Source organism: Melanaphis sacchari, unplaced genomic scaffold (genome assembly GCF_002803265.2).
Source record: "Melanaphis sacchari strain LSU unplaced genomic scaffold, SCAv2.0 Contig0_pilon_pilon, whole genome shotgun sequence".
NCBI classification, from domain to species: Eukaryota; Metazoa; Arthropoda; class Insecta; order Hemiptera; family Aphididae; genus Melanaphis; species Melanaphis sacchari.
The window spans coordinates 4,571,145-4,638,351 of NW_020270366.1; the positions used below are offsets into that span (position 1 = coordinate 4,571,145).

The 67,207-nt window shown below is 29.5% G+C and overlaps 1 protein-coding gene and 1 pseudogene across 1 annotated transcript; one reads left to right on the forward strand and one right to left on the reverse strand.

Annotated features, from left to right (window-relative positions):
• Nucleotides 1-12,016: 12,016 nt before the first annotated feature.
• On the forward strand, nt 12,017-12,766 carry LOC112603512 (annotated as a pseudogene).
• A 15,660-nt stretch (nt 12,767-28,426) lies between these two features.
• Nucleotides 28,427-60,346, reverse strand: LOC112596357 (homeobox protein abdominal-A homolog). The gene is made up of 3 exons (XM_025342037.1): nt 59,216-60,346; nt 54,387-54,419; nt 28,427-29,053 (listed from the first exon to the last, which is right to left on the reverse strand). Exons 1-3 carry the CDS (start codon nt 59,841-59,843, stop codon nt 28,602-28,604), a joined length of 1,113 nt encoding a protein of 370 aa, XP_025197822.1. The 5' UTR covers nt 59,844-60,346; the 3' UTR covers nt 28,427-28,601.
• Nucleotides 60,347-67,207: the final 6,861 nt, after the last annotated feature.

The following is a 67,207-nucleotide window of genomic DNA, read 5'->3' on the forward strand; positions in this document are numbered from 1 at the left end:
TTGTATTAAGTCCAGCTTATTACCTTAATATCTTTGAATAAAGTCCGTATAGATAAAATATTATAACTACCTATATAGCCGGTGACACATAATTAGTAAATACTTATTTAATCATCAAATTATAATGAGTGAAAAATGAAGTGTATGTTTAGATATTCACCCGTAAAATAATTATTTCTCCTCAAACGATTTTTAATATTTTGTTATATTTCCAAAAATAATAAAACAAATATGTATTTGAAATTTTCAAATTATTATTTTCTATATTATGACCAAATTTTCAACAAATTTTAACTCTTTTGATATATTTATATAGGTATGACAAATTTTTAATTTCTTTTAGTATTTTTCAATAACTTTCGAAAAAAAATTATTCTTTAGGTAAAAAGTACCTTTATTTATTATTATTTTTAATGTTTTTTAATTAATTGACTCTTTATACTTATTATTGCAATTAAAGAAAGAACTCGAATAACCTAACAATTTTGGTCGGACTCAACTCCGATTACCCAAAAGTATTTGCGGGACTCAATTCAATGTTATTCGATATATTACGTGAGTATAGTGCGTGTAAATTCTAAATGCTCATTATTTTCAAACTAAACTACAATATTATTTGATAAATAATGTTATATTAAGGTTATCGTAAATCATTTATTCATTCCGTCATTTGTAAACAGATAACGCCGTATGAAATTAATTGATTTTTATTTATCAATTTAATTTAATTTTGTATTTAGAGGTTTAAGTGTTATAGATGTATAACATAAAATATGTTATATATAAAACATATGTTATGAACTTATAGGTAGGTATGATTATATAGTTTCAACGATAACAGTAATTACTTGAAACACAAAAAATTGTATTTAATTCTTATTTTTGGTAAAATCTACATCAAGTGGATTCAAAAACTATTTCTAGCAACGAACGAGTCGATAAAGCAGCAAACAAACAAATAATAAAACAATAGTCTATCTACAAAATAGACTATTTATTTAAGCTATTAATACAGAGATTAAACAAATACTTAATTTCAACGCAACTTATCATTATAAGTATCTACAAATAGGATACATAATATATACATTATAGACATAAAACGCATTAATTTATAATAGAAAAAATAATAATTATCTCCTCAGGAATGAAAGGTATGTGATACAAGTCATATGACTTAACGATATAATTTTCATATCATTTATTTATTTTAAACGTATTATATAGTATTTAATTTATGAATACATTGTATTTATCAAAAAATAAACAATATTATTATTTTATTAATTTTCAAGTAGAATAAAAATAAATCGTTTACCTTTCTTTGTTTGATTTGAAATTGAAAAAATATTTTAGTAAAAATAATCAATAACTAAAAAGGTATCATTATCTTAAATTATATAACTATATCTGAAGACTATTGTTTTCTTCTGTATTTAAAACATTCAGCAAACTAATCGATCAAATGAAACCTTAAAAATTCGTTTAATCTTCTAAGTCCCAGCCCTTAGGTAGGTAAAATATATCTGCAGCTGATATAAAATTTAAACTGCTCCTGCACAATACAGAAGAGAGTTTGTAATTGTTCAAAAATAATAATAAATAAAATCTCGACATCGTAAAAGGAGTTTTATGTCCGTTATTTATCTGTCGTAAATAGGTGCCTACAATTTAGTTTTATTAGTTTTTTTTTTTACTCTTGTTTTGACACGTATAACATAAACATATGCGTTTAAATAGATTATAACCATTTATTATACATTAAAATCACTGGTGAATAGATGTAATTTTGTTACATGGCTGACGGACAAAATAAAAACGTGTACATTGTACGCAGTACCTTCTTGCTATTGTACTGCGTCAAAGAAATAATTCGACAAAATTCGCGACATATAGAACGAAAAATGTAAAAAAAAAGTTATAAAAAATTAATGTCGTATAACACTGCAATTATCGAAAAGTTGGTGTTATTAAAAGAAATCATTATTAACGAAAAAACCACAAAAATAAGAAATTAATATTGGTGGTATAAAATGATGAAGATAATATTTTTTAGAAATATCCCTCAAATCGAAGAACAATAAATTTAGAAATAAAAATATTTTGATAATAATTAATATTACAACTAAAACACATTTATAAAATAATCAAACATTTAAAAAACCAAAGTTATAATGACTTACACTGTAATAAATTCAGCTTTAAATCATCTTAAAAATGTTAATAATCAAAAAATCTTTTAAATAATAAAATTTATTTTCTTCTTTAAAAATTCAATTAAGCTCTTAATTGAAGTTTTAGCATAATATACCTACATTTTACAAAATTAAAAGATTGAATAATAATGATAATAATAATATTTTCCATTGTTTTAATACGTACGCAGATAAATAGTTAAATTATAATCAACCGAACAAAAAAATCCAACATCTCCACAAAAACCCAAGGAAAGTATAAAAAATTGAAAAAAAATAAAAATCTAGATACCTGTAGAATAAGAATATTATTACCAATATAAATCGATCAAAAATATTCTATGCTCATATTACTATGTTTAATGAACCATCAAATAATAATAATAATAATAATATCGTGGATCAACGATAATGTTGATGATTACCACCATAGCGCTATCGTCTTGAAAAAAAATTATTAATTGCGATAGTCACGGAGGTCATTACAGCAGCGCCAGCTATGGAACACCGATCTAGTCACGATTGCTTGGAGGAGAGGTGAGACCTGCAAACAGATGGCGTGCGCGCGGTTACTAGCAGTACAGCTACGACGAAATCTCTCGGACACCAGAATACATTATGAAATACTTCGTAATCGATCGAAACACATATTTAAAAAAAATAAATTATCAAAGAATGTTTAAAAAATGAAAATAATATAAAAATGATAACATCATAAAATTTTTTACAAATCTGAAACCATAGTGCAATTATATACCTCTCAATATTGAACATATTTGTCGAGTTTTATATATTTTACATTTATATTCATAATTTAATACAAATTGTTCTATCTGTGAATTTTAAAAATTGATTGATAAACGTACACAACATTATTATACACTATACACGCTATGAAAATTAGCAAAATGTGCTGTTAACATTCGAAAACATCTATAACTGCGCAGTGCGATTAAATAATATATATATATATATTTTGTTAATAACAATTTAAAATTATTAATGAATAATAATAAGAAAATATTTTAAATAAATTTTTATTGTAATACCTATATAGATATTTTCTACTTTTAAAAATGTGTTACTTATGTTGTAGCAAATAACATAATTTTTGTTTATCTTGCTGCTGGTAACTATAACATATATGATATACCTAAGCTATACGAATGTGTTGAAAAATTATTATAATATAAAAAAATATAAGAAAAATATAATTTCTATGCACTATTAATATAATTATCTGGTTAAATGCTACATACATTTTTACTGAAATACTGAATTTTACTTTTACGTACACAAAAACATTCAAATCAAATGAATTTAATTTAAAAAACATAATATGCAAACCAACTTTTAAATAACAAAATGTAAATGATAGTAATAAATAATTGAAACGCAGGTGATTTTCCCGGGCTCTTCGAACACTGAAACGACGGAAAACGCTCTCACTCCTTTCGTACCGTTTCGAAACGTTCGGTGACGGTGTTAGGAGCCACGCACGCGCGCACGATCATCATACGGATGCCGCCAACGCACAGCCCGCGAACCGAATGCGAAGATCGATCGATAAACGATGACCCTGCAAGCGTGTTTTTAATACTAGTTTTGAAAAAAGGATTTTATACGCATTAATTTTATAATATTACTCTTTTTTTATTATAATATATCTAATTTAGTATATGTATCTACCTATTGGCTATTATACTAATTTCTATATTTACTTATTAATTTGTACATAACTTCAATAAGTATGATCATTATTTTCTTATTAACATAAAATACTGATTTCTACCTCATTACCTATATGATATAGGTAAAAGTAAAATACATTAGTACCTATAATTTTATTGTAAATTATAGATAAAGTAATAAATGTATGCAAACTACCGAGTAACGTCGTATAAAATATAAGCAAGTACTTTTGAGCATCGCCACTCTTTTTTTAAGACATACCTACCTAAATAATTATTTTCCCTATAATACCTATCACCTACATCGAATAAAATCGTGTGAACAATAATTATGTTTAACTGGAACTGTATTGATTGTAGATAAATTTTTTTAAAATAATTTATATTGTAAAAATAATTGATAAAAACGTAAGATTTTAATTTTAATAATTTTTAATTCTATTAAAACATACTATACACCTGCTTCATACGTTTCAATTTGTTTTTTTAGTATTATACTTATTTTATTTTAGTGTGTTGACGCCATAAGTCTTATTATCTAAGATATAGAATATAGAATCGTATAAAATATAAATATTAAGCAATATTACCACTAATAATTACCTTAATTATGCATGTTTAACTTAGATAAAATAGTCTAATGTATAAGTACCTACATATTAATTGAATTATTGTATCTACTTATATTTTATAATAACATGCGGATTAGTATAAATAATAATTATCAATTTATATAATTTAATGCATTTGAAATAAAAATGCTAATAGCCACAAAGTTCATAAATGAGTAATATACCTAAAGACCATAACTATAATAAATTTATAAATTACGTTCGCTCGTCAACTGTTGTTGACAGAATCGATTCAATAGCTAAACTATTGGTCACGAAAAAAAGTGGTTTACCTACATTTAAACAAGCCAGTTAGCTTGTGGTTCATGCGCATTTTACTTTATTGCTCGTATAAACGAGATTTTATACTATCAAAGAAAGTCATACAACAATATAAACCGAACTTAAAACGACACTAAGACTATCGTAAGACACTATATTATATAGCTGGTTTATTGTATAAGACAAAGTGTACAAATAATACAATTTTATTATAATATATACATCCTATTTGATTTTACTTATGTGAAGTACATTTAGTTTTAAGTATATAATTCACTTGTTAACTCTGAAAAACAAAATATAAACATTTTCAACTAATCACGTATATATTGTGTCGTAACCACCGTACAAAAGTAATATATACCTATATAGAACAAAATATTACGTGTTTTATTAAATATTTTTATTTTAATATAATATTAACGTTATAGCGTCAAATTGTTTGAATTATATATTATATTATTTATTAATATACAAGCAATTTATTTTTAGTTTCATTGTGGTTGATAATGTAATTTATATCATACCAATAATGTAATGTACTAAGAATAAAAATATTATAATAAGTATCTAAATTTTAATTTTTTTTCTAACGCATATTCCACACAAACTTATACATGATTAATTAGAAACACCTAAAACTGTTGACTAGTCGTTATTTCTGGATTTTTATTTTCGAATATTCGAACCAGGTCGTAAATGACAAATGCACATGATTAACGGTTTCCCGCACACCATCCCCGCCAACCATGCGTTATCATCAGTCCTATACACGTTGAGACCCATTAAAATGAAAGAAAAAATTTAAAAAAAAAATCTAATCAGTCGTAAAAAAAATGGGAATAAAAAATCCCTACTCTTGGATAGGCGCGAGGTGCACGTACACACATTACGAGTATATACGCGCGCATACGTGTAGTCGTCGTGTATTCAAAGGAGCTGGGTGCGTGCCACCAAAGTCGTTAAAAATCTCCGTTTTTATGGGCACCTGTAAATTATTATCCGCTATGATATCCCGACACACAACACGACGATTTAACGAAATTTAATGTCTCGCGTACACGTAAATAAATCCATTTGAATATTTCGAGGTAAATCGTAAAAACGTCGAATGACGAGGACCCGCCACGTATTACGTTGATTCGAAAACGCACGTAGAATTATGATGATGAACCGCCGCGAGCCACGACTAGCTAAAATGTGTGATTATTTAAATCGATATATCTATAAAATAATACACAGTTAATATATCACACTAACGCACTATAGCTCTCTTGTTTCGTCAATAACCAGTAAAATATTATATAAAATTTTAGAGTACCTACCTACTCAAAAACTTTCTTGAAACTTTTAATATTAAGTAAATAGGTAAAAATATATCGTTGATGAATCATTAAATTGACTAATATAATAATATTGACTAAACCTCATAATATTATATACATTAAGCATTAATATTTATTCTCGTTTTCATACATGTCATAATGTCACATAAAAATGATTTTACTCAAATATACCTATTAATTATCTGTAGGTCAACACGGTAAACGCATTGAATATGATGATAAAAACCACCGTATTTCATTAATAGTTTTAAGTATAATTTTTTATTGCAAAAGTGGTCTGTATAATACATACCTAGATAAAAAAAAAATTATTATTTTAAGCGAAAACAACTGATGAAGTTATGTTTGCTAACATAATACTATTAACTACATAATATTTAACCGGTGATAGAAATTAAACAGCTTTAAATATTAAGTACTGAGAACCTGCAATAAACTCATATATATATATATATATAACCTAATGGTTCAAAACTTTATAAATAAATATACATTAGTATTATTATTTATAAAATGTTAACTTAAATATAATATGTAAACATCTGTTTCTATGTAAAATAAGAATTAGAAATTATATTTTGAAAACGGTTTATTGTGTAGTATATTGTATAAAATATATTTAATAATTAATTAACATTACTTGTGTAATACTATAGTATTGCATACAAAACACAAACAACGGACAAATATATATATAAATTATAGATTAGTTGATGATGGTGTCACTAATCCATTTTTTAAGAAGAAGCGAACTCAATATAATGCTTTATGATGAATACTTTCATAATATATTATATAACTTTGAAACTTAAAATTTCATTTAAAATCTCCAAGTATATTAAATTCCAACACCTGATATATCTGCCAAAATGTGTGTGTCGTGATAATATCAATGTAAGACAAAAATAAAAGAAGAGTAAAGACAACCTCTCATTATTATATACCTACTATAAAAATACGAGTAAAATTGTTTTGCTATAAAGGGAATAATGATCTTATAAAAGCCAATATTAACGCATTTCAAAAATTGAGTCGCAGATTAAAAAAAAAATATATTTATTTTATTATTTTTTTAATATTTATTAACGATTTATTATCATGTAATACATAGGTAAGTTAAAATACATAATATATAAAATATATTGTTAAACGGTCTTTTAAACTATGATTTTTTTATTGGTATACAAAAACACACCGTTGGGATTATTTTTTCTCAATCAGTTTTTTGATTTGCCATCAGACACGCCGTATTACCACACGTATATACATTCCTTGACTATCCCTTAGAAACATACCCAAACACCTACACTGCAGTCGATGCGGTTGCTTATTGACGGCAATGTGACTAGTAACGGGTCGGATCGCGTTCATTGTCGATTCGTTAGGGCCCCGGGACAAATAAAACGCGAAAATAAATGTTCACGGAGTGCAGAATACATTTAATTCAACTATTTTTCACGGTAACATTTTATTGGAACGTTTACCGAGCTATAATCTGTATTGTCAATGTGTATAGCATACCCATAATACATATACTTTGTAGTTTATGTTTTGATGAACCTAACCTAAGGTTATGCCGGTATTGTACGTACATTATAGACATTACACATAAATACAGTGTACAATTCCTATATGATGCGAGTTGTTTAATATTATGTAAATCCACCTGAAACCAGTTTTTCTAACTCCGTCACTAAATAAACTATGCCCATACGCCCGTGTATAATGCAATAATTCTGTACAAGGGTCTTATAAATTAGAATAGAAGAACTACAAAGTAACCCTTGGCAACAGCAGTGGGGGGAAGTATTAAATTTAAAAGCATGTGTATATCGACAATGACAAAGATGTGCACGGTACTAAAAAAGTTTCCAGTTTGGTTCAAATGAATACAGTAGTTTGCGTTGTGTATTCTTTGTTTAATAATCAAAAATATATTGAGTACCTACCAATACATTTTAACATATAAATTAATGATATAATTGAAACGTTAAAAACACATAATTTTAAATGTATATACACAATTACCTATACTTATCGAGAATAATTTCATTTATAGCTCAATTGATTACAAGTTTTAACAGTTCAAATAATTTAAGTAGCATTGTACACACTTGATACAAATACATTTAATCCTTTCAGTTATGGACTTAAATTTTTTTAAATTTATCAATTTACCATTGTAAACTATAGTCACCCAATGTATCATGACTGAATAAATGATACAGCTTTAATATATTATTCACAATATAATGCAAAGTAAAATTGCGTATGCACAGAATCTTGTGAAATCATAAAATGGATTTGTATCTAACTAATATATGTTTATATAGTATATCTTATAATATGATATACATAATGAAAATAAAATAACAAATATAACTAAATATAACTGCTGCACATACAAAGAAATTATTGCAAATTGCTATGTAGATTAGACCTAAGGTTAAATGCCGTGATAGATATTAAAAATCTTGTATTCGATTTCAGATCCAAAATAAAGTGAATGTGAATGTATAATATTCACCAATACGATTTGCCAAATTGTATGTGTATAATAAACAAAAGCTATTATTATTTGTTTATAAAAAAGTATTTTTTTGTATATATTAAATATTACCTACGTCTTATGGTAATTTAAAATGTAATAAATTCGCAAAGGACTTAACTTATTTTATAAATGGATTTTTATTACTTTTATAATTCCTTCCACAAAATACTTAGTGTAATAAGAATTATAAATTATTGTTTTAAACATATTTTTAAATTTATCTTAATTTCACACCTAAATTATACACTACGATAATCAAAATCTAAATATTAAAACATCAACAAAATTCATTAAATCATGTATAAGTATCATACAGATTAAAATTATATAAAATAAAAAAAGTTAGGTAATACCTACGTTATATATCGTGATGTTTTACTATTTAATTTTTCAATATTGTTACTATGAAAATTCCGGTAAAAGTCCAATATAATATGTTGTCTAATAATGTCTAAAATACGCATACCATTAATATTAATTGACAATTAAATTCACAAAATATAAGATAAATAAATTTAGAAACATTCAAATACATTAAAAGTAAAATAAAATGCTAAACATTATTAATCAAAATAAAATATTATGGTACATCTCAACATAATGACATGAGTATACTAAGTACTTTCTACAAAATGAAAACCATAAAAAAAAAATTATGGTAACTAAATGACAACTATAAGACAACTTGATTGATAAAATAATTTTATTAGTTATACAATATAACTAGAAAATGATTCAGACATTAAAGTTTATTATTGTCTGTGTTAAATATATTATTTACACGTTATAACTCGCGCGTGTTATAATTATTACTTATCTATTTTTGTTTAAAATATTGCATAAAAAACGTAGTTACTTAATTTAATTATATAGTTTTTTAATTCCCTTTTCGATCAAAAGATTTTAAAATCGTTATGTTTATTATTTGTATATTTTTTTTTTTTTTTATATGAATTTTATATACATAATAAATATTACCGCGGTTTGAGATCTGAGTAGAATCATAATATTTAAACGTTTGTAAAACATCTATAAAGTTTGAACAATTGGGGAGACTTCAATGAAAATATACGGTAGGTTCATTCGTAAAGACGGTTTGTCGCGTTCTCAACAATACTCGGGCTATAAAATATTATACGACGGCTCCGGGGAAGGTGTTTAGTGTGTATTTGATATATGTGAAAAAACATGGGAAAACATATTATATTGCTCATATACTACATAATAGACTGATAGTATAGTATAAAGGTCTATTTTAGATTCAGATATAAACGACCACAATGGGGTGTTTAAAAATACATAATAAAATATTACAACACTGCGTTAACATGACATAATATAACTATAAAAGTATGTAGTTAATAAAAATAAAGCAAAAATATGCTAATTTCCAATACTTCTCCAAAGAAATAGGGTTTGCAAAATCACCAATACTTTATTTTATTGTACATTTATACGTAAACAAAGGGTGACAAAATTGTTTTCATCACATCCCTTCAGACATACTTTGTATTTTTTGCAGGCTGTGACTTTTGGCCTTACAGTAAATGGCATTACAGAAAACCGTACCTATACTACCTACCTATAAAACTTAATAAATCATATAATTATTTAATGCTTTGAGTAAATCTTGAGTAATCTGATACAGAAGTACCTAACTAATCCTAGAAATTAATAATTATACATACATGTGGCAGTATAAGTAGTCTAACGGTTTATTTTACAGCAATAAAAAGTGATAGTGACGTACGTATTTAATAATCGCCTTAATGAAAATCCCAAATTTTATTCAAACGATTTATAGTTAAACACAAATTTGATATAATTTGTCATACAATTGTATAAAAATAACTAAAGAACCTAAAAAATTAAGTATTAACCGATATTTCAATGAGTTAAAAGTAAAAGGATACATAATACAATTGTATAAATAACATTAAATGCCAAAAATAGCTTAAATCAATAGCAAAATGCACGTTGGATTCTTTTTAAATTGTTATAATTAATTGATAAGAGTTACATTAAATTACGTTATCAATACTATATTCCTTCCATATATATTGTAACATAGTTGTAACTGTTAGAGCGATCCTACAATCCTACAATACTATAACAGATATAATTATAAATATCCAAAATTGATATAAACATAACTCACACAACTACACAATATTATTAGAATACTAACATATTTAAAAAAAGTCTTTTAAATTTGTCTTTGACAATGGAATATTTACATAAAAATATTATTTCTCAGTAATTATAAACTTTATAAGTCGGAGAAGGCCTTATTAGTTATTTGAATACAACTGTTGTACACTGTGTCATCCTACCATTATACCAAATTACTCAGCTACAGTGAATGTATAAATTTATGAGAATGCGTAAGTTATCTCCATCTTATAAATAATATATACAAGTACATATACATGTACGAGATAACAAATTTTAGTTAATCAGAACCATTTTTGTGTTGTTAGTTTTAATATCACAGTGTGTTATCAAATTATCTAGACTTAAATATCATTAATTTTTGTTTAAGGCATCTTACAACTATGTTTTTTCACTAGAATTAAGTTATCACTAAATTAAATATTACAATTTTAAAATGTTCATAACTCTTTGCTTCTTTAAAATTTAATTATAAATAAAAGCTCTAAATAATATTCTTACTTTTAACTTTAATAGTATATTAAAGAACCAAAATCAAAATTAGGTACATGCAATTGGAGCTGCTGAACTCAAATTTGTAATTATTCGGTTACCTTAGCTTTTACAAGCCATTTAGGACCTTTGCTCTAAAAACCAATTCACCTTATGGGTAGGTAAAATATCTTAATTAGACAATATTTTCGTTATGACTTTAATTTTATAAGCAATACAATACATGATTTTTAAATAGTTTATTTTCACACGTGATATTCGTTAGTGCATTTTTCAAGTGTTAAGTGTTTTAATTTTTCTATTCAAATAAAATGGAAATAAAAACAGAATTTAATAATTTATTCAAAAAACTGTTGTCTGAAAAACGAGAAGATAATTCATCTTATTTATCAAAATGAGAAATATAAAAATAAAATTGGTGAATTGAAAAGCGGCAATAAATCTCGTCAATTACATAAGTTGAAAATTTTTAATATCGGAGGAGAAGAGGAACTTATAGCATCCGTCGAAAAAATTAATACAAATTTACTATATAACGCAAAAAATGACAAATTATATGATATACTAAATGAGATGCACGTTAATATTAGTTATAGTGGTAAACATCGAATATTATAATATCATCATATTTTCGTAATACTTGTAGGTCTCCGTACGAGGCAATGTTTGGATAGATATGAAAGTAGGTTTGATTACAACACGTTTTCCTACCGATTCCGTTAATGAAATTAATACTGAAGATAATCTAGAAATATTTTTGAACAATATAAATAAAAAAGGAGACGAAAATGAAAATGCGGTTGAAAAAATAATGAAGATGACAATATTCAAAAGTGTTGTTCGGAAGCAATAGGCATGATGGACCATGTGACTTATGCTTAAAACAGGTATGGTATCTACTGATATTTGAAATAACCTATATTATTCTTAATCACTAATAATTAATTTTTTATAGAAATCAATTGTAAATAATAGACGAAATTCTGAAATGTGTTTACTGAACAAAGCAGAAAAAATGAAATTTAGATCTATCCATAAGTTTCCCCCAGCTTAACATTGGAGACAGTGTGAGTCTCTGTATTTGATGTGGAAAAAGAAAGAGTGGACCTAAGAAATATTATATTTACAGTTGTGTCCATTAAGGATGGACAATACTATACACTTGGCAATAAATATGGTATTTTATCATAATTATACACCAGAAACTAATTTGGTGTCTGTCCGTTGTCTCTAATAGATAAGATAGTACCTCCACGTAGAAAAGTCATTGAGGGAAATTGCAGGTTTAATATCAAATGATGGTGGTTAAGCTTACAAAAGATGTTCATGTAAAAGAAAATGTGACACTAATCGGTGTAAATGTAAATTGTCTAACATTTTGTGCGATTCGAAATATCATGGAAGCATGCCATGTAATAATAAATAATAGAAATTTAATTATATACCTACTTAAAATAATATTTCAAAAAATTATTTTTTTATAATAATAATTGTATTATATTATATTATTAATATTGTGTCTTAAATATATTTAAAAATGTTGATAATTTAAAATTATTTTACCTCATGCATGATACATTTTTATAATTATAAAGACATTATCCAAAAGTTCTTGGCTAATATCATATTATCCAATTAATGTTAACATTAGCTAAAATTTAATAATATTCATGGCGGATAATGATAACATGTGGATATAATGTTTTATTATCTGGCTAATGTCAACATTATCCAAATGTTAAGATTACCCGTAACATATGTATATATTGTATTCATATTTAAATGTAATATAATCTGTACGTGAGATAAGATAAAATAATACGAATATCCATGTATTGGTAATAATTTGTCTAATGAGATTTTTGAATTTGACTAGTCGGCATCATATGTATAGGTACAAACCCAAACTGTCCGTAATAAATATCAAAATACAAGATGCAAAATGGAAAAAAAATACAATCAAAGTAGTCTGTAAACGTTAAAGCCATAGCCCGACCTCAAACGGGCGCCGCGACCGACGGCGGTATGTATATAAACGAAAGCGCGTTTTTGAAATATATACGAAACAAAAAACAAAAATATGTATAACATATATATTATATAGTTATAACAATATTATTATTATATTACGTGTCGGAATAATTACGCGCGTAATATTTTCGTCGGCCGGCGCATTAATTTTTTTTTTTTTACGAGCCAAACCGGCCGTAAACGTGATAAATGTCGTCGTAAAGTACGATGTGCACACGGCGGCGGTTTAAAGCGGGCCCTGGTCGCAATGGTCAGTGAACGGCTGTTATATACACACACGATGGCAATAATCATGAGAATAATAATATAATAATCACGACAATGATGATGATGATGAAAATAATGATAATCTTAACGGCACAAAACAACGACAATGATGCGGATAAAAAAGCACATCATTTTAATAAAAATAACGTTTATTATGTCGACGGCGGAAGTCATCACAGCAAAGGAGAAAATAAAATATAATGTCGTGCGTACATTCACAATTGCATTTACTGTGCGGTCATAGGTACATCGGCTCTCTCAACTATAGTATAAGTATACATAAAGATAACTTCTTATTTTCCAATAAACAAAATAATGATTTAGTTCAACCCTTTTGCGGAAACAGAGGACATACATTTAGGAATTATGGAGTACAAAACTGAACTGTATACAAAATACATGACTAGAAAAAATATACGACTAACACTCACAATTTTTTTTTTACAAAAAAGTCGCGACCAACAATTTAAACAGCAAACCTGCAATTATTCAATATCTGACTATAGTTCGCAAACAAGGTTGAATTTTGTACACATAAATATCGTCGCACAGCACCACGCTATGCATTTCTTGGTTATCTTTATTTAACGTCGCGAGAAATTAATTTACGATCATCAACTTAATAAGATCACAATATAAATTGTTTGAAACGAATGTTTATAACTCGGACCGTTTTCTAAACTGTATAATAACAGTTTCGTATGAGACAATGTGAAACTTTAATAATTTTGTTACGAAATGACTGTTTCCTAAGTTTTGTACAAAGATTACGACGTTATACAAAATATTTTATTAGTCTAAATTATTTGTACAAACCACAACATTTTCTATTATTTACTCAGTAACTACACCCGACAACTATAAAATTTACAACTGTATTTATAGCTCGAAATAAACTAAAATTAACTAGTGTCGTGCATGAAGATCGTAATAATTATTTTTACAAGATTAGCAAATAAAATATTATCGATTTTAATACAAAAACTTCTTATTTTGTATAGTACATACTATAAAATATACATGTACATATATTATATATGTAGGTAGGCATAAAACTAACCAATGTTCTGGCTCTTACATTATATTTAATTTATACCCAATTTATTATATATTTTAGTAGAATAAATAACCATTAAAAATAATTTTTGTACCTAAATTAATTAATTTAAAATTCTACATGTTCTGCATTTAAAGAACTTTGACACACACACTATAGTATTATATCTATTCACTATTCAGATTCTTTATTATTATCCATCGAATTTTAAACTTAGCACAGTACCTTAATAGTTTTAGTATAATATATTATATTCTAACTTAGAAATATTGAGTTTTAAAAATGTGAACTTACCTCATCGTGATCATCTTCACATTATTTTCAATCAAATTCAAGATTTGTAAATGAAACTTCTAGAATTTACATTTTTTACCTAAAAAATAAGAACCATACAATATAACTTAATAATAATGTACACAAAAAATAAAACCTAAATTGAACGTAATTATATAACAATATAGAATAATTATTTATATTTTTTTAGTATAATATACTAAAATTCTTTTAAATAATACATATTATCTACATACAAAAATATATTTAGTTAGATACTAGTTATGTAACATATACCAGATACTCATGTATACGTGGATTTATAAATAATGTTTAACTTAGTGTATGAAGTTGAAATTTAATTAAGGTTTTTGATTTGTTTATAATTCCTTATCTGGTTTTAATAAGAAAATTAAATATTAAATAAAATACATTTGAAAAAAACATATTCGGCTTATTTTTACAACCAAAGCAAAGAATTTCTGTTTAATTGATAATTAAAAAGAAAAAAAAATAAGATTAGACATACTATAATATAATATCTTAAAATTATAATCATTAATCATTGATATTTATTTAATTAATAAACGTAACATAATAATATTATGTTATATCTATTACATAAAAATTAATAATCTAATCGTTATATTGATAAAAGTTTGTTCAGTAACTAATAACAGGACGTTACATTTAATGCATTAAAAAAATTGTTAAATATTACTATAAATATGGAAAAATATGCACTATAATGTATTACTATAACAAAAATTAGTTCCAAGGTATTGAAAAATATATATTGTGTGTATATTTATAATTTATATTAGGTATTATATTATTTTAAATATTCAAAATAATTTATCTTAAAAAATAACATTGCAATTATTAACGAAATCAAGGTCTGCTAAAATAAAATACCATTTAAGAGTTAAAAAAACTTTCTAATGTATTAAGTTCACAGTAGCGACTACTGTAAACTAGCTATAACCATATGGTACCGTCGGCCAACCATCATTTGTGCATAGTCTACCTGGGTAGAAAATTTAAATATTGTACATTGCTTACGTATCAACATAACATCACATATTAAATAAATTGTAATACCAAATTATGGATGAACTTGAAAATGTAATGTCTGTTAAAATTTACACATTGTAAATAAGTCATAATATTATAATACATACACATAATGCGATAAATATATAATATTATGAGTTGGTCGTAATTAGAGTTTAATGTATTAGTTTAATCTGCATAGGTTAAGCATTAGTTTTTAAACAAAAATACCTATACAAATAAAACAATATTTCAAAATTGATTATAAAAATATTTTAAATTTTAAATTGAAAGTTAAACAACTCGCGCTTTTGAATATCTACTGTTTAATACTAATACTTTTTAATCTGTTCAAATTAAATCGCTTAACATGTTAATACGCAAATTATGAACGATAATTTGATGCGAGGTGAACGAGCGATGCACTACCCGTGCACAATCGTCATACAAAATAGGTCAAATTGAGCAGAAATGATGTGCAGACGATGTACGGCAGTAGGTACCTAGTGTAATGTGTTAGGAGGTAAATCTTACTTTAATTATCATCAGGTTGTCGTCGATATAAAGGCAAACATTTTGAATCGGACGAGTCGGCCATATTGATTTTCGTTTAGAGTATAGAGAGGGTTAGTGAAAACTTTAAAATGTACGTTGCAGTATGCGATGGTGACCCGGGCGACGGGTCTGTTTCGACTTCCGATGAAGAATGCGGAAAAAACACGTACAAGCACGCGCCCCTCAAAAACGTTCGAAACTAAATGATCGTGATGATGAAAGTATAGAAACAAAATATTAAAAATGTATAACGCGATAACGAGACGTCGAGACGGTTAAAACATAACTACTTGAGCAACAATTTTAATGATTTATAATATTTTTCATTTAATTTTAGCTCGTGGCTTGTGAACGATGTGAACGCGTGTTAAAATAAAACGACACTAACGTATCCATCAGCGTCACAGAACCGAAGAACTATCAAATTCACCGTTTAATTAGTACCAACTGCCTTTGTGGCTACTAAAACACGTTTGAGATTAAATAACATTTTTCCGAAAATTATATTTTTCAATTTTTCTATGAATTATATTATTATGTAAATGACAAAATTAGAATTGTAAAGTATTGGTTTTCTGTGAAAACGGTAGCGTGGGTTTGTGTTCCATTTTCAGAGATTATTCCGAGAGTAGTAAAAACCAAAATAATCAATACATCATTTCATTGTTTCTGAGAAAATATTTATAATTCATCTTAAAACGTTTTTAATAGTAAATTTATCGTTCATCATTTTTAACTTAAATCAGTGATATTGTATTTTATTTGTAGCATTATATTATAAAACTTACCATGGCTAAATATTTGGGTATGACAGCAATAGTATTAAAATCCCTTCTTTAAACGCATCCATGGAATAATGAACAAATCTTAATTCATTCCATGATAATATGGCGAAGCTGGTAAGGACTTTTATCAACTTAGTCTTGAAAATTAAGTGGAAAAATGACTAGAATACTGAGTACTGACTACCGTTACATACAATTGTTATATTATACAGCAGTATGCATGATTAACTAATTAGTTAACATCGTGATAGTATGTAAATATTTATAGAAACATCAAATAGTGAAAACACTACGGTAAAAACTGAAATTATTTCTGTAATAATATATTAATTGTTTGTTAATTGTATAAAAATAATTACTGTAATAAGAATCATCTTTATTCAAAGTATTCAGCTTATTATTTTCTTCCTGTGTTCATCCTCAGTTCCACGTGTTTCATCAGTTTCCGTATAATTCTTTATTTTTCAAACCGATGGATTACAGCTACTGGCGAACCTAAAATAAATGTTGTCTGGTAAGTATCCTAATCATTTATAAGTCATGTGAAAAATACTGATTGCATAATGCATGTAATAGTCAATGAAAAAATAAAAATGCTACAAGTATTAATAGCTTATAAAAACCATAAAAACTAAACTATAGAAGGTATACAAGGTTAAATAAAAAATATAACTCAATAATAATACTTACCATTAGTAATTAGCATGTTAATAAGATTATTGTATTATATGAAATACATAATTAGAAATGTTGAAACAAACTAACAAAATAACCATAGACATTAAAATAATTTATGTCTATGAAAATAAGAATGCAATTAGTAAATTTGTGATAATAAGTATAAAGAGTAGTGATAATAATTTTGACGTCTCAATTTTAATAATTCATTATTAACTTTATTACTATTTTCCTTCACACATACAGTTTGATTTGCACAACCAAAACTACACAACTAAAAATGTTTAGGTTATGAACAGAGCAATGAATGAAATAGTAGATATACCATTGAACACACATAAAAGTTAAGTCCCAACTAATGTTTTTGATTTATAATAATGCAACAATATCATTGTTCATCATTGAAATATACAATTTTGTTTAAATTTGAACTTCTTCAAATGTTCATAAAAGATTATTGTGTTTGTATAAATTTTAATTTTTTAATTCAAGTATGAACTGCGTTCATGTGAGGTACATTGTGTAACAATTTCAAACTTTAGGTATATTTTAGGTAAATTAAAGATTTTATACATTTTTCGCTACAAGGTAATTTTCGTGATTTTGAAAAACTTTGTACAAATTTGAACTTCATATACATTCAAAATATACTGTACTTATGTATTTTAAATAATTTTACTGTAGATATAAAAACAACTTACGTATTATCTTTCATTATATTTTTAAGAATTTTAACCAAAATGAATATTTTTTATCAACATTTATAGAAAAAATATAAATCGATAATTTCTCTGTTCTAAAGAAAAAACTAGGAATTTTTAATTATGACCTGTCTAAATATCCAACTAGATTCAATTTTCTAGCAGTAACTATACTCAAATTTTAAAATCAAAACATTTTTTCTTTCCCAAAATATGATACCAGACAAAAAATAAATACATAATTTGTATTTTAATCAATATCAGTTAAAATAGTTTAAATAAAATCGGTTTTATTTTTTAATTGTATTCGTAATTCAAAAACAAATAGCAATCAAACAATAAGTATATAAAGACTTAAATTATTCATCAAAATATTATTTTGAGTCTATCGGTTTTGTATAGACATTTAATATTTTCAAAGCGTGAAAATGTAATACAATAGGTTGCTCATTATTTATTATTACATTATTCTAAGCAACTACGTACTTATGTTCCTCATAAGTATTTCGTACTAGTATCTACTAAAGAAATCTAAAAAAATTACAAACGCAATTATATTTTATAATTAGTTTAGATTTAAACGAAAAAACGTACATGAACTCATTGTTAACAAAATAGTTTACTTTATATTCATTTTATCAAGTTCACTTTCTGTTATAATTTTAAAACATTATTCTTAGGGACATAACATTTTTATATCATGAATTTTACTATACATCTAATATCGATACGTAATGAAATTTTCAAAATATTTAGATTAATTTTAAGATACTATTAATGTGTACTATGGTCTATGAACCTATTTACAATATTTTATGGTATTTACAGTATAATGTTGTCAACTCAAAAATTAATATTAATAATATGATACTGTATAAATATATACTATTATTATAATTTAATATACATTATTATATAGGTTGATAGACTGTCTTCGATCAGAATCGTTTTACGTATACAATAATAAATCATTAAATTTATAAATTAACACGCCCATTAAAGTGACCTACTAGACACCTGATGTACAACAGAGCGGTAAGCACACTTTCCTCCCCTAAATTTTCAATTCAAGTACCTTAACCCAACCTAAATGCTTATTTTTCCCACGTTTAATTTAAGAAATAAAACAATTTTTAAAAATAATGATTTATTTTATGACTCATGTCTAACAATATTTAAGAATTTATTTGTTTTTCATCTAAGCAAAATTTAATGTAACCTGATGTAAATGTTATGCTATACATAAGAGCTATTATGCTATATAATTCTGATAATTTAAGTTTTTATATTTATTTTTCAATTGGAAAATTATAAGGGATTTTAATACATTTTTGTAAATTAAACTTAACATATAATTAAATATTTAACTTTAAAATCCTTAACTCACAACTTATTTCAATATTTAAAGTTGCTTTTAAAAATATATAAAAATTATATAATTGTTATACCTAACGTTTAACAAACATATTGTGTGTGTATATATTATATATATATACATATATATAGAGCTATTATAACATTCAAGTAAAATTATAATTTTTTACTTGATATTATTATAATATTTATGTATTGATAGTTAATAAATTATAATGTATACTGCCAATTATTTATGAACAAAAAACTGTTTAGTTGATGAAACAAATTTTAATGAATTTTATGATTAATTATCATACGAAAAGATGTAGTACAACATTTCAAGCTTATTCAAGTTCATATGTTTTTATAATATCGTAACAACCAAAATATCAGACATCAGTTAACTATTTTTTATTACCTTTCATTGAACACCATTTATAAAGGTGTACAATATTATTTCTATTATCTGTTATATTATATAATAACTGTTTATCTTTAATCATTACGTATGGTTTTAGTTTAGAAAATAAAGATTAAGTAATAAATTAAGAAGTAGAAAAGTAATTTACTATTTTTATGTACCTATAACTTATAAGGGAAGTTGCAGATACAATTCTGATAGGTAATTATAGATTAATGATTACTGATTACTAACTAACTTAGTCATATATTGCACTTTTATTGATTACTTATGAATATAAGATTTCCGAGTTACATAAAAGTTAAACTCTGTATTCATATACTTTCTAAAAAGAAAATATTTGATAACGAAGCTCAATGACAAAATAAATAAAATTATTGAAGAGTTATAAAAACTTAATATGTTATTTAAGTCACTTCAACAAGGCACCTTCACAGCAATAATGTAAGTATAGTACAGTAATTTATAGAAAAATAAAATATTTGATATTTCTGTGGATTACTGTGGCTTGTAGTATGATAGAAATCGATTTATCTTCGGGCGATAAGTTATGTCTCGTAAATTAGTTTTAACAAACTGTGTATGAATGATAACAATATATGGAATATAAATACGTGCCTCTGAAACTTAAATACTCGTAAATAAGGGCTCTTTAAACGTTACTTATTATAGCTACTAACTATAATTTATATAAACCATACAAATAGCGTCCCGAGTAATATCAGTCAATATTTATTTTAATAATAATTTATTACTATCATATTTTTACTGTAAATTTAAATAATGTTCTTACTTATGCATATAAAATATTTCATTTTTTTTCTAATAAACAATGGAAATGGTTTAACTTTTTTGTCGTAAAATATGAATAAATATCTATATTATACTCGATACTTCAATATATTTACAATATACCCAATATAATTTAAGTATTCTTAATAAAATATTTAATGATAATAAAATATTATTTAAAAAGTAGAAAAACAGGTATATTCAAACGTAAAAAAAATATTGGTGAGTACCTTTAGTAGTTATAAATACAATTGTATACTTTCTTGCCAAAATGAGTTTTCAGTTAAAAGCTTGTTAGTACCTATATATCATATGATACTCATCTTCCCTTAAATAAGTTTCAGATTTATCAATCATAATTATTCTTTATCGAATAATAATCATTTGATATTTTTTGAGGTGTACAATTTAAATACAAGATTTTCGTAATATATATTTATTTGAACGTCTGCATTAATATTTAGTATATACCTACTGTACGTGATATTGAAGACAGCATTCTGCTTTTTCATATGTACACTCCTCGATTTTCGAATACGAGTTCCTATGACATTTTACAATTTAATTAACTTTACTTTATTACTTTTACTCTACAAAAATAGTGTAGTTACTGGAACCAATATTTTAGTAAATGGTCTATATAGTAAAAAAAAACAAGTTTTTTGGAAAAAAATGTATGTCGAAATGGTTTACGAATAAGTTCTGACCTTAGCAATGCAACATTGGTGATGAACTGTGCCCGCATAGATGCAAATAATGCATTAACCATAATATACCCATATTCTATATCATATAGTATATAAACGTACAGTACGGGTCTGTGCAGAAAACAGTCTATCGACAACATTGTCGGTCGCTATAAGTTCGTCTACGATAAATATCTAAAATCCGGTGCACATACATATTTCCGGCGGCAGTGTCATTTGTCTTACAATAATATTATGCCGTTGTTTCATATTATGCACTTATTTTTATCATTTTATTTCCCGGCCATCGTCATCCGTGTACCACACACACATGTTTTAAACTTTTCGTTTTTACTCGCACATACAACAACGACGACCATTTGGAAACCGATGTCTGGAACATTTCCCGGGGAATACGATCAATTCGGAATGATAAAATTACGTTTTACCGCCCCGAGGTCCGCAGGTTATGTGCACATTCCGCAGGGCGTAACCATTTTCCATAAAAGTTTAGCCACCCGCCGCCCCCGCGTACGTTTACAGCCGCCGCCACTACTACACAAGCTATACACAGCACTATTGATCGTCGCCGACGTTTTTACCCTCACATACCCCGACCCCATCGTACACCAATATAGGCGTACCTCACCTACCCGGATTCTGTGTAAGCACCGGCTGACAACCCCTCCTCAATATTCTCCCGTAATTTTATATCACACACATGCACAAGATACGCAAGATACATGTATAATGTTTTATATGGATTTTCCCCCGCCGAGCTAAAAAGAGGGCTACCGCCGGTTGGCGTTTTTCCTTAACGCATTTCATACCCGAAAATCGAACACGGCTTCGCAAAAAAATGTAAAAACGGCGTGCAACTACAATTGTGGTATACGCTTGTGCAAGTATACAAAGAATTAGCGTGCCATTGTGTGCGGAAACGAAACGACTTTTACGGCATTTCATTTGTTTTACACCAATAATGTGAGTATTAATAATAATATTATCGTCAGTACACGCGGCGGTTCTGACGGTTTGTTATAAACCTACGCACGCCAAATGCTCGTATATATCGAACATTACACAACGACAAATACGACGGTTTGTATGTATACACGACGACGTGTAGTATATTGGATACATTTTACGTCGGTATGAAAAAAAAAACCAGCACAAAACTTAAACATGATATCGCGTGATTTACTTATACGAGACATGCGCACACACAAACACACACACTGGTACGCTGCATCATACGACAAAAAAAGCATCTATACCTATGTTTATAACATGTATATACAAACGTTAAGTTGTAAGCACCTATGTTTAAATATATACCATGAAAAACCTTCTCTTTGAAAACATGAATATATATATATATATATATACGCCAACCACACCACGCACATGGTCACACGCATACGTATATTGGTACACGTTGTTTCGCGGCACGAATGTGTGCAATTTTGTCGCCATAACGTCTACAGTATGAAGTATACCATACTGTTAATTTTGCATATTAAATAACAAGAACAAAATTCCCTAATATGCGTGTCAACGCATTCGAACAGTTACTGCAAGGATAACGCATTCAAATGTCGACCTGGGTTAAGTAAAAAAAAATCAACGAAACCCTTCGATTTTAGACTGTAACGATTCTCAGACTTCTTAACCTATGTAGACTAAAACCGAAAATCCGGGAGCAAATAACATTAAGAAGCTCGCATTAACGATCGTTTAAAGTCTCTACATCTGCGTAGGTACCTACGTTATATACTACCGTCCAATGTGAAATTTAAAACTGGTAAAAAAATATTTTATCATTTTACATACATGCACTATACTATAAAATATAGGTAGAAAATATGTAATATACTAATATATAATGCAGTACCTACAATAATTATATTTAATTTAGATGAATTTTATATTTTCATGAAACAAACATATTTTTTTTTATTTATTAAAATAATTTAACATTTTGACGACTGTAAGAAAAATATGATTATTATTTGTGAGCCCAAAATCCATTTTTCAAATACAGCTATCACCTAATGTTTAGAACTTAAATAATTTCCACTACCGACAAAACAGAAACCTCTATACTAGTTTATTTCAAGTTCCCGCTCCACTATTCACTCTGTCATACACGAACAGACTATTACACGCTGTGGAAATTTATTGGTTTTTAATCGATCCTGGGTCAATAATCGTGACGCGTAGTTCATGGAATACTAACAGAAGCGATGAAAATCACAGAGGCGTAGTAAAACATTTCGATTTGCTATAATGTACAGCGAGAGTAGGTTTCAAAAAACTAGTTTTTAACGTTTAAAACGTTCAGCAATTATACGCAGTATTTTGAAAATAACTCCATCCTTAATGACATAATTACAGAGAATATCGATTTCTATAAAAACATAAAATTAAAAACCAACAAAACATTTTTATACCGGATTATTTCCTAAAACATTTTTTTTATGCGCACAATTCTATACTAAAATACATTCATAGATGAAATAAATATTTATATACGTAAATGGATAATAAAGAAACAACAAGAGTAAAGTGCGCTAAATATTCACAGACAAATAATTTTTTCGTGTGAATTTTAACAAACCCTTAGGATCTAAATAACAGGACAATAATATTTTACTCAAGTTCAACTCCCCTACCTCATTATCACATCGAAATTAAAATGTTTTAAATACACACATACAGTATATAGAAACCTACTTGTTTTTTACGAAACTGTCAAAATCGTTTCGATATAGATCAATATGTACTGTTACAAGTACACGTGGTTAAATTATAAACACTTGACAAACCACCGATTTAGTTTCAACTGAGATTTGTTGTAGGTACTTATGCAGCGATATTTCTTATTATAATTTTTTTATACCACACAACATTTAAAACATTGTGTACTTGCCATAATATGCAACGACGTGAACCTACAACTGTATGGATACCTATAACTAACCGTTAATCTGTGTTGAATCTTAAATATCTTATAAGTATGCAACATTTATAAATACCAACCAACGCGCGTCATGTACCTATAAAGACACGCATATAGCACAACTCAGTGCTTACGCCGGAATGTGAATATTTACTGCACGAGCCAAGACTGTTTTTTACGAACACGCTCTTTATATTATAATAATAAACAATAACACACAAGGTGCACCTCTATTATTTAAGTAGGTTTAATAACGCACAACAATATATTATTACACAAGCGTCTCTTAATTTAATGTTTATGTAAAATATAATAAAATATTGTTTATTGCGGCGCCACATAGTATTTTTTCTAAGAGCTCCGATACTTCAAAACTGAAAGTAGACAATATTAAATATTATTGGTAGGTACTCGTATTAATCACTGTATAAATATTTCATCTCCACGTAAGTTTTCTATGAAAATTAAAAAATTAAAAACGCTACATAATATTTAATTGAATCAAATCCGGTATCATCAATACCGTCTAATTTCAATTTAACGAATAACTTGTTTTTCAGGACGTGCATTTTGAACGAACATAGCAATAATTGCGCGCGTTGCGTACTTGCTGTAATGAAATCGTTTAAATAAAAATGTTTAAGATTTATTCAAAATCGATAAAATAATAAAATCATCGTTAAAATGGATGAATTTCAAAAAATATACGTATTATATTGCACTGAATTTAAGCTTGTTTAATTGTCAAAAAATAAAAATAAATTGTACACTTGAAAACAAAACATTATTATTGTTTAAAACTAACATTTCGATTATTAAAAAAAAAAAAAAAAAAAAATGAACAATAGCCTACAGTGTTGCACTACTCTTATATATGTATTTACAGATTAAGTACATCCATTAAAATAATTTACGCTATATATGCGTGTATTATTATATATATACGCATATGCAAACGTATTTATATATTATCGTAAACACACTATGCTAAAAACTGCATACACTAGACAGAGAAAAAAAGTCAACGTATCATTATTATATATAAGTAATAAATATAGTTAAAAAATATTAGTCTTAGCAGATCGACTTTTCACACATTATATTATAATTTATAATATATATAAATATTTATATATATGTATAAATATATTCATTAATGCTATTTACGTATTTGTCTTTCATTTTATAACTTTCACTTAGCGTTACTGTTTAAATTGGTGTAAAACAACAAAATAAATTATTTTTTTAACAATAATGACGATATAAGAATATTAATATCATATTTCCATGTATTATAATCTGACAACAAAATATTTTTGCTGAAAATATTTTATTTTTAATAATTTTAGGAATTCTATGTCGTTTCAATAAACTTTTGACAGTCGAATAGTACAATTTAAAAAACCTACCCTGAATCTATAATTACGTATATATGTGGATATAAACAAAAATCGTTTCCAAAGTATGTTTCAGATGACCTTAAAAATATAATATGCATAAACGCTTATTAGGTACCTAAATATTATGTTAAATTACAATATTTTAATACGTATATAATTTTTAAAATTACTCAATCAATCTAAATAATAGTCTAAACGCTCGCGATAAACGTCTTAATATCTATAGAAGCTGTTTACAAATTTTGAATCTTGGATAGGCCTAAAATATATGTTTTAGATTGTCGGAATTACGACTGATGTATATAATAGGCGTAATAAAAAAAAAAATATAAATAGGTATAGAGATATATCATACAAATGAAAACAAAACAAAATAATAATAATATTAGGTAATAATAATAATAAAAAAAAACTTCAGTATACAAAAAAATAATTAAATATATATTAATTAAATAGTTTATTATTATGTTTAATCGTAAGAAAGATTGTAAAAATAAATTAATATTAATAAAGCATTAATCTATATATATATTTACAAGAGTTGGGAGAAAATACTTTACTCGGTAAACATAAGGATGTATTCGGTCATTTTCTTTTATGTATTTATATCGTTAAATAAACCCTACTCGATGAAAAATATAAACAAACAAATTATATTATAATATATTACGCGCTTAATGATAGAAATAAAGAAACAATATTTATCTAGGAATATGAACATAAAAAAGGACGAGCTAAACGATATTATCGTGGTAAATGTAATAAAAACAAAAAAAAAATATTGATCACAACGTACGGGGGAAGAAAAATGATAAAATAAAAACATAATAGATGTGAACGAAAACGTCGGTGACAAAAACGTATACAAACTTTAACCAGAAGAAATCGGCGAAGACGTAACTACGCCGTTCGGAAACTTAAACGAAACGAAACAAAAAATGATATCGAACAGGAAAAAATAAAAATGAAAGTCGTACACGGTTTACGCACCCGAATTAAACATAACAAATAAATATAAATTAATAAAAAATCCTATCATTACAAACGAAACAATATCATATCATATAGGTACATAATATAATATAATATTATTATAATAATAATACTTGCGAAGTAGGAACAACGTCGGTCGTCGTTTGGAAACACCTCGGAATAATGTATCAAAAAAACAAGCCCCGATATGGTATACGCGAATCCGGAACGAAGCATACCTGTACCCGTCGTCGCGCGATCTATAAACACCACCGGGAGCGGACGAAAGAAATGAGAATAATCTTCTTCACCGCCATTGTCGTAACAATAACTTAATGTATCTAATGTGGAGGGAGCGTAGGAATGAAAACCTATCTATTGTATGAGGTGTAGGGTACAGGTAAAAACACTGAGAAATCGACAAACCACCAGTATAATATTGTGTGGGTCCGACCAGCGATTCCGCACAGGTTACCGGATACAAGGCATTTTACGTATGATTTACGAACGGAATTTTTATACTTTTGTGGGCGCGAAATGCGTACATATAATATAAATAATATTATCAAAATATATACCAAACAATAATATTAGTCGTAAAACGAAGGATAAAAACGAAAAAAATGAGTAATAAACATCATATCATATTATTATCATTATAGTTTATAGAATACATATTATAGAGGCCGCGCCAGGCAATAGCCGCGATATTGATTATTAATTATATTAACAATACTAATAGCGGAATCGTAGACCTTCGGCGGAGGGAAGTGATTTTTATTTTCTCGAACCGTCAGTATTTTTTTCATATAATATGTTTACGGTACGAGTAAAACACAGACAGAGAAATGCGGACCTACGAATGTGAAACTCGTGTCGTGTTTCTTGTGTTGAAACATTTATCAAGAAAAATATTAACTTGTCAAAATGTTTCTTATTAGTAAAATTTTTTTTTTCCGTTTTTCTTTTTCTAGTCCTTAATATTAAAATTATAATTAGATATTATTTAAATTAACTCTCTATGAATGTAATATAATATATAATATGTATAAATATTATGTAAGAATAGTTTGTATATAAATAAATATATATAATATAATATATATTTATAAATTATTTACGTATTTTTCGAATCGAAAGAGAAATTCTATACAACGTTATTATAAAAACAATAACAATAATAATCATGCGACATGTAATTATAATTAATCATTATTATTATCATTACTCTATTACTGTGCGCGAAACGTTGTCGCTGCTCGCTTGCTGCGTTTACGTTTTAGCCTTGAGCATGTCGGCGGATCCCTTGTCCAGGCCGCCCATCTGCAATTTGTGCTGCTGCTGTTCATGAGACATCTGATGGTGCGACATTTGCTGCTGCTGCTGTTGTTGCTGCTGTTGCTGTTGCTGTTGCTGTTGGTGCATACCACCGCCACCGCCTACTACGTCCATTTTCGTGTGATCTTGCTTTTTGGCCTGTTCGTCCCGTTCCCGGCGGGCCTGCTCGTTGATCTCCTTGACGGCCCGCAACTCCTTCTTGAGTTTCATACGCCTGTTCTGGAACCAAATCTTGATCTGTCGCTCGGTCAAGCATAGGGCATGCGCAATCTCGATCCTCCGCCTCCGGGTCAGGTAGTGATTGAAATGAAATTCCTTTTCCAGCTCCAGTGTCTGGAATCTGGTGTACGTCTGACGACCGCGACGACGCGGGCATCCGTTCGGACCTGTGGACAAAAAAAAAATCAAATCGACGCTCGTTAAACGTTCTATAAAGTTGTTGTGTGCTTATAGGTACATTATACAGAACGATATTATCTTATGGTTGTGACACCATCTCAAGCAATCCTTTTAGGATACTGAATAGAAAGTGGCGCAAAGGTTTAAAATTTAACGCCGTCATTCAGAAGAAAAAAAATTTAGGCTAATCAATTAATAAAGTGTCACTATTGCTGTTTTTTTATAGTATATATCAAGTCATATCACATCATATAACTGCACACATGGTTACTGTTAGTAATATATGTTAACAACACAAGACGATTGATTGCGAGTTAGAATGTAGGCGCGACAATAGTATATACGGTGTGGAATTCGAGTGCCGAAGTATTAAGTCCTCGTGATAAATCACCCAGTATGAATAACACCGAAACACTATAAAAGCTGCGCCAAGTCTGTATCAAATCGCGGCTTTCTGTCCACTTCACCGAGCCACCCGACATTTTTGCTGTTTTAAGTAGAAAAAAATTAACTTAGTTTTTTTGAACTTAACCGTAATATTATAAGTATATAACACAACTACACTCTACCTATTAAAAATATGGAGGTGCACATAATAATAAGTTATACCATTAAATTGTGTTCAAAATCGAAATTAAATTAGCTTTCTTGATAAAAAAAAAAAAACAGATACAAAAAATGGCGTGACGAAATAGTTAACTAGCGAAACTTTAGATGAACACTGCTGTCCGATTGGATCACATATGTATCTTTAAAGTGACTATAAGGTACATACATTAATAATTATCAATTTTCACCGAAAATGGTGTAAATCTATTGTAATTACGCCCAAATACATGCGAATTCATTGAGGGTTTGAACACCAAACAACGATCCGCCGGTCTTTTGTAAAACAATATTACGTACGATTAATCTACAGACTTCGAACATTAAGCACGAATACTACTCGTTTAAACTAGAGATTATAGAAATATTGGTACACAATAATATAATTATACATAATTCGTAACTATATATAGGTTCTTTCCGGAGAATCGGAAAAACAGTATTAATAAAAATCCGAAAGGGGTTATAAATTGTTGTTTTGTATAAGGTATTATTGTTTAGGCTATAATATGTTTTCATTTATTTATATGGATATTTTTTTATGTGGTTTATGCGCGATTGACTGGTAATACCTAATATTATACACAAAGTTATATAAAATCCCTATATATCTGTCAGTTGCAGTACTCACTACCCATATATAGTAGCGTGTGTGAATCAGCAGGATGTTAAATTTACGGTTTAACAATTAATAAACGAGCGATAGTAATACAATAACACACAACCGTTTCATTATAATGACCTATTTATACACATTTATTAGCTATTGTTTCACGATAGACTCGAATAAGACGCATTAAATATAAGTGATCAAAAACTGTATAGCGACGTCACCCTGTCGGTGGCCTAATAAATGCGAGATCGATATGGACCAGGAGGACTTCAATGCCGTCAACCCGCAGGTGGCGATACACCATTTAAGACCCTAATATTTGTTCGGGGCCCGACGAAGTAGTAAAATGTTTGACACGAGAGGTTCGGTCGAGCGCAGACATTGATGAGAAAATAACGGAGAATTTTATCCAAGGAACTGTGTCGTTTAAATACCAATTAAAAATCAAAAAATTAACTTTGAGTAATAAGAAGTCACACGCGTTCTGATGCGCAAATATATGAGTTAAGCCTTCGAGTGGACGAAGGTAAAGGAGTTTTTATACGTAACTATTAAATTTCGTAAAATAATATGAACTGTGTAAAATATAGAAAGAATGGCCAGTTTCTTATTGCACTTGTGCGTACAAATGCGATTTTCCAACATTACAATACTTCATAATGTAAGATATAGGTACGAGTGTATAAGAAATTCGTTATGTTACATAATATGCGTGTTGAGGAATTCGCGAAAGGTGTACGACGGCGGCAATATTAAAACACGCAGCGGCTGTATCCCTGCCACTGCCGCCGAGGATGGCTGTACTGGGAATTAACCGTACGCTCTTTAATGGCGCCACTACCAAGGGCGGAGACTGCAGCGATTGCCATGGTTACAGCGGGTAGACCACCGAGAGGGTCCTATTTCTCTCTCTCTCTCACCCACCCACTCGTTCTCTCTCACTCTCTTATTTTCTCTCGCTTTTATTCTCATCTCGGTCGCCTCTCGCACGAAAGTATTTTCGTACACGACGACGACCGCCGCCACCGCCGTTGCCGAGTCTTTCGAGACGAACTGAGGTCTGCTTTTTGTCCACTTCCAAATTAGCGTATAGGTACTTGTTTATAATAAAGTGCTTAAATAATAATTTTATTATTATTATTACCTATATCATTATTGTGGGAAACGACAAGTAAATCAGTATATTAGAGATCGTCAAATACAATTTAGCGGGTGTTATAATCCCGATCGACCGTGGACGACACCACTTAATGCCCGATAAAATATAGTCACACGCAGCTATACAACTCTATATAAGTATCTAGTAATGTATAAAACACGATTTTGTACATCATTACACGCGTGTTATGTATACGCCAGCCCTATTGTGCATTTAATTTTATTTTGATTCCATTTCATCATTATTTATGCACTGCGACTTGTTTTGCGTTTTCAGTGAGTACCGGAATTATATTTTTTAACCTACTGCACCGCAATCGTCATCGTGTGGGCATTATAAAATGTCCTTTTGCGATTATTTCCAGCCCAGTCGGCCAATTAAACGAGTACAAAAATTCCATTTAAAATGCATTTTACCATTATATATACATGTTGTCCCGCACGCGTTATAATATAAACAGACATGCGTAAAAATAAATGTATAATACGCTCCGAATCATAAACGCGATTAAATTATATGTAGGTACTTATATACGTTTGGTCGTTGTATAATATTATTTTATCGCAGTTACATTTTCGACGCCCGAGCACGTTTTAAGAATATATTAAAAATGTTTAATATATTATTTATCGACGACGCACGCGGGTTACTGTTTAAATGAAAAACTTCCGTGACTATAACAGTATAGCATGACATAGTCCATTTTGCTGTGGCAATACAGAAAAATGAGAAAATATACATAAAAACTACTTTTGATAAGTAATTCCTATCTTATTTATATAAATACAACGATTTATTATCAAATTTTCTGTCTTTAAGAAGATGCCTCAACCATAAGCGCAGTTGACTCCGAAGCAGTCTCCACGTGTATAGTCTTACAAACAAACAACAAAAGAGTCAAGCAGAGCCAATTTTGTGTTATTAAAACGTATAAATATGAGATTTAATTGACAAAAACATAATTTTTGTTTAAACGTAAATTTATTTTAAAATGCACATAGCTCGCTCAAACATTGAAAGATATGGTAAAAACATATAGATACAAATCTTTTAAATCACCTAAAGCTTACCTAACCTTTAATATTATAAAAATAGAATAGTAATTGGCTTAAAATATTCTCAATTTGAAAACTTTTTAAACGGATTAGCTTTTGTTTTTAGGAATATTACTACTTATTCATACAGTCATAAATGTCACACGATCCAGCACGTATTAAAACCATATTTCCGTTTCGAGGGCATCTCCCAGAAAAATTATTTTATGAGCATACATAAAATAATATTTTGTCACTAATGAATATTAAATAATTTAGGGACAGTCGTATTTATATAAAAAAAATACCATAAACACATATAATGATAATTATCTTACCTACAGCACAATGAATAAACCGCAGAACAAGTTTTGCAAAATTTATTATTAAATTATACTATATTTTTCATAAATGAAAAAATATACTATGTTTTCCTAGATAATTCTGATACGATAATTTCAATTTACAGTCGCCGTCGTAATTTTTTTAGATGTAGTAGGCACTTTTTTTACAAACTATATTATAACAGTATGAAACAGTTGAATTAATTCAAAATAAATCGAGACGTAAAACTACATGATTTCCCCAGCATGCCGTCTCATCAGGCAAAAAGAAACAACAACACAATCACGGACATCCAATAAAGTTCAAATCTTTATAACGTATAACCTCTGTTTGAGTATTTGGTCAATTAGTTATGATATTTTATATACTCGTTTATTTATAAAACATACAGATTTCAACAAAACTAAATGATATTCTAGTATTTATAATATATATATTGTCCACAGAAAATACGACCTTATAAATTTATAATAATATATATTATGTACGAACAGAGTACATTATTATTATGACGCACGCAATACGAGTATATGTGTGTAGTTTGGTCGGTTCGACCGATTTAAACGAAAAACAAAAGTCGGACAACTTCTGTCGTCAGATTATTTTAACGTTCCTATAAAATATACTAACAGCATTAGACTACTGTACATTATGTAAATAGTATAATATTTATATCATATTATTATTCCCCCATCCACCCTCGATCATTGCATATAGTTAACACGCATGACGCGGTGCGTACCGAACGAAACAAGAACTTTATTTACATGATAAAGTTTTTTTTTTTCGTAGGTTTTCTATGTGTATACATGATTATAATAACAACATATGTATAAAAACGCGCTGAAGGACTTCAGCGAAGGGTCGTAAAACGATAAACACAGTGAATTGGGTTGATCAAAGATTTAGAACGACGGAAAGATAACAATCTACGTCCGAAATAAAATTTAAACAATCCGCGCGCAAAGAACCAAACTACATTTTTGATAATTTTATAATAATAGTAATAATATACAAAGTCATAAAATGTAATAACGTTTCAACTCGACGAAGAAAGTGAACATACCGACGTCGGTAGTTCGGATAGGATTTATGAAGCGGATTTTATTACATATTATCTTACGTAGTGCTGTATGACTAGCGACAATCGTATTTTAAACGGCTGTCGTGCAACCAGTCATATTTTGAGATGATAGTGCGTATTGCATAACGACGTACGGATGTAAATTGTAACTACGACGAAATTGACTTGGCGCACGTAGTCCAAAAAAGTCTAGAATGACGTTCCCGAAATGCGTGCACTTATGATCTACTTATTACGTTCTATTATAAAAACGACGGATAGTAATATTAAATAAATAATAATAGAAACAATGAAGATAAAAATAATAATTATTCTTAAGTCATTCGACGACGATAACCGAACAAAAAGTATGCGTTTATAGCATGCGAATGTTATTTTTGAATTGTTACTGTTGTGTTACATGAATTTATTTTATTTTTATTTTTACATTTATAATAACTAACTCGTGCGTATTTAGCCTATGTTAATATATTTAATACGACCATAACCAAATTATAAGTTCAATCATTTTTTTTTTTAAATCCACACATTGGTAGTAACTATTATAAAATACCTATAGACTATAGTAGTACTATACTGACGTTAATAATATTGGTAGCTAAATCGAACATAGACCATAGAAGACCGTAAACCAAAATATGTTCCAATTTTTAAAATTGAGTATGAGTAAGTTATTATTTAAATTATTATTATTTAAATCACGTAGAAATACCTATATACTATATAGTATATACCTACTATGATTAAAATTTTTAATGCATTTGCATATTTTTCTGGTTAATTTTATTATATACTTAATAAGTACACAATGCATGTCACAATGTCTATGCTCAAATACTCAAAGTTCATAGTTCATATTTTTATATTTTAACGTTTAAATAATATATTTTTGATTCTTAAAAAGCATACTTTAATTTTTATTGTATATTTTGATAATTTATCGAAAATCGAGCATTTTGGTAAATATTTTACATGAAACAAGGTCATAATTATATTAAATTGTGAATTTGTTACTAAAACTATAGTTTAGTTTTTTATCTTGATGGCAAGGGGATAGATTAGATTAAATTTGTATAGGTTGAATTTGTTTTTTATACATATTTTGGTACATAGACAATTGAATAAAGTAAAAAAATTAAAAACAATTAAAATAAATAAAATAATTAAAGAAAAATTTAAATTTTTTAGTGTAATATAGGCATGCATTTTTTTTTTTTTTTTTGTGGGAGAAGCATATTTAACTACATACTTTTAAATGAATAATCGATAATTTTTGGTGTATAAAATCCTTGTTCTAACTATGAAAAATTTACTTATAACTTATACGCTATGAATAGATAGTTAATAAAAATACTCGTAAAAACGATTGTTGGCAAAAAAAAAAAAAACAAAACCAAATTGTATAACATATATATTATTATAGTTGAAGTGTGCAGAATAACAAACTATACAAATATAATTTATATCTGTAATTTATTTTAACATGAGATAAAAACTCCTACATAATTAAAATATTTGATAATATTTATATTGATATTTATATCACAATCGTTCGTATAATCTATCAACTAATTTCGAGCGTTGTGTGATGGAATTTCGACATCAGGTAAGTTGTTTAAAGTTTTTTTTAATTAATAAACTTGAATTTAGAGATCATTGGGATCGTTATCAAACTGTATTATTTTTCTAATTAAAATTACCTACGAGTTGGATGATCATTTTTACGATTGTAATTTTCTACAGTTGTAAGTATAATATACGTATGACAAGTATTAAAAATAAGATTTATATTCTTCATATTTTAAAACAATAACCGCACTAATTTCAATAACACATTATTCACCAATGCTAACGGTATATTGGCATTTAAACAACTGATGAGTTTACTAAAAAACATTTACAAATTGCAATCAATCGGAGCGTAAGTATTTAATACGTCGATTAAAAGTCAAATTTCATGGTTGAGTAACGTCGTGTCTTAATAAACGTAAACACATCAAATGTCTGAGACCGTAATATAAATTTACTGTAAGTAACATTTTATAAACGAACAATACATGGTATTATATAGTGATATACTGGCAGTAAACGATAATAATTGATGGTCGATACATCATATAGTAATTTAAAAACATAGTTCCAATGTTATAGAGTTATACGCATGACAAATGACCTACCACCTTTAATGTTGTTTTAAGTTGAAATATTATCTGTTTTTCTTTTATATAGTCGCGGAAAAAAAACATCAGGTGTGTATAATTTTGTGTGACCTCATCCGAACACGAATTTCGAAAAAAAAAAATTTAACACTCGTAACAATTTGAAAAAACGGTAGCCAATTGTTAATAATTAATAAAAAAAAACCTAATCTGGCAGTGTCTTATTAGTTATTACCATATTTATTATCATATGTTAATATCGCAATTTTCTAGTAACGATATTTTTTTTCATGTGTCATCAAATTCATTCGATTTACTGCCAGGCAAAAACTCGTTGTATAAATAAATATTACACGCCAAGTGTTGTCGTTTTTATATTAGTTATATATTTAAGACTACGCGTATACAAGAATATAATACATGTATAACGACTTCGCAGTGGAGTCACGTCCGCATAAATACAGTACACGCACACAATTATTATATTTCGGTGCCATTAAATTTAACCGCTGCAATGATGATAATAATGATGATAAAAATAATAATAAGAATAATTTAGTCGCAACGGTGCGGTGGCGGCAGATGCGCTTAGCAAAGAGAATGCGATAAGAAGCAACCGCCGGCGTTTTCTCGAATACGATATCATTATTATATATTGTACCTTATACATATTATATTCTCTCGTGTACTTTTATTTATCGTTATTATTATTATTATTATTATTATTTTTTTAATTAAAACCTACGGCTCGGTTCACGAGAAGAAATATAGAAGAAGGAGAATAAAGAAAAACGAATGAGACTATGGGAGAAAAAGAAGCAATTATATATACCTACTGTCGTGAGGGTGTGTAAGTATATAAGTATACGCGAAAAGGGGTTGGTAAATGCGAATAGGTAGGATAGAAGGTTAGGGCGTAAGGATAGTACTGTGCATAGAAGATATCTCGGAAAAAAGGGGGAAAAAGGGGAGGACGCGTCGTTTAATTGCACTTAACAATAAAACGCACCCTTGCGCGGGCGCGCGTGCATGTGACGTCGCCACTGCCGGTGTGTCTGATGAAATTACCCCACGCCGGTTTCGCCCACGTCGTTGCCATTATAATATTACCACCGCTATCCTGCTCAGTCCCGACCCTCCAAGAACTCGTCCATTATCCAGTCCGTTTGCACCGCCCTCGGTCGAAAATGCAGCAGTGGCTCTCTTTTTTGGCCTTTGCCGGCAGCTTACACAATTATTATTAATATTTTACCGTAAACGGAACACCGCTGCCAACTCGCTTCAAAAAATATGCTAAAAAGGGTTTATTAATATTATACATATTCGGGAAAAGCACGTTTATGCGGACATGGAGATGCCGTTTAACGAACTATGATAAATAATAAAATATTAAAATGATTTTCGGACGCAGGAGGAAAGAGCTTAAAACAAATTTATCACATAAGTTTAACATACCTGCCTACCTAAACATGATGATAATATCGAGACTACATAAATCATCTCACAATACTGATGAGCTGGCATGAAGTTTTTTTTTTTTTTATGAATAAATGTGTACTTGAAATATGTTTTTTTCAGAGGAAAAAAATGTAAATTAGTCGAAAATCGAAATATGGTAAACGAAAATAATCCTATGCAGTCGAGGTATTCTCGTCGGACAAAGTGTTATATTATTGTAGTAGTAGTACCACCCATGTGTCCCAAATACACTATACCCACAGTGTACATAATATGCGACCACATTTGAGTGCTTTAATTTAGATGACACGCCGTGCGTTCAAACTACATGTTTTTCTTAATATATATATACATACACTCGAAGATCGTAAGTTAAAACGTATACAATATATATCACGGGATCTAAACTATATATCTTCACAGTATAATAAAGACGACATTCATCTAGATTCTAAATCTTTCAGCTTGCACGACAAAGCTTCTTCACACAAACCTACATATTATGTATAATTTATTTTTTATTTTTTTTTATTATTATAATTTATTTAAAATATAATAAATGTATATGTAGACACAATAGATAAGTTATACTTTTCATAAGCAAAATTATACTTATTGTTATCATTATCATTGACTATAAATTGATTACAATTTACAAATATACTACCTAGCAGTTTGCATCGAAAATAGCAAAGCCAGCACGAAGCCGACTATTATATATTATATTATATTCATTTTAACGATTAGGGGATTAGATTATAAAACGTTAATCGAAAAAAAATTCTATTTGAAAAAATTACATTCAGTATAGTTGCTCCGGTAGATCAATCTTCGATTTATACTACAAAAGCACCTTTGTTTATTGTATATTGTGGTCCAGAATATACGTATCCGAGTGATATAATTTATCGACTATTATTCTTGAAAGTATGTGTCCCTATACAACGCTATCGTGGAGATTTTTTCTTTACATTTTTCGCACCTCATATTTCAATGACTGCGCTGCCCTCCATGGGTCCTTTAAATTTAACGCGGCGCTGCAGAAAGACGATCGTTTTCACATTATATTATACACACACATAGAAAAGTAACTGTCAACGTGTAAGTACATGTGTCATGTGTGTAGCTCACCTCAAGGCTTCAAAACGCAATCCCCCAAATGTACGATTGGGGCACCGCTATACACGCGGTGTATGGAGATGGAAAACGATATAATACATATATACATACACACGCAATTTAACGTCATCTTTTTGAGTGTTGCTATTGAAAATTGCCCATCCGTCGCGTTTATACATACACACGTATTGGCATCAGACTGCGAAATGGTAGGTACATATATCAGTCAACACGCGATCGTATATACACATATAATGAAAAGACCCTCCTCTCATCGGCAACGTACGTTTTCATCAAAAATTCGGCAAACGGCTTGGAAACGGCAATATCAATTTGCAACGCTGTAAACAATTCTACCCCCTGACATCCCCCCACACGACAAGCTGCCCTAACAAACTATCCCTCCTCCATGTACATGCCAAAAGGAAATGCGAAGTTCGTCTTTCGAATTATTGCCATAACCTTTCTTGGCCCTTTTTGGAGCGGCACTTGGGACCGCTGCCGTTTTTTTCGCTCTCATTCTCTGATACTACATAGTATCACCTCTCAACCCAACAGTGGCAGAGAACAATGGTCGCGAACAGATGGCGTATTTGGTGTATATTACACAATTCTGCCCTCCATCGGAATGCATGTATGTGTGTGTAAATATATGTGTGCACAATATAGGCAACGGGTATACGACGGTGATACAAGGGGTGAGAATAACACCTAAGGGAAATATCGAACTAGGGTTTCCCTACATATACTGTAGCTATATTGTATTATACGAACCGAGCTGAGTGGAAAATGAAATGAGCTCGTATTTTTCGCAGTTTTTCTACTCTACGACACCTTATATATAAACATGTAGATGTATATACATATACTCACATCACCTCCAGAGCACCTGCGATTTTGTACTATACGCGTCTAATATACGTTTCTCTAGAAAACGACTGTTTTTTTCTGTTATTTGCGCATATGTGAAAGTGTAGATATATTTTTTTATCTTCGTTTGTACGGAATACGAGATCCAACAACCCCGTAGCCGAATACCAATATGGAAATAACATCATATATACATATAAGATATAACATAATATATCAAAATATAGTGAGAACCTACCTCTAATTCATAAGGAACACAACATTTCAATACGAGAAATAAACTATATGATATGCACGCTTCTGCCATTTTCTGCCATTTCAATCCGTCTTTATATATAATAAAGATAAATAGAATTTTATTAAAATCATTACCTATATTGTACACATAAACGTTAATCGAAATTGTTATTCGTTAGTAAAATTTAGTAAAATTGTTTAGTTTTTAAAGAAAAGCGATATCATTATACTTCCGAAAACCTATATTATTGAACATTTCAAAACGTTTGAATCATTGCACCTAATAAACGAATAACGTGACCTATAATATACACGGTATATCTACGGAGTACCCAAATTCTCTTTAATCCGCTGGAAAATACCTATTGTGGTAGGTATGTGTGTGTGTATAAATCGTTTGACCTACATAACAAATATTAACTCTATACATAGGTATCATAATATAATAGAAAAAAAACGTACCGTATCGAATTATTACCTAACTCTTATTTTTTTCCCATCAAAATCAGGTCACCCCGTATAGCATATAATACCAGGTAAGAACGGCGGCCACAAAACCACACAGACATAAACACATATATGTACATAAAACCCTTCAATTCGATCACATATTCTAGTTTCATTGTGAACATAAGAATCGGTCGAGAAAGGGATAAAGAAAGAATAATATCGCGTTTGTATAATATAAATAAGCAGATAAATACATTCCATAGTGACCGTAGAAAATAATATAAATATAATATGTAGACAAGAGTCATACAATTTCATGTGCATACAGTATGCACACAAGTTACCACGATTAGCGAACAAAATTTTCAACGCAGTATTTCACCCCTTCTGTTTTCTTTTCAGTACACGCATTTATCGACAAATTTACGAGCACGAGAGGGTGCAGTATATCATAACGCATATATACATAATATATAAATGTACACGCATAATGTATAGATATATTTTTCAAAAGACATTTCGCCAAGACCCCGAGACATTACTTTTACGCAACGATCTTTTGAACAGCAGAAATTTATACGGGGGATGTTGTAGTATATATTATATATGCGCCGAGTGTAATATATTTTCTTTGCAGAGGGTTACAAAGGACTACAACCGAGATGAGAGAGCGCGGGAGCCGCGCCCCCGCCAGAGATAACGGCGCGGCAAACGCTACACAGTCATCTTCATGGCGCAATAACCATAATTCTTCGTTTATATTATTTTTTAGTCTTCTTTTTTTTTTCTCGTACACAATAAGAGGGTTCGGAAGGTTTTTAATTTTTCCCTGTCTTGCCGCCCACATATATTATATACGTACTACCAATAAGCCATCTCCCGCGGAGTGCAGCCGGGCGCGAGGAGATTGCCGACAAAGCATTTTATTGGCGCACCGATCACGGTGCTCTTTTTAGCATTATATTATACGTCGGTACAAGAAAAACAGTGAACGCTTAGTGTAAATATTTTCCCAAAATCGATAGTTTGATGTTCTTTTCACGTATCTTCTACTACACGATTCTCAATCAAAATATAGAAAATATATTATAATTCACCCCTTAAAATATACAAATAAAATGTATTTACATAATAATATAGTGGATACTCATATCGTATGTAGCAGTAAGGAGACCAATTGAACTAGCGTATAAAAACTCATATTCCGTTCGGACGCTTACACGTATCATATTATGTAGGCCACCGTTAACTTATTTCAACAATAAAATAATTTTTTTTTATTCTTCTCTCTTAGTCCATTTTTAAACGAAAATTCTTTCTCAGTTTTATCATTATTCAGGAGAAACGGAGACCGCGTTTGGATCCTAATTATACAATAATATTTCAAACATACATAAACATAATAATATAATATCATATTGTAAGACTAACGTTCGTTTTGGCAGGGCAAGCTGCATCACGACTAACGTCGAACGAAATATATTAGGTTTCAAAATCGATGTCCCCCATACATTATACGTGTTATAATATATTGTGTGTACAATTATATCGCATTATATTTGTTTAAAAAAGAAAAATAATCTCGGAATAGACGCAGTCGTGTAGAGCACGGGTATTGTGATACGAAATTATAATGGTATCTCGACGCATATCGAATGCGTATGTTCGTTTTCAAAAGCATTTCTGTGCATACAAACCTTGGCGGTTGAAAATCGAAAACTATTCACGGTATGTGCGTGCATAGAGTATTTATAATAATAATGCTCGTTGGCATTGAAAAACTACCAGACGTGGTGTCACATGATGATATTAATATAATGTACAGCACTAAAATCAAAAGTAATAAATATAGAAACGAAAAAACTCCGAGATACAAACCAAAACGCCAAAGAAGAACCGTTACGAAAAGCACTTTTTTGTGCGAGTTTTGGACTAAACCCCAAAAAAAAAAAAAAAAAAAAAAAAAAGGCAAGACGAGGTCATTAGACGATTTATGATTGTGTGTATACAACGCCACCAACTCGCGAGCACGTTATAAATTATGCAGTACCTACCTATCTATAGAAAACGTTGTACAGATTTATTACAGGCCAAATGCGACAAATGATGTTTGAAAGGCGAGTCGAGAGTTCGGGACTAATTGTCACAACAACGGAAAAGGGTCTAAAATGATTTCACGGACGTATTATAATATAATATACGATATATTTGTACATATATTTCTGTACGGGTCGACGTTTACCATTGTTACTATCGTGATAAGTGTGAGCGAGGCAAGCAAGGGTTGCAGGGGATCAAGACGTCACGCTGCAGCACTAATGTATATTATTGTGTATAGACGTCGTATGTATACAAACTAATGCGTTTTATTGATCCTACACCGAAAACCGTATGGGATAATAATAATATGTTGTCTGTAATAGTAACGGTCACGCACTCTGCGCCTGTACAGAAAAAATCACCTCGGACAAACCACAGAGATTATAATAATAATAATATATATTATGTTTAGACGTTCAACAAAATTATTCGATAATCCGTAGAACTCGCGGAAGACTGTGTAAATCAGTCGTCGGTGACCGATAAAAAAAAAAACAGCAACAATCCAGTAGAAAATAAAAATTTATCGTAGGATTTATTGTTGTTATTATAACTTATAAGTATATTATATTATGTTATACGCGTGTGCGTTTTGAATTCTTGCAAAGCAGTCTGACGCTGGCACGGCAGCATAGTAAGTGAAATAATAATGATAATACATTATGCGTGTATAACTGCCAAGCATCATAAACGTATATGGGATAAGCTATGAACTTAAACGATTAAATTCCCGTTTTGTAGGTTGGTAAAACGAATGAACTATGCAAGGTTCTGAATGTATATTTTCACTTTACCTGGCATAACAGCCGGTGTAAGAAATATTTATTAATAATTTCCTACAAAAATAAGACATTCAAAATAATTTCCATAATATTTAACGATAACTCTTAACACGAATACTTTATACTTCTATATAAATAATACAAGTAGAGTACCTACAATTTTCAATTGAAAAAAAATTATAAAATGGTCATTTACCATAATACGCAAAATTGTATTTATTTCGTGAACAGGTTTTTAAATTTTTTAATAAAGTACTAAAATTGTACACTAAAAATGTGTAAGCAGTAAATTATGTGTAATGGGACAGTTATGGATCTATAAAATTTATAATATGAGTAGTCGAACTATTTAGACTTGAAATTACAATATTTACGCATTTGCTATACAGAAACTCTAAAAATATATAACTCATGCTAAATGCACAATAAATGTGTTTTAAAATTTGTTTTATGTATTAAAAAAAAAAAAAAAATTATGTCATTAAATTACTACTAACATAGTCAATACAGCAAAAAAACATGACTATATAAATTAAACAGCACTGTGCAGTTATGTTTGTATATATTTCATGATATTTACACGTTTTAATTTGATATTACGCTGTATATTTAAGAATGAAGAGTTTAAAAAAAATAAAACCTGTGTATATGCACGTGATATTTATTTTAAAAAAGATTTCATCAAATTGTTTAAGAAATCTACGACATTCCAAAATCCAACGAAATAAAATGTTATAAAATTAAGTAATTATACACATAATATAGTGAAATATTCCAAAACATAATAACTTCGAAGTCTCTACAATTATTTTATTATATAACTCGTGATGTCCAATACGTGGTGCAGATCGTTTTAGAACGAATAAAGGCATAACCGAGATATGAACTGGAAAGTATCAATTGCGAGTATCAGCATCGAAATATCGACACTGGCTATGAGTAAATGAATACCAAATCAATAGCACTAGTGCACTACCATTATTATACTTTCTGACCTCAAAATAGTGTAATCACTAAATTATTCACAAAGAAGTGACTATAGGGCGCGCGAAATTGCATTATATCATATGATACTAAATCGTCGGGCGTTGTTTTAATTTTGTTCTTGACAAGAGTCTAAAAAGACGTTTTGTCTCTTGTTTTGCGGTCTGAATTCAATGGCTGCATGCTATTGTGAACCACAAAAACCGAAGGAGATGGATAGATTCGCGAACACACGCCCAGAATAATGCCGAACCGGTTCCGGTAAACCTACCTATATATATATATAATACACGATGTTTTATTTTCTCCCTCATGGTATGTATTATTTTTTTCCATACATCCCCCTCCCCCTGCACCAAACCTAATCATCGATAGTCTATATCCCGGACTGTTACAAGTGTTTTTGTATATTATTATTTATTACGTTTCGATACAACCGGAGGGCGATAGAATCGCAAACTCTTGCTGCACCTACTATTGGCGTGCGCAAAAATAATACGATTTTCGGAGTAAACGCGCCCCGGGGCTAATAAGTAGGTATAAGCAAACTTAAAAATGTTTACGATAAGGAAAAATGAATAACCCGGGAAAGGAGGATATAGCTAATGGTACAAACATTTTCGGTCATTAAACCACACACGCATACACTACTTTTTAACAGCAATCGTATGACACGATCAGCGAATAAAATATTCAGAAACAGTGAACGCAAGGTTAGACGTTAAAAATGCGGAGCCACCGGGTGATTTTGAAATAAGAGAACGTCAAAATGGTTTTCGAAAAACATTTCTGGTCGAATAATAAGAGATTTACTTATACACACAACATTAAAATATATAAATTTAATATACATTATACACATCATTAGCATAATAATTACGCAGTAATAAACAAAAAGAAAAGAATAATTTAAAAATTAAATGTCTTTTTTTACTCATATCAAAATAGATTTTAAATGTATACAGATTTTCGATAAAACTGAAATGCTTTTAATACTATTAATATCAGTAATATCTATGTAGATTTTAAATGCATGATATTCAAATGTTGAATATCAACAATAGGAAATAATCGGTTCTCTATTTTAATAAACAGACATCCACACGACACATACACTCATACATATAACTATTAGACTTGTTAACTTCAATATTGTCGTACATCAACGTATACGTGTAAAGTGTTTTATTGAATCTGATGGTTCTAATATTGGCAATGAAAAACAATTGTTATTTGATATAATATACTCATGCTATACCTTGGGTATCTATTACACTACTTTCAAACAAATGGAGCGATCACGTGATTAACCATTAGCACGCAACATGTACAATATACAATGTAAATAATTAAAACGTATTTGATCTCTCCTCGACATATCGATCAACGTACCCACAAAGCTATTTTTTTGCTATGGTACCTAACTCTCGTCTCGATTATGACGTGTTCTTATTATAATAAGGTATGTTTTCGAACTAAATGATATTATTATGAAATCGGGCGATTTAGTGGTGGGTTTATCAAATAACAGCGGTAAGTACACACACTATTGATGTGCGCAATAAAAATAGATAATTATACGATTAATAACTAATATTTAAAAAAAGGGTTAAATGTTAAAATATAACGGACCACACAATTTGAGATAATTCGTTTTAATGAGTTATCATTAACGTTATAACGAGTTATAACGTAATTATGCATTTGTTTTAACTTGTATAACTGCATATTATATGTAATTTAATGTGTTAATTGAATTGTGTGTTTATCAGTATTTAAATTACACTGTTATTTTCCAGTCTTTGATATTTCGCCGATACACTAGTCAATTAGTTTTATTTCTACATATACAACGCCAATATTCACTGAATCCACTTGTATAATGAAAACACATATCGATCATTAAAATAATAATAACGATAATAAATTAACTTTCATATGACCTAAATTATTAGTAAAATGTATGATAACCATGGATTTTTGCGATTTTTGCCAATTGTCTTTATTAATTCTATACCAAGGTGAACTTGTTATTAGAACCTAACCAGACCATATATCATTTTGACACTAGTATGGTTTGCCCTCTTTTTTTTTTTTTTTAACAGCGATCAAAAAACTTTTCAATCCTACGCAGAAAAATCGATTATAATAATTGATATTGAATCGAGTTCATAAATAACAACACGCCATTAACAGCCATTATCGTGGCGCCAACATGTACAACTATACGAACAAACGTTTGCATTGTTAGAACGGGAAAAAAATTAGACTAAACATAAATAAATTAAAATCATTGTCTCAAAATTCGAATGAAAATATAAATAAAACACCGAAAATATGATTGCATTCTATTTCATAAAAATTGTAATTAATACTTTTATAATATACATCAATTGCACGTACTACATTTATTGGGATTAGAATGAAAATATAATATGTCAAGTAACTATCAAGATATATCTACAAATTATTCGACGTATTATGTAATTATAAACGGAAAAATAATGTGGAAATCAAAAAATATTTTTCATTTATTTGACTTTGAATACTCATTTTATTGGTACCTCTTGCAGCAGCGATATTTTTTCGATATCAATTTTGACCTTCTATTTGAACGCATCTCGTTATCAGCTGCAAAAAATATTATGCTAATATGCATTTAAAACAACATATCTGTAACGATTGTCGGTAGCGATAAGCTATAAACAGTACCTTAGCTTATTCAAAAAGCACATTGCAGAAATCGAAGTCGTGAAAAAAAAAAACAAATCATAATAGAAAATTTGAACACATTGCATTTTAAAAGGGGAATACATTTGCATTGACAAACTATTTTGAACAAAAAGTTTTTAAGTATATTAACAAAAGTAGTGCATCATTTTCAGATGTATTTAATAAAACAAAACACGGAATAGTCGTAACAGACACATAAAATATTGTTTCAATAATGTATACACAATAATTTTTACAATTTCCTTTCTGCGCAGTATTATCAAATTATTTTATTCCAACACATGACATACATATTATTTAATATGATACGAGAATACGAGTAACATCCGATTATCCACAAAGTATATTATATTATAATAATATTTTATGTTATTATAGTTACAATAATAGCACAATGATATAATACAAGACAGCGTTCAATTTTATTAATCGTAAAAACGAATGTTAAAGAAACTCAACAACCCAAGGATTAATGATGATAAATCGTAAAAAAACTAGTCGTTGGAAAGGTCAATATAGGACCATTGTCCTACACAAACAGTATATTTATTCTCTGTTTAAAAGAACAACACTGAAACTGTGAAACCATTATTTAAATAGAAAAGCTCTGAGATTTTAACGACGGTTAGTTTTAAATGATTCTAAACTAAAATCAATACCTCTTAATACAGAAATCTATGTTATAGAACATTTTTTTATTTATTTTAAAAAAAATTAATTTTAAAAATTTAGTATTTCCTTTGAGATAATATTAAAAGGCCTTAAACTCGACTTGTTTATTATGACAAAAGCTATTTTAATACTAATAAATATTATTTCACCTTTTCTTCAAAATTATGTTTGATTTTTAGTTTTGAATAAATTATTTATATAAATAAAACATAAGTATTGCTTTTTTGTGTAATTTTTTATAATTAGTAATTTTAATAGTTAAAATAATTCTTATCTAGGAAATGATTTTGGTTTTACAAAGATAATTTATGTTAGGTTCTTTCGACTGATTGAATTTTAATGCGGTATTACAATCATTCTAAGCTATTTATTTCAGATAAAAAAAATCGAATGCAGCAAATATGTTATCCTTACATATTTTTTATCTAAAATTTTTTTAATACAAAGAAATAGTATAAAAATTGTCTCGATTTTACTATTCGATTTGTATATGAATATTCTATTTTAAATTTTAATGTATTATTAAACCAAGATATTAAACGAAAAATGTTATTATAAATTTGTACAGGTATTTGATAAGGTATTACAATTTATTATATATATCATATTTAATTTTTAATTAATGTTAATTTAAGTTTAAAAATGAACATAAAACGTTTCAGAATAAAATATTGGAAAATATATTCAACACATCACAGACAATGTTGATATCTTAATGTTTTAATAATAAGCTAATTTACTAAAGAAGCTAAGTAAAACGTAAATAACTGATCGTATACATTTGTTGTTACACACTTGAAGACGAAGACTACAAGAAATACTAGCGGATGTCCTCTTTAGAAAATTATGACAAAAACAAAAACTTACATAGATATATATCGTGATCACTTAAGTGACTTTTCTTAAAATCAATAGTCAGAAATCGGATATCGGATGGATATGCATATAGTCTTAGTTTCATTAGATAATAGTAAGATCGGATTAACTGTAATAATTAAATCAAGAATAACGACCCATAATAAATGTAATATTTAAGTCCAAGCTGTTTAAAAGTAAATTCAGATTAAAATAATATGCGTTTGGTTGTCGCGCATCGACGACGTCGCGCGTCGATAACAATTCACAACAATATTATATCCGGCCGATTATTATTAATTTTCCTACCGTTTAATTGTATACATTAATAGAATACTTTCTAGTGTACACGAAATTACCATATTATTGTGTTTAACGAAACGGAGATAGCGAGTGTAATTTGTTTAATGAATATTACTAAACACAAATATAGTAGGCACCTCCTCAGTGATAATGATACCCAACCTCGGTAAATAATTCACACGCGGATTTACCTAACACGAACGCGTATACTACGACGTGTATCCGGAATAAACACATACGCACACACCATATTAATATTACATATTACATCCAACAGTCGTATAAAGCATTATATTATTACATTGCAGTTGCGACCTACCTCAACGCATAAACTGTACTGATATTGTATATATTATTATGTTTATTATATGCAAATAAATGTTTTATTTCTCGTTATATTAATATCGCGATTTACAAACGTGCACGCACCCAGAACTATGCACACGCGTTTAAATAATAATTTATATTATTATTATTACGTATATTATCCGTCCGCCAATGCCTATATTAATACACCTGAACACAAAGAAATGTTACTCTTGAAAACAATTAAAAGCACATTTATAATTTTTTTTTTTTTTTTAAAGCGAATAGAGTAGATCTATAATAAATACATCAATGTATTTTATGTTGAATAAATAATATGTAAAACGCGATATGTAGCCATCTCAACACTTTACTTGCTTAGTTGCTTACGACTTTGATCACTATAATAATTACAGTCCAACCGCTCAATAGCCGCAAACAGTACAGCTGCATTCCTGTGATAGGTATAAACATTTCTCGACGCCCGACAACGGCTGATATTTTCTTAGTTGTCGCCGAAGAGGTTTCTTTTTCGATACGTGTGCGCGTCTATTTATGTTTAAAAAAAAATACGCACAAATATATATTATAATACATACAACACAATAAAACACGTATTACAATAACAAGAAGCGACCCGTCCGTCCATATATAATAAGTGTATGTATAATAAACATGCCACCATTGTCCACGGGTTGTTTTTTCCCTCTTGCGCCGCAGCTCCACCGATTAAATACAACGACCATTATTATTATTATTATTATTCATCCTGGATACTCGTTTTTTCCCCCTTTTTTTTTTTTTTTTTACACACATGCATGTATCTTTTTATCCGCGTCTACTAAATAATACGTGTACACATGTGTGTGCCGCCATCATAACGATAAACCGGATCGACCCGAAGACTTGCGTGCGGTCTCACCAAGCGATGTCACGAAACGGGTTATTATACTTATGATAATATATGCGTTTCCTTTTGCCTCCTCCCCTCGGTTCACCACCATCAGTAAAAAACGGCTGTATGAATAACGACATCCGTGATCAGGTGGGAAATGTGGAAATCCAAAGAAAATCAATATCACCGTAACGGAATCAATCATCAAAATATTAGCAATTCATTGTAATTCATATGGGATTTTTCTTTTTTTTATTACATAAAAGTTAACAAGATTTTAAGATTAACTAAAGCGAACATAAAATTATAATGTAAAAATACTATTCAGAAAACTTAGAAACCGTTAATAATAATTAAATTAATATATTATACATATTAATTATATAATGTATTGTGTAAATTTGTGAACAGGTTTAAAAAAAAAACGTACTTACAATTAATTATTAATTAATATAGTACATTTCTAACAGTATTAATAGTTTTAGCTTTGCATACACAGCAAACATTTTCATGTTTCATCCCATGAAATATTATTGTTTATTTTTATTATTTTAAATTAAATGTAATTGCTCTAAAAATATTGAATCGAACTTACGGTCAACTTTGGTATGGACAATATTAAATAATATTATATTGCATATAGCGTAGCTAGTTATTTTAAAAATACTGGGAAATTTTTAGACTAATTGGTCCTAAATTTAAACATTCTGCGGCACTCCACAACGATGTCGTCAATGCGTTTGGCTGGACGATTTTCCGAATATCCCTCGACCGAGATGAAAATATACTATTCACTGATAATTTTATCAACTGCAGATAGCGGAATAACAAGAGTCCCATAGTTATGTCTATTTAACAATCAGAACTAAAGTCGTTGGGCGATAATATTTACGTATCTTCTATATTTAAACACGTACGATAATGAGGTACAGTATCGGAATGAGAAGTAAGAATCATCGTTAGACTCAATCATCACGGTCACGGTCGAAAGAATAGCGACGAAAATCAGCGTTATTACCCCGAATTGGCCCGAATGCCAATATAACCTGTCGATTTTCCGGCCATTTTTACGAGGCCAACACAACGATAAACCGGCGGCAGTACACCACATAATATTATAACATTTATAACTCTACACGTTGATTATGGCCAATAGGTATTGCAGAGTGAGTTGGTTCAATTTAGTTAATTTATAGTGGCTGCTCACTCACTCTCTCAAGAATTGTCGATTCTTATCGTTATTGGTTATGATTATACAGAGGACATAATAATAAATAATAATTACAAATGTCACGGAACTACTTAAAAAGCGACCGTAATACTTTACAGCTTACACCATAGCAGCGCCGTAATAGGGTTGTGCTCGGAGATTACTCATCATCCTACCCATACTCAGTCATCCGCCCTTCGAACGTCACCACGTCACTTTTTTGGTTAGGCTGCCCCATAGTCGAAGCTGCTGCTGTTGAATGTTTTTTACACGTCCATTATTATAATTGTTCAACGAATAAACAATTATAATATTATATTTGTATTTTATTACTATTGTTTGGTATTATAACCTCGACGCCTTTATTCGTAGTAGCTACCACTGCGCCTTTTGAAACTACTACTACTCATACACCGCAATAAAAACGAATCGCAACGATACCAAAAATAACGCCACCATTTAATAAATTATGCATGCATATTATAAAACGTACAGGTTCGCACGAGTCTCCCTAAATCCTATCACAAGAAGGTTTTTATTTATTTTCAGTTCAGTTTTTAATTTTACAAGTTGACGACTCATATGACATTTTTTATTTTTTTATTAGACCTAGGCACTTCAATTACAGTAATATAATTGTAAATATAAAAAAAAAAAAATCAAAAATATGATTAACGATTAACATGCAATTAAAATTTATCGTGTAGTATTTATCGTGTAATATTTTAGGTGAAAAAAACACACAGGTAATATTATAATATTTCATTCGAGATCGAAAAAAAGGAAACTTCAATAATCGAGCTGTTACTTTTGTATATACGACATTTCAGCACAGAGCAAGCTAGTTGGATGCTGGTTTTCTTATAATATATTACAAGCTTATGACTATTCCAACACGTCGTTAATGTATTAAAAATAATTTTGAGGGAATAATTAAAATTTAAAAGACTACTGTGTATATGAAAAAAATCCAATTTTACCAGTTAATATAATTAATACGCATTACCCCGACAGAAACTGTCGTCGATACGCGCATATAAAATAAAATATACACAATATTATACACCGCGGTGACCTTGAGACGTGTAATATTGGCGTGCGTGAAGTAAATTAATTTACAAACATTATCGATGACAATATTATTGTCTTCTTAAATTACGACTTGTGCATGATATCGGTACCTAGTTGCTACAACTGAAATAACGAACAGTCGCCACTACACTGAGACTATTGTTTTTAATGTATTACTGACGAACAATAAAAAAATCATGAACATTCGTCGTCAAGACATTGTTGTGTTCGTCTGCGGGCTATGCCAGCCACGAGAGAGGAAACGACGAGTCTATTAAAATAATAGATACATAATACCTCTACCATTTTCATTGCAGCCAGCAAACGTTTTCTTAAATAATATTATGCTGTTTGATATTACGGATATAATATTACAATAGGGTAAGCACTAAGCATAAATATTCTAAAATTCCGTCGTTTCTAAATCATTGTTCCGTTTTGGGTGAAACCACGTATAAATAATAAGTGACAGGAGCGATAGCAAGTCGGTATAGCTTTCGAATAAAAATAATAAATTATCTAGGATTAAAAAAACCAAAATGCGTTTACTTCCGAGAACAAATGGTCGCGACAACGTCGTTTTCTCTTCAGTCCGTCAAAAATGGGAAAAAAATCCTATCTGAATGCGACGAATGACAATGACGATATATTAACGTCGTAAACACATATAGTGGCCACTACAAAATATTATACTATTATTTTAAGAGGCGTAGAAGAACACAGTGTCCTGCAGCGTCGGCGACGATCGTGATGTGTATAAAATACTACATTTCCAAACGGAAACGTTTACAGTTCGCATATCGCACACGGCTATTATAATAACAATAATAGTATGTTATATACAATAATGGGTTAGGCGGCAGTGTAAATTAATACATTTATTGATATTTTATTCATTCAAAACCGACGGCGCGAGCACCTATACTATTATACCTATACCGACATCATTACTACTAAACGTTTCGATGGAATAGGACGCGTCCCACGCGCGTTGACAAGGCGCGTTATGGCGACACGCGGACTTCATATAATATGCTTATCATGACGTACCTATGCGGTAAAATTATAAAATATCCCTACGAGCGAAAAGTGTACGTATAATATAGTGTACCTACATTACGGTATGCTAATGAGCACATGGTGTAAATAGATCCAAACCCACCACCACTCCCTCCCCATTTTCGATCAGGACGATAGATCGTCGCGCCATGGACACTACAGCAATCGCGATTTGCATAAAACTCGGACGAAGAGGATTAAACACGTAGGGTTTTTTTTCACGCGATATGAATAGGATTTTCGTCGTTTCTTCGCATTACACCATCACGGACGCGCGCCCACAGTCCGTTTCTTCATTTATTCTTTTAACTCGCATTTATTATATTATTCATTCGCTCGTATTATCATTACGATATATTATATACCTACGTTCCGGGCGTCGCCATTGGTAAATACCTCCGCCACCACCGGTGTACGTCGTAGGCATGCATCATATAATATGATATGATGTGTACACGTGCAGGTAAGCTACGAATTATTAAAATAATATTTTATATTATTATAATGGCGGGGAGCCAGAGATATACCTGGAAAAGGGTGAAATTATCTCACGCCGACAAAAAAGGGTAATGAAGAGTCAACCAACCCCGTCCGTACGACGGTAGGCCGTACAATACACAAACGACGTGCAAGCCACACCATACGTACACGACGATAAATCATAATTTATACCACTCGATGTGCGACGGAGAAGTAATAATGAGAAAAAGAGAGTAGAGGGAAGGAGAGTGATATATACTTATATACATAAATAATATACCGCGCTGTTATAACGTTTATTGTTGTCCAATAAAAACCTATTAACTGGCCAGCTCGCGAGTGTATGCCCATAAAATACTTAATGTAGCCCGTATACAACGACTTTGATGCGGCTGTGTGCACGTGTTACGCGCAGAGGTAACTTTTCAAGTAGGTACCTCAAAACTATATAATTACAAAATTGTATATTCATACAAAGTATACAAACGAAAGAAAACCGCGTCGATACGACGGTGAAAATACACGAATACCACAATATAGATAAACATTTTTTTGGAACTTCTTATAGCTCACAAATGGCGGCAAAAAGGGAAAATACATATGGTGTATTATAAAATTTTTAGAGAAAATAAAATCGTTTTATTGACTTATATACGTTTAAAGACAATAATAATATAGCTAGTAGTTAGTACGTGTAAACTTAGATAAACAAATAAATAATATGTTTGGTACTCACCACAAACAACTCTGTCGAACGGACTCATCCAATCTGAAACAAAAAAATAAATAAATAAAACATTTTTAAGTCATATTACGGACATAATATCGTGATATCATGTGTACATACTACATACATATAACGTTATTACATCATACACGCGTTTGTTGGGAAGAGCTCGATATACTTAAAGGTTTTTTCCTAAAAATATAGGTAAACTACAGTTTACAACGATTTATATCCCAATAAAAAAAACGTAGATATTCGTTTATACAATAATTTCACATTAAAAATCAAAATCGCGCGAACGACATGAAAAAGCTTTTGAGAGTATTATCATTGATTATTCTGTCGAATCAGCTGCGTCGTGTTAATCAATACATATATAAATTTGGTTTTATCGCATCAGTATAATTGACAGTTTTTTTCTATTTATTTATTTTTAATTGACAATCAGTTTTGTGTGTTTGTGACCGCGGCGCTAACGCAGAGCATGAAAATTTAAATATTATTTATACATTTTTAATATGCTAATTATTGTGTGGATTTTATTGATCATCAAACTAGTCGGAATTGTCCGCACTACAAATGAAGTATTGATTACTCAGTTAGTAAACAACATAGTACGTCATAATAATTGTGACCTTTGGGACTTTCTACATATTTTCACTCAACAAAAATCTGAACAACAATCTATCATACACCGAGTATAGTGAATAATATAACTATTATAACCATTGAATCAATTAAAACTAATACCTATCTATGGAAAATTTTAGAAATTGTTCTGAACGGTAAAGAGCGACCGATTGTTTTTAAATCACTACCGTACATTACAAGTAATTTTTAGTAATTTAGTATTTTCAAAAAAAAATATCGCCAATACCAGCGAGTTAGTTAAAAATATAAATCATTATTGTAGTGTATGCAATCAGTATATCGTATACTAGGTCTGGCGCCCTGGTGCAAGTGGAAATGCGAGTACGGCCATGCTTTGCAAAGAACTCGGCAAAGAGTGATGAGGCGAGCGATAGAGGGTGAGAGAACCCTCTGTAAAAGTATTTGCCCACGAGGGTAGCTGTTCCCCAACTATACACCATTACAAGTTTCAACGGTTCTAGGTATAATTATATTGTATCTGGTCAGTGTACCCTTTCGGATACTTCTAAACAGTATGTAAGTTAATAAGTATTCGGGAAATTGGGCTGACCGTTAGTACTTTTTTCTAAAACCGACAGCCACTGTATCCATCAGTACGACAATGTATACGACGATTTCAAAAGGCGTTAAAAAGCTCAATAGACGGCAATATTAAATCATTTTCTTTTTTATATTTAATGCGAAAATTCAGTATGTACATAAACCGGTTTTAGCGGCTCGATGATCTTCTCAGAGGTATCATATTATAAGCGATGGGCCGTACCCGCCCGCCTACTAGTACCAGCTCGTAGTCTATTGTTCAATAATTATGCAAATGGCCGTTCGTCGACAAACTAGCGTGCGAGTGAATAAAAATATAATTTTTTTTAAATATTCGTGGGGCCTTGTACGCGCAAAAAATATTTTTAAACAAACGATTATTAACGTTTAAAACATACACCAGTTGAGAATTAGTACATAGATATACTTATGATATTTGTGTGGCTATTTACTGATGTAAATTATCACAGGAAATTATATGATTATTCATTGATTAATATTAAGACCATACTAAATTAAAGCGATTGTAATGGATTTAAGCAACGATAATTATACAGTAGTCATCAGAGATGAGTAACTAATTACTAATTAGTTATTCTAAAGATTGCAACAAGGGCAAACTAAACCTGTATAAATCCACATGACGCGCTAATTCCCCCTCCTGAACACTGGTCAACCACCCAAAGATAAATTCATAATTTATTGCTCATTAGTTTAGATAACACTTTATTTTTAAAATTGAACAACTAACGTAGGTATATTTTAAAATATCTACCGTTTAGTATATTTACTTCATTATTACTATATGAACATCAAAGCACAAAATTCGCAAAATTGTAAAATCAATTTAAACAGATATAATTAAATTACGTATACCTATAATGGTATCATTGACAATTTAAGATATAATATCTATATGAAAATGAATTCTCAGTACACAACTTTCAAAATGAATTGTATAGTCGATTTATAGATAGTATTACCAATTTAATTTCTATGTTGGTTATTTATTATAAATTCGTGAAAGTCCTATAATACACCATTTTCATTACGTTCTGCTTATTTTTTCTATATTTTTATCCAAATTAACAGATTTTGTCAGATCAGTATCAAAATGGACGTTTAATTTCATATTAAGTATTTGGATACTCAGTCGGCTGTCACTATTTTATATTTCTCTCGATATTATCATTAATATGTTTATAATTGTAACTATAACTACACTGTATACAGTAGTTTCTCATTTATAAATATTTTTTTTAGCTTTAATTTAGATATTATAATATTAATATACTATTATTTATTATTTGATTAGAATAATTAAAATTTTAATAAACGCCTGCACAGATGAATGTAAAGCATATCATTGTTCTAATAAATTGTAATTATTAGTAGGAACTTAACATACCCAATCGCCAAAATTAAATAAAAATTTGGTATAATTAAAAAAATCATTGATTTTTATACTAAATCTATCAGCGTCGCTTGAAGTAAATTCTCTATTCTTAAACGAAAAGTTAATATAAAAATATTAAGACTATTATAATGTCTATAATTATAATTTTACAATAGATTAGGTTTAATAGTTAATTACTGATTAAACGATATTCACAGTAATCCAAATGTTTTTAATTTAATTGATCACAAAACAGGAGTTCATGTGAACATGTGGTATTTTTGTTTAGAATATTTATATATGTATTATATTTAAACCTTATTTAACCGTTTGTCAGATAATTTTAGGAATTATAGTTATTAATTGTAAATAATATTATGTTTTAAGTGGTTAATATTTTATAATTTCAACAAAAAAAAGTAGCAAACTTTTGAAAATATAAAAGAATATAAAATATGACCTAATACTATTAAAAAATATATTATTTTAACATTCTAGTCAATTAATTTAAATATGTAATGAAATAATAGTCTAATAAAATAATATACGAGTTAGTGTGGGTAGTAGTAAGTAATAGGCGGTTTGTATTAGAATGAGATGCGGGTGCGTGCGTAATGGATAGTATTAGATTTAGGCAATAATAAATTGGTTGAATTCCAAAAAAATATGCATATCATTCAAGTATATTATTTATATAATGCCATCAACACATTCACACGACTTATTGGCACTAGTTGAATTTAATATATTTGCAAATTTTTTTGACAAGTGTCGACTAAATGTTAGATATAAAGATTAATTTAATTTTTTTCGTGTTTACTGTATAAATGTATAATCAATTTTTTGTTAGAATAGGTTACTCAGCTATAAGTCATACAGTTTTGTACAAAATGCAAACTTTAAATACCTTTTTATATTTACTGCAAATAAAAACAATTAAACATATTTTAAACACTTTTATTGTCTTAGTAATGATAAATAAATAATTTGTTTGTAAGTGTATAATTTAGTAAAATATATATACATTATACTATAACTAATATTTAATTTATATTAGTATAAATTATAACTGTAATTGCTGTACACATAATTAAGTTTGTATGTTTACTGCTTATTTACATATAATTTATAGGATAATTAAATTTTAATGGTCTTTACTTTATGATGGTGACATTAATATATTTAAATAATATTATTTGGTGGCATAAATATATTAAATTGTTCATTTAATATCATTTCCGTAGTTTAAATAATAAATTAACTACCTAATGTAATTTTATCAAAATATGAAACGTTACGTCCAATCAGAAAACATTTATGAATAAAATAAAGGATATGTTTATTAAAACAGTTAGGCGCTTATTAAATTATACAAGTATCTATTATAACACATTATACAAAATTAAGACTATTACTAAACAAGCATGTGTTCTATTTAACCTAGTTTTATAAATATAAACACATATTTGAACTACCAACTTGAAGACTACGTATAATAAAATAAAGAAAAATTAATTCCTATCAACAAAGGTATAGACTTATTTTTACGTTTTTATTGTTGTATTAAATTATATTATTTTATGTATAGATACACTTTTAATATTGATATTTGATTTAGGCAATGTATTAGTTTACCTACCACAGTATCACACAAGTTAAAACATAATTTTAGTTAGTTACGAGCGTATACATGATGTAATTATATGGAACATTTAAAACAATTTAAACATTATAAATTAAAAAGTAATTGGAATATCAAACTATACAATAATATATTTCATTACCGTAAATCTAAATAATTAGGCGAGAATAATGGTAAAGCAGATTAAACAAGAAATTCGCGATGTCAACGATCTGCCAACGCGTTACGGATTCGTTGAAAAGTCATTAAAAGCAGCGAGTTCGGAATCGTAAAAATATACGCGACAGAACGAAAAACCTATTTTTTATGCTCTAGCAAATTAAAATACCCTGATCAGGTATACAGTACGATATATTCATTATTGTATACAATATTACATAACCTACGTTACCGTCTCCATACCGTGGTATGGCGTACATATTTCGGGATTTTAGCATAATATCAGAAATTACGAACGGGGTCGGAGGAGTGTTTAAACACAATAATCTACAGCAGAACGGCATAATATGACCCAACAGCAATTCTGCGCGCTCAACAGGTTTTCTACGGCGACAAACGATGTACGACACGAGACACAATTTAGGCGAATAACAGCAAAGTCGCGCTTACCTGTAATGGACATCCACGGATACCGAGGTATGTCGGGCATGGGTTGCGGTCCGGGGGCGCCGGGCTGTCCGCCGCACGCGGTGTTGAGGGGGTCGGCGGCCACGGCGGACGCGGCGGCCGCCTGGTGATAGAACTGAGCGGCCGCGGCCATGGACGACACGGCTCCGGTGCCGCCGGCGCCGTTCTGGTTGTGGTGATGGTGCAGAGCGGCGTAGCTGTTGACCATCGTGTCGGCCGCAGACACGCCGCCGACGCTCACGCCGCCGACGCCACCGCCGTACCGGCACGACGACGACGTCTTGTCCGCGGCGTCCTGGACGGCGGCGGCCAGGGCGGCCGAGCCCGGCGACGTGAACGCCATGGAACCGGCCCCCGAGCCGAACTGCTGTTGGTGATGGTGGACGGCGTACGCGGGGTACATGCGGCCGGCGGCCGGCGAGACCAGCGACGACGTGGACGGCGGCGAGCCGCCCGCGCTGCTCGACGACGAGTTGTTGGGCGTCAAGCTGTAGTTGACGGCCGAAGAGTCAAGCCCGCCGCCGGACGTGATCACGGGGTTCAAGAGCTGATGGTGGTACTGTTGATGGTACTTGGGCAACATGCTGTCGATGATGAACTTTGAACTCATGACGGGCGCGAAAGTTGCGACCGGAGACAGGGTTATTACACAGCGGTGCGATTATTGGCCGCACGTCCGTATAGTGTTTATGTGGTGTTGCACGGTCTTACAATAGGTACACGTCCTTATTTTGTGGTCGCCAGAAATATTATGGATGAGTGCGAGAGTCCGTCAACGCCACCGCATTATGCTGTCGTATGCCGATGCGGATTGTATATCGTCGTCGTTAAACGTTAACGCACGGCGTTTAAAAAAATTTTAAAAAATTGTCGATGTATTTTTAATTGTATATATATATATATATTATATATATATTTACATATACACGTATATATTCAAAACCCGAAAATATTGCGGACGATCGTACGGACACTGAACGGCACTGCACGACCGACACGGGAATGCGTGTGGATTAAAACCGCGGATTGACGACGAGAGTAAATAAAAAAAAAATTAAACCAACGGGAAGATAATATTAAAACAATATTTTCAAACCGCGTGTTAAAGCAGCGGAAAAATAAAAAGAACCCGCGCAGCGGCGGCGGCGACGCGATCACTGACGACGGCGGCGGCCTTTGGCGATATAATATTATATGGCGGAGCGGGTAATTTCCCGAACGTTGAGCACTTGTTTGTGAGATCGTTTATGACCCGGGCGGCGCGCGGAGGGTATTGGCGTGGCCCAGTCGACCGTCGTCGTCTCGTCGCAGTCGTCGTCCGCGTTGCAGTCGTCGCGTTACCTCTCTCTGGACGCGCGCGCACACATTCTCTCGCACACACACACGCGCGCGCACACGACCACACGGCAATACTTACACGGGCGCGCGCGCGCGAACCGGCGTGCACACGCGCATCGGCGGCGGCGGCCGTGGTGGCCGGCTCTAGAAACGGGTCGGGCACGGCGCGCGGGCCGGTGGCGTCGCCCCCCGTCCACGTCGCCCGGTACTTGTTCCCTCCGTCACGACAGCCAATCGACGACCGCGCAGGTCTCGTGTGTGCCGCCGTCAAATGCGCACTCTCGCGGCATACGACCGATCTCGTTTCTTATTTCGTTTTCTTCTGGCCCGCGCGCACGCGAGTCTATGATCGTAATAATAATAAATAATATTAACACTTAGTTTGTTAATAATAAATAATATTCCTTACAATAATATGACATTATTAATTTTATTATTGTACGTAGCAGTTTGGCTTTTTTTATTTTCACTCCGTTTGCAATGGTTATTTTTTTCGCGTTTAAATCTTTTATATCAGTACACTCGACCCGAATTTATCTTCTACGACCAACTTCACCGAAGACGTATTCTTTATTTCTTTATGCCGACATTGTAAATTATCTTTGTCGATGTAAAATTATAAACACTCACCTGTCGTAGCTTATTATGTGATCGCTGTGTTGGAATACTCAACGAGACGCCTTGTATGCATAACCACACGCGTGTCCTTAACATTAATAAAATGTAGGTGCGAAACGATTATAATTTATTATGCCGCTGTACAACATACACAGCAAGGTAACCTTTATAAGTATATAAATTCATAACGAGACGGATACATTTAAACAACTAAAACGGAATTATACAAATAATACATAGTTAATTAAATATTATTATGGTCTATATAGTTATATTGAGTATAATTTTGTGTAATAACAGTTCCATGTTATTAAGTAGGAACTGTTTATTAATGGCTATAAAATGTATTGCTATATTTACATATTATGATTTCACAATACTAAACTCCTACATTAATAATTTCAACATAGTTGATGCACTAAGACATAGGTATCATATTCGTACCATTAAGTACTCTATAAGTAATTCAACCATTCGGTTATTGTCAGTTTAAAAAACATAAATTTTAATTGGCTATTTTCATTCTGTAAGCATACTGTTAACATGTTAAATTAAAACAATATTTATTTGACAAGCACCTTATACGATTAGGTATTATTATTTATCGGATTACTATTATAAAGTACGCATATAATATACGAATTAAATAACCATAAAAATTATTTTATACTTGTTTAAATGGCTAGGTAGATACTTATGCTATACCTTGAGATATACATAACTATACATTGAATTGTTTATTTATAAATTATATTTTACAATAGCTTTATAATTCACAATAGTTATTCACTAATAGATTATAATTGAGTAATGAATTGACAAAAACCATGAATGTCTAATATTGTACTTATGTTTTTACAACATAATAATATTGTGTAGAGTTAATGGTGTTTAGTGTTTAAATCTTAATTTTATAAACAGTATACATTTATATTTTAAAATTATATTATTTATTATGTACAGCTACCATAGTTTGAATTTTTGTGCGAAGTGAATAAGCTAATCGTTTTATAATGATGCATTATTTTTATATTTTTTTTTTCTAAAAAATTTTTAAAACTGTATTTCTAATCTACTAATTTTATTGAAAATTGTATTAAATCAATACTCTATGTATATTATGTGTACATTTATTTATGAATCAAGCGTAAACCAATTTACGTTTTCTAAATAATTTAATCAACGATGTAGGTATTTTGCATTGAAATATCGCAATAATATATATCATTTGATAATTAATGTATTACATCATGTAATTAAATGTCAGTGAGATTATAATTTCCGTCAGTGCTTTTTGATTAAATATGCAAATATTTAATCAAAGGCGAGTATCTATATTTTACATGCACTAAATTCGACCGTTTGATATACTTGTTATTACAAAGAATAAAATAATGAACATTTTATTGTAAACCGATATTTTTTTATTTTAATAAGGAAACATAACATACCTATGTGAATTATAGAGATCTAGTCGATAAGACGTGTTCTTAAAAATCGTTCTTTAAAGAACGTGACCTTGACTGCATGTTATTTTTCATGATTTAATTTAATTTAATGGTTTTACAATGTTGTATTTAAAAAAAAAAAATTACACGTTCTTTTTCATATCTATGTATGTGCACTTACATTTTTTGGGGATAATACCTATAAGCAATCCAAAACGCACACTAATTGTAGCTTTATTAACTATCAACAAGATTTGAAATTGGTCACAGATGGTATACACTTGAAGACTGACATTTTATTTTTTAAATCATTTCCAGTAGGAAATTGGAGGAGAAAATGGTAAAATTCACATGGAACATAATATTTATAAGAACATCAGTTTTGTTATCATTAAGAACTAAACAATTATTTATTGTAGTAATTTACTTAATACTTTCGGTGGTCATCATTACCGCACACTTACCGTTCGTAGCCACACCATGGAACGACGCCCAATACTTTTCCATACAGCGGTTTTTGAAGTTGTGTGGCTTTATCGATTTTTACAGCTTACAAACAAGTATTTATACTCATGTAAATAATTATGTCTCAATAAATCACCTATTATACATACACTAAATTCCTTTCCATTTCCTGACTGATAAACAAATTTATCTGTATAATTAAACCCATAATTTTAGCTGAAAATGTGGTTCCAGGGGCTATCCTTCAGAGAACATTTTATTAAAAAGTAAAAAAAGTTTTAGCAATTAATCTGATAATTTTATCAAGAATTATTTTTAATAATATTTTATTTATTGTATAATTTATGTCTAGCATTTATATAATCATTTACTTTATTAAACTTTTCTATCCGAAATTCTTAATTTATTATATGAAGACTAAATAATTATTGCCATAATATTATTTCTTCCTTCACTATAACAGTAGCTACGTATTATGTCACCTAAGTTAAGATTTCCATCGTATGATCCATAACAATTATTACCTTATCTTTAATGTGATAATCACATTATTGATTTTGATTAGTGCTTTATTTTATAAATTTTAAATTTTACATTAGGTATTTTTATTATATTTTATATTGTAACATATGGTAATTATTTATAACTAATTAAGTTAAATTAAAATGACGTAATTTAAAGATTTAAAAGACAGTTATATAAAATATTAGTATCCATAAATATAGTTTAATCTATTATATTTGACTACAACTATGTACTTTTTGTCCATCCTACCATCAACCAAATAATACGATAATATCTCTGAAAATTGATTTGAATTAATTATAATATCTACTCGAGATCGGTCAGTTCACATTTTCAGAATTCCGAATTAAATTCCGAATAATCAACGTAGAAAATTCAGAAAGTTCAAAATATTCAAATTAAATTATAGTTGTTGTGTGGGAGGGAGGGTGAAATTGAGAAAAGTGAACTGACTGATCTCAAGTAGATATAATAAAGAATTCAAATCAGTTTTAAAAAGTATTATTGCATCACTAGGCCGATCAGTATGATGGACAAAAGATTGTTATGTTTTGACTACAATAACATTTGTCACCGATCCCCTTAAAAAGAAAATACAATAATATATAGGTTTGTTGTTTGTCACTTCTATACAAGATTACGTCCTTTAGACTTATATAATTTGACCTTTAAATACGTGTGAATTTATAATCAAGCATAAAACAAACATTATTTTCTACATAGGTACTAAATATTTTATATATATAAAATATATTACAAAAAATAAAAATAAAAATAATAATTTTTATTTATAATTATTAAATTAAACGTAAAAACGAACTTAAAAACATTTTTTAGATATTAAATTTCGATATAGGTATGTGTAGAAATTATAATAGTGGTACATCCTACATCATATTTTATACTAATTTTTACCTGAATTTACAGACAGTCACGACTAGTATTGCGAAACGTTTTAATAGAATTCCATACCATATATTTTAAATATGCAGTTTCGAAACCTATTATGAAGAATTTTTGTTTTTTAAATAGTTTATGGTCTATACACTAGTTTCTACAGTTTTTATTCATTGAACACTACTAATTCGTCGTAAACAGAAATTTAATATTATGTACGAAGTATATAGCCTACCTATAAATTATATAGGTATAACATTGATATTTTTAATTATAATTATATTTTAGCTCAAATCATCTCAATTATATATTTTTAAATTTTAAGAATACTTTAGTAGTATTACAGTATTAAAATATTAATGTATAAAAATTGAAAGAACTCGTCGTTTGCACTATATACATATTATACAATATATTATAATCGGAGAGCCGGAACGATAGGCAACCAAACATACATTATAACCTAAATCTGTAATAATATTTATTGTAAGATAAAGATAATATTTATTTCATACTACGTATTTATACGGTGTTGTTTAGAACTCAAATTATTTAAATAATTGCACCGATTAATAAATTAAAAACTTGTCTTTATTTGCCTACGAATCACAAATGGATCTTTCGAGTTAAATCATTCATTGAATCTATAATTTATAATTTAATCGAACATTAGTATTATTTTAGAAAATGTCATCTCTTACAATTATTTAAGTTCCATGATTTTCATTGTATTTTAAGAAATTGTTTCGGGATTGTCTTATTTGTTCTTTATAAATATGTATATAATACTCAATAATAAGTCGTGTCATGTTTGTAGACTTTTGAATAATAATAAAAATAATTCAACTTATTTTATTTATATTAGGTATGTTGTTAATATATGAAATGGGAATTTTAATATACGCTCTTTAAATTTGTTATTTATATGATTATTGAAAAGCATCAAAATGTTATGATTATATTTATTTATAGTTATATTATATTATATTCTAATAATTTAGAAATACTACATGTAATTATCATTTAATTTTTACAACATAAGTATGAGATGTTGTTTTTACCTTATTGAAATTCCAAGTATGATGTGCTAATAATATAAACATAATATTAATGTGACAGTTGTTTAAAAGGACAACATTGTTCTAAAATTTTTTTGACAAAAATGTTAAAATTATTAGTTCTAAGTGTACAAAATATAAAATAACTATGTTTATTTTCTTCAAACAATATTTTCTTTTGATTAATCAAGTAGTTGTGCAAATTACATTAAGAGGCCTTGTTTTTGGTGAGTATCAATTCCAATGATTATAACATGATCATTATTTTCGAAAACAAATCATTAATTTTGTATCGTTTTTGTAGTCTATTTATAGCGCTTTTACTTACGCTTTGGTTGTTTATTTTTAAACAAAAGAAAACTATTCAAGCATAAGGTTAACAGAGGTAAATAATTATTATGTTAAATTATTTTATGATAAGTAATATTAAATTATAAAATAATATGTAATTGAATATTTTTTGAGTTTAAGATAATAATTTGATATCAATTTTGAGAAATTATTTATGTATACTGTACAGTTAATAGTTTTTTAGCTCATTAAATTCACATCCCTGATAGCCTAACTTATCACTAAATAAAAAAAATAAAATAGAATCGAGCAATTACTTTTAAGAAGTTAAAGTGTTAGAGCATTTGTGGTTGAGGGGTAGGGAAAAGAACCACTGATGGGTGATTGTGTAAATAAAGATGTTATGCAATATCTGTTTAAAAGTTTAATCTTAAAAACATCTTTATCAATGTCTAAATGTAATAAGTTTTTACACACCAACAATAATACCATAATAACTCCTCATTTTCAACTGTATCGATTACCTGAACTCTGAAGATCCTGCAGTATGGAGAGGGGTTTTCACGTATTGTAGTTACTATAATCGCTATTTGGACGAAGTTAATTATTATTGTGTTAAAGTTGATGCAATTTCGTGCGTTATTAATTATTATCTATAATGTTAACCGGTTAGTACGTGTAATTGATAATAAATTATATAAATATGATGTTATTATATAACCATGATATACCTACATGAAGCGTTAAATTCTGCCAGCACGCGATTTTGTGACAAAAATATATGTGACTTGACGTACGAACCCACGATAACACTTTTTAATATATTATATTATATGAAATATTATATAATCGAAATAACGATGTGTTTTTTTTTTTACGAATCGTGTTAAAATGATCGTAAAAACGATTATTGTTATTACGAAAAAAATGGGCAGAAAAACTAGCCATATCGGTGATTTACTGCAGCAGACGAAACAAATCGTAAAAAACGCATAAATTCTGTACGGATAAAACGAATCGAGTAAACAAGAGGCAATCGTCGTAAAATTATATGTGACTAATATTTTTTAGATCCTACTTTATAGTTTATACACACAAATACACATATATGATGTATATTGTATATTATGATATATATATATTATTTACATATATGTATATATATATTCGCTTATATACATGTATATTGTATACTAATGCGTTTTGTCGTCTCGTCGTAGTTGTATTTCGACGCGATAAAAAGTGTGTACAAGATGTACATCGAGCACGATAGCAGACAATCGAAAAATTATAACATTTATAACACGCCTTCATCGGTTGTGGTTTGGCAACGG

Coding starts and splice junctions, on each gene's coding strand:
- LOC112596357 (XM_025342037.1), bottom strand. CDS start 59,843: ATGAGTTCAAAGTTCATCATCGACAGCATGTTGCCCAAGTACCATCAA. Junction 54,420..59,215: donor TCCGTGGATGTCCATTACAG/GTAAGCGCGACT, acceptor TTTTTGTTTCAG/ATTGGATGAGTCCGTTCGAC. Junction 29,054..54,386: donor GTTCGACAGAGTTGTTTGTG/GTGAGTACCAAA, acceptor TTTTGTCCACAG/GTCCGAACGGATGCCCGCGT.